This window comes from Furipterus horrens, unplaced genomic scaffold, assembly GCF_987537825.1.
Source record: "Furipterus horrens unplaced genomic scaffold, mFurHor1.1.pri manual_scaffold_2, whole genome shotgun sequence".
NCBI classification, from domain to species: domain Eukaryota; kingdom Metazoa; phylum Chordata; class Mammalia; order Chiroptera; family Furipteridae; genus Furipterus; species Furipterus horrens.
The window spans coordinates 42,648,111-42,719,667 of record NW_028327172.1 but is presented as its reverse complement, the minus strand read 5'-3'; the positions used below and the strand labels follow the sequence as shown (position 1 = coordinate 42,719,667).

The 71,557-nt window shown below is 39.6% G+C and overlaps 4 protein-coding genes, 1 non-coding gene and 2 pseudogenes across 6 annotated transcripts; 3 read left to right on the top strand and 4 right to left on the bottom strand.

The window, feature by feature from the left end:
- Window positions 1–4,507: 4,507 nt before the first annotated feature.
- OR52H1 (olfactory receptor family 52 subfamily H member 1) lies at window positions 4,508–5,455 on the bottom strand. Its single transcript, XM_090267704.1, has one exon. It carries the CDS (start codon window positions 5,453–5,455, stop codon window positions 4,508–4,510), a length of 948 nt encoding a protein of 315 aa, XP_090123830.1.
- An 8,726-nt stretch (window positions 5,456–14,181) lies between these two features.
- On the bottom strand, window positions 14,182–15,093 carry LOC150018308 (olfactory receptor 52H1-like; annotated as a pseudogene).
- A 1,760-nt stretch (window positions 15,094–16,853) lies between these two features.
- Window positions 16,854–18,100, bottom strand: LOC150018307 (tripartite motif-containing protein 5 pseudogene; annotated as a pseudogene).
- Window positions 18,101–22,429: 4,329 nt separating this feature from the next.
- Window positions 22,430–22,574, bottom strand: LOC150018306 (U4 spliceosomal RNA). The gene has a single exon (XR_016509456.1). It is a non-coding gene; the product is annotated as a U4 spliceosomal RNA (small nuclear RNA).
- Window positions 22,575–30,519: 7,945 nt separating this feature from the next.
- OR52B6 (olfactory receptor family 52 subfamily B member 6) lies at window positions 30,520–31,530 on the top strand. The gene has a single exon (XM_090267703.1). The coding sequence runs from the start codon at window positions 30,550–30,552 to the stop codon at window positions 31,528–31,530; it is 981 nt and encodes a 326-aa protein (XP_090123829.1). The 5' UTR covers window positions 30,520–30,549.
- An 11,451-nt stretch (window positions 31,531–42,981) lies between these two features.
- TRIM6 (tripartite motif containing 6) lies at window positions 42,982–50,261 on the top strand. 2 transcript variants are annotated; one of them, XM_090264567.1, is made up of 7 exons: window positions 42,982–43,443; window positions 43,940–44,035; window positions 44,991–45,221; window positions 47,708–47,730; window positions 49,098–49,198; window positions 49,481–49,507; window positions 49,699–50,261. In XM_090264567.1, the coding sequence occupies exons 1-7, from the start codon at window positions 43,012–43,014 to the stop codon at window positions 50,259–50,261; spliced, it is 1,473 nt and encodes a 490-aa protein (XP_090120693.1). In that variant the 5' UTR covers window positions 42,982–43,011. The 2 variants fall into 2 exon arrangements, with proteins under 2 accessions (XP_090120693.1, XP_090120688.1); XM_090264562.1 differs by having other exon boundaries at window positions 43,021–43,443; window positions 44,997–45,221.
- A 7,519-nt stretch (window positions 50,262–57,780) lies between these two features.
- TRIM34 (tripartite motif containing 34) lies at window positions 57,781–69,175 on the top strand. The gene is made up of 8 exons (XM_090264583.1): window positions 57,781–57,934; window positions 62,768–63,228; window positions 63,830–63,925; window positions 64,607–64,837; window positions 66,627–66,649; window positions 67,869–67,969; window positions 68,242–68,268; window positions 68,530–69,175. The coding sequence occupies exons 1-8, from the start codon at window positions 57,856–57,858 to the stop codon at window positions 69,093–69,095; spliced, it is 1,584 nt and encodes a 527-aa protein (XP_090120709.1). The 5' UTR covers window positions 57,781–57,855; the 3' UTR covers window positions 69,096–69,175.
- Window positions 69,176–71,557: the final 2,382 nt, after the last annotated feature.

Sequence of the window (71,557 nt, the reverse complement as noted above, 5' to 3'; positions counted from 1 at the left end):
TTGCTTCAAAAAGGAAATATATATACACTTATATATGAGGTTTCTACTATGCATTTATAACTTTTGTTTAATTATACTTGCAAAATGACAAAATGTCATGATGCAGTATAAGTTCTCTGCATTAATCACCTACATGCACACTTTCAATAAACATTATATACAATTTCTGTCTCTTAGTTTTTCTGTATTTATTCTGATTGTATTTATTGTAATATATTTTGTATCTTTTGAACATAATAATAGAAATAAGACTGGTATGTTTTACAGTTATTTTTAAATTTTATTTTTCTAGTTATTTATTTTATTGTATTTTATGAAAGTATTAATCTGTAGTTTTGGGAAATTAAAAAGAAATGATCCTCATTGATAGTTTGAGAAGAGCTTACCTAGAGGCCTTTCTCTAAATAGTTTCACATATATGTATATCCACATTTGTAATCCAACGGTTGCTTTCTGCAGACAAATAAGCCACTGTGATTGTTCTGTGAATCTGCACTCATTCTTCAGTACATCATCCAAAGTTTAGACTTGGAAATAAGATAATAGGAAGCCAACCTGAATATACAGTCACATCGCATTCTTGAATTAAACAGTACCAGAAACAAAGCTCATATTTTTATATCTGTCTGACTCTTATGCCTCCCTCACAATTAGTTTGCAAGAAGTAGAAAATGTGTGATTCTTAGCTTCCAAAGGCCAACAATAGCATCAAGCTATGAGATAGTTTATAAACCTCTTCTACTGATATTTCCTTATTCCACTGAATACTGGTTTATGAGTATCCACATTTCTCACTGTCTAATCCCTGCAACCTCCTGAGCAATGCCATCATCACTAGAGATGATTCCCCATCAACCTAGACTTGCAGATCTTTGAAACACATGGTTTCCTACCTAGTCTCAGGCAGTCCCTCTGGTGGCAGGTTCTGTTCCCCTTATTCTTGGGGCTCAGTGTTTTTGTGTGATTCTAGGCAATCACAGAAGTGAACTCTTCTAGGAAGGTTTCCTTGACTCCAAGAAATAGTTGAGCAGGATTCCATTGTACTTCCCTGATGCCCTACCCCAATCATTGCAATATGTAAAATAATCTGAATCAAGTATCTACACATGTAATTTCCTCCCTGGGCTAAGTTGTAAACCTCTTGATTATATGCATGTGCACTTGTTTCACATCTCTATTCCCAGTCTGTATGCATTTTCTTTCATATAACAGGTGTTTTGTGAATGTTACTGGACTAAAATTATGACATAAATAGGTTCACAAATAACAGGTACAAGGCATTAAAAACCTCCAACTGTCTCTTTTCTTCTAAGGCAGACATTGCAAATCTGTTTCACTACTCATTTTAAATAACCCCTACATTATTCTTCTGAACACAATAATGACAACTAATTGTCACTGGCATATGACATCAAGGTACAAGGTTCAAATATCTGGCCAAGATAGGGGCAAATGAGATGGCAGAGAGAGACTAAGGCTAAAATATAAGAGGCAGCATAAATCATATCACAAAGACCTAAAAAATAATTAGATGTAGGAAGTCTGGAAGAGAGAGTATGAGGGACATATTTGCTGAGCCCTACTTTTATAGACTAGAATTCTAATTTCTTAGGATGAGAAGATAAGTCAATTCCCTTATTGATAGGGTCTGAATATCTTATTTCTAATATAGGAGATGTGGAATTCACAAAAAGGAAAAAGTATAGGATGAGGCAATTTACGTGTGAGGAAATTACCGGCTGATTTTTGTATAATTATTTTGTTTTAATCCAAGCCAAAACATGTAATTTTATTCATGGTCTGACAACGGGACAGAATATTTCCAACCAGTCTCACCAGAAAGAGTCATTGGCAGCTGGGGTAGTAAATTTGAACTTGAGAGAAGAGCAAACTGGGCCTAACTTGTTTTCTCTTCCCATGAACTGTAAAAGAAAGGGAGTACTTTATTTTATTTTATTTTATTAGTTTTTTAGTTACATTTCACATAAAATATTATATTAATTTCAGGGGTACAACATAGTGATTAGATTTATATAACTTACAGTGATCATCTTGATAATTCTACTGGGTACCATACATAGTTACTACAATATTATTAACTATATTTCCTATGCTGTGGGTTGGGACAATTTTAAATAATAATAATGATCTCAGGTTTAAACATGGTGGGTCATAGATGAGAATGGCAGTGGTAATCAGTAAAAATACTAACATAACAGCTAACATCAGACTAGTAGTTTAAAATCTGCAAAGCATATTCATCTACAATTTTCTTTTAATCCTAGTTCCAATTCCCTGAGGTAGGAAAGCAGACACTGAAATTTATAAGGAAGTTCACATATAAAAATTGAGATCTAGAGTTACCAGCAAAGAATCCATAAAGCCATAGAAATAAATGAACTCTACTGGAATGGGTAGAAAAATAATAACAGATAACTGGGCCAAAGACAGAGGGTGGGAGGAGGAACTGGAGACAGCACAAGAGACAATCCCTTCTCCTTTGTTATTTTTCTAGGTCACTGAGCTTTCATGGGAGCCATTGGTGCATGTCGGTGAATAATCATCATGGGTTTGAGTTCCTACCAGGATAAAAGATGTATGTACTTTTAAACTATCTTGGCTCAGACTCTATTTATTTATTATTCCTTCAGTAAATGTTTTAAAATATCAGCTGTTGGCCAATTCACATTCTTAGCAAGATGGAAATAACCAGAGATAATCTCTTCTGATATTTGTAAGTAGTTTTAGGAACTTGGCACAGAAAGCAGAATCCTCAGACTAATGTGGCTTAATTTAAGACAACTAAAGTTTATAAAAACCATAAAAACAGGCTCTGATATTTTTCCCTCCCTGTGGAGTCTGTTTCACAAGAGTGAGTCTATGTTCAATGGGAAGGAATATCACTGAACTGGAGTGTCAGAAATCCTATTCTAACTCCACATTTATGATTCCTTACTGCGTGCCTTGGAATAATAATTTTTACTCTGTGGGCTTCAGTTTCCTCTTCCAGGAATGCTATTTGGATGATTCCAGTGCCACAGGGTCTAACCTTGCTCCGACTCATCCCTCACTTCGTACCCCCTTACTCTGCTCCAGACACACCAGCCTCTTTTCTGTCCTTAATTCATGTGTCATGCTGTTTCCAGCCCAAGGTCTTTGCATTCCCTTCCTCTCTGCCATTGTCCTCTCCATACAGTTTTAGTTCGTCACTTTACTCAGCTTTATTTTTTATTGGTTATATTACTATTTGAAAGCAATTCGTGTATTTGTTTTCTTCTTTTTTTTAATTTTATTTTTTGGTTTTTCAATTACAGTTGTCCCTGTATTTGTTTTCTTGCTTATTATTTGTTACGCTTCCTAGGCTATAAGTTCCACAGAAGCAGAGCAGATCCTCTTTCCTTGTTATTAACCTCCTATTCTAAATGCTTAGAATAATGTTTGGAATATAGTATCTACTCAAGAAATAATTTCCAAGTTAATAGATAATTTCTTTTTAAATTTATTGAAGAGGACTTTATATCTTTCTTTAATCACAACATAGAGTATTTGCTCAGTTTTAATGCTTATGACATTTGGATGCATCTTACCATGAATGTTCCTTTATTTTAGTCTTGCCTTCCTCATCCCCTTCTTCACTGTAGAAGTGTGTCTTCTAATTGACTATCTCTTGCAACCAAGGAAGTACATTCTATAGATAAGAATTCCACTAGTCCTCTGAACAATGGGGTGCATTTTTAACTTTAGTGTTCAAATGAACTACTTTGAGGTCTCATCTATGTATGATGATGAAGGAGGGATCAAATCTAGTCCTTTTCCCAGATCTCTAACTATTTTCAGAGGTCATGTCCTTCTGGAGAGCTCACTTGCTCAAGGTATTTAGAGTCTGGAAGCTACTCTTCTCTCCCAGCACCAGTGCCAACACACATCACACTGATAATTATACTACATTTCTCATTTCCATTACAGCACTGCTGATACAACTCATTACTTATAGAATACTTGTACTGAAACTGTTTTGTGTGCAGGGGGATGGGACACTTAAAGGGAATTACAGTGAATCACAACATGGACAATAATTAGAATAAAATATTATATGTTATAAGTGTCCTATATCCATTCACTAATGCCCTAAATAAGAAATTTCTAATTGATATTTTTACTTTAAGTCTCTCTTTTTTAGTGCCTTTGTCTTATTTAACACATTTTCCTTTCTCCATAACTGTAAATCTCAAATTCCAAATTTTTAGTGTCTTTTTCCATTTAGAGTAACTCAGCTCTCTGTTTTTATCTCTTTCTTCCTGGTCATAAACTGTAGACTAGCCACAAACAAACAAATCACCAAGAAACTTTTTATACATAGAACCATCTCTTTCAAAGAGATATTTTTCTGATACAGAAAAGTATTTGCTGTCAGTTCTTACTTTCAATATCATTTGCTTTCTTAAAGAAAAGTATTGCTACATTAATATACACTATAAACTTAGCTTTTCCATTGTGCAGTGGAACATCATTCTCTACTTTTGGTAGAAAGCAAAAGTATGACCTTATCTATGATCTGCTTGTTCTTCACTCCATAGACAATGGGGTTGAGTGCAGGTGGAATAACTATATAGAAGTTAGCAAACATTATGTGGAAAGTGAGGGAAACATTATGTCCAAAGCGATGGGCAAGAATGGAGAAAAAGGCAGGTGTATAAAACATGAGGATGACACAGACATGGGAACCACACATGCCAAGCGCTTTCTGACGGGCATCTCGGGAAGGGAGGCGAAAAACAGCACAGAGAATGAGGGTGTAAGAAACGGCAATGAGAATCACATCTGAGATGACTGTCATGATGGGAACACAAAAGCCATACCAAATGTTGATGGAAATATCAGCACAGGCAAGCCGGGCAACACCTATATGTTCACAGTATGTGTGGGGTATGATGTGTGTCCTACAGAAAGGCAGGCGCATGAGCAAGAACACATCTGGCAAGATGATGCAGAAGCTTCGAAAAGAGATGCCCACAACAATCTTGATGATGGTCCTGGGGGTCAAAATAGTGTTGTATCTCAAGGGAGAACAAATGGCCACATAGCGATCAAATGCCATGGCCATCATGATGGCTGAGTCCAGGACAAAGCTATAGTGGAGGAAGAACATTTGTATAAGGCACCCCGGGAATGTAATTTCTCGAGCCCCAAGCCAAAAGATACTGAGTGTTTTGGGAACAGCGGCTGTGGACAAGATGAGATCAGTCATGGCCAGCATGGAGAGAAAAAAGAACATGGACTCATGAAGGCTACGTTCCACCATGATGAGGTAGAGAAGGATGCAGTTTCCCACCACAGCCACAATATAGATGACACAGAAGGGAATCCCGATCCACACATGGGATTGCTCCAGGCCTGGAATCCCCACCAGGATAAAGGATCCTGGGTTGTAACTGCTCAGGTTGAAAATGACCATGACAAACCAAGATGGCCCAGGTCCTGAGGACAGAGGGTGTTAAAGAATAGTTAGAGTCACTTGAGTACTCTCAATTCCAACCACTCATCATTATTGATTCCAAAAGATAAGGTGATCATATAACTTACAATCCAAAATAGGAATTTTTGAAGTGAATAAAAGTTGGTATCATAACAATGGCAGGTAACATGTATAAACCAGGATTATCTTAGGTGTATTCAGAACATAAAGTCATTCTACATAAACAAAATACCTTTGTTCTGATTTAAACTTTTCCCAAGCAGCCTTCCAGAGTGGCTTGGCTGTAGTCACTCTTTTCATTATACAGTATACTCTTAATATAAGTTAACCAACTACAGAATATACTTTTCCATGGGTTGGTGGGTTATAGTTTACATAATGTTTTGGACATTTTTGATTAAGATCTGCTTGTTCTGTTGTTGTGGAATATTACTCTCTGCCTCAGGGCAATTACTCATACCTACCTGGTGACTGTGGTTCTCAGATTTGTGAAATCAACAACCCTTTATTGCCATTCGAAAACTTAAGTCAGCTTAACAAATGAGCTGAGTTTCTACACAATGGTGAATAACCTAATTTTAATGGGAAACTTTTCTTATAGCTGTGGTTCATGAACTCTGTTCCTGCAAAACAATTGTTTTCCAGAATCCTATAAACTATACAGCTGTATAATAACCTAATATTTTGGACAAAATGACACTATGAGTTAAGATTTCTGTCCAAATGAAAATTTGTTTCCTTGTCAACACATATTTTATTTGACAGACAATAGACAATCCCCCTGCAGTGCACATACTCTCTCAGATACTTACACACATTTAATACTTACAACCTCAAACATATTTTGTTCAATATCTACATTCTCTTACATTTTACATTCATATGTTTACCCTCCCATTGTCTTACACAAACATAAACTCCCCACCTGCCTCTCTCTCACATGCACATACCAGACACACAGATGCACTGTACACACACCAATGAAAATATAAACAAAATGTTCTATGATCTATGATTCAATTTTGGATTTTGGCACTGCTATTTGCTTTGTAACTTCCCAAAACCTTTACTCAGAGAATTTCTCTTTTAAAGTCTAGGTTATACAATACCTTCTTCCTTGTCCAGTAATGTGTTTACATGGAATGTTTTTTATAATCTACAGATAATCAATTTTACAGCAAGGCCAGGGACTCCCAAAATAACTACAAGGAAGCTTGTGACGGCCATACACCTCAGATTCCAAACCTGACAAGGACATAACTCACCTTCAACGTTATCTCTGATCCTACTTTTTGTCCTTTTCTTAGGCCCATCTGACCATTCCTGCCATCTCTCATGCCAATACTTTTCTTCATTCTTCTGCTTTTGCCAGATGAGAAACAGGATATTCTCTTCTTTTCTTTCTGACCTTCCCTTATCTATGACTAAAAACACTCTTCGTATATAGTGTTTCTATTTATAAAAACTACTGTGTCTTCATAATTCATATAGTCTAGGTTCTGGGAATACAGCTCAGAGTTCAGGCAATGGACCGGGTAGTCCAGCCCCCACCTGCTGAGTATCTGTGTTCTTCAATTTAGGCAGCTTCATCTTGACTCTCTTGCCCACTGGGGGCCAAGAGCTCATCTCTTGCCAACAACAGAGATCTGATTGAGTTGTTCAGCCATTGTGTTTAAACGTCTCTTCTGTGCTCCTCATGGACCCCAACAATACTTGATGTCATCACCTAAAACCATATATTTTGAATCACAGCTCTTCCAGCTTGTCTGAGGTCAGCCATCATGTATACACATGTGAGAAGAGGTCTTCTCTATCTTTTATATTTTCTTGCAATCAGACACAATAGATGCTTATACAGTCATTCACAAGTATTTACAAATATGCATGGGCACACATAAAGTAAGTTAACTCTGAGGCTTGTTGTTCTACAACAAATTTACAATGTGGGCAGTCTACAAGACAGTCTCTGGTCTCTTCAAAAATCAATGACATTAAAAAAAGAGAGGGGGCTTAAATGAGGAAAATGCCTTCATACATTAAAATAATTTTAAGAAAATTAATGACCAACTGCAATTCTTCAGTGGATTCTGATTAAACAAACCAAGTATAAAAGATAAATAATATATAATCGGAGAAATTTAAAATGAAGGATTGGATTATATAATTAGTATTATTGCTATTTTATGTGATTATGGTATTGTATTACATATACACACTCAAGTGTCCATAGTATATTAATAAAATATTGGCACAGAGTATGTGCTCTGGAGCAAGAAAAGTAGGCACTTTAATCCCAGTTTCATAACTTATTTGCTGTGTGAACTTCAGCAAGCTTACTTGAACTATATGGTCCTTGGGTTCTTCATTTTTGAAAAGAGCCTAATCTCTATAATTTTTGTAGTTATTGCTAAGATAAAATAAGGCACTCACCAAAAGACTCTTTAGAGTAGTACCTGGCTCATAATAAGCATGTAAAAATTTTTACTTCTTTTTATGAGGTTATATTTTATATCATCAGTATTATTACTAGTAGTCTTCCACAGAGTAAAGAAAATAACCAAAAAAGACAAATGCATACAAACTAATAAGAGCATCCCTGGGCACACACAAACTCGCACACTTAATTTCATGCTTTAGGTTAGAGCTATGGGTCTTTATCATGTCTAATACAAAAATTGCTTGAATACCACTTATAATGGTTGATTTTAACCCAATGGTATAATTGTCCATTTATTCTAATCATTTGAAGTCCATTTGATGGAGCATATATACAAGTACTTGACACCATGACCTTGGCTTATAGTCAGGAGTTGCTCAGGGAAAAATGTTATAGTGCTTAGTTCATGTCTCCTAGGAAATGCAGCCCAGAGCTCTTTATTCCTTCCCCCTTTTTCTCCAAATCTGAGTCCCAACCACATCCCTTCAAACAGCAAGGACTTACCTAATCTTGGGTTAGAGCCAAATAAAGAAAGATTGTGCTAACCAGCATACAGAAAATCTGCAAGAGGAGCAGACACACCAAACAAAGAAATAAGTGGAGGGAAGAGGAAGGGACTTACGGGCAAGTTGATTCCCTCCTCATTTATTCTTTTCCTGGTCATTGCTGAGTGTGGGTCAGAGGTAGACACTGAGGGCCTGAGGGACCCTGACACCCTCTCTTCTTATTCCCAAGGGAAGAGTGTAGAGAAACTTATATTAACCCTGCCCATGCCTGTGAGTTAACAGTGCCTCAGGGTGCATTTTTGGTTTTGCTTTTGCATATGAGCTCATATGCCTGTCGGTGTGTTGTCTTGTACGTGTGTGCTTATCACATCATCTACGTTTCCAGCTCGTGCGCTCACTTACCAGTTAAAAGACTTTGGATAAGTTTACTATAACCTCTCAAGGTTATATAAGGATTGACAAATTAAGTAAGATAGCACATGTAAAAATGATTAAGTCAGTGAGGGACTCGTAGTGCACCCACTAAAATTATTAAATGGCCCACTTGAAGACGTTCTAATACTGGTTTTCAGCATGGGGCCTCAGAATCTGCATTTATAAACTCTACAGTGGATTTTTTGTGAGGTATATGTGGATATGAGCGTAAGAACCAAAAGCAAGAAGGTGGGTTGGACCTGTGTCTAAGCAGGCAGGAGTAGAACAAATCCTGCACGCTAGTTCCTTTGAAAGTCTACATGAGAATGTTCTTGTTGGAGAGTGAAGGGATGCCCAAATATTCACTTCAGCTTCAAGAGTATGCTGTCACAAACTGCATTCACTACCCCCTCAAATAAGTTCTTCCAGTGCTCCTCCGCTCAGCAACTGTCACCTCACTACGCACTCGAACGTTTAGTTGTTGTTACCAAATTACACTGCTGCTCTCCCTTAAAGATCTAATGAATCTACTCTCCTCTCTGTCTTCATTGCCCAGCTACCATCATCTCTTACCTAAGTTACTCTAATTGCCTTAAAAGAATTATCTTATTTCCACATTTGCTTCCCTCGGTGCATTTTCCAAAGTGCAGACAGACCACTTTTTCTAAAGTAATCATACTTCTGATTACATTGTTTCTTTGCTGCAATCTCATTTTGTTCTCATTTCAGTCTTGGCACTTGCTCTGCCCCCTGCTTTTATTTATCTTCATCCAGGTCTGTGTGTGGTTGTCACATTTTTATTAATTGGGACTCAACACAAATTGAAACTTTATTATAATTTGTATTGGTTAAAAATATACATAAATTAACAAAATTTATTTCTGTGGGAAGGCTGCTAGATCTGCCTGAGGGTACCATCAGGAGTTCTGGAGACTGGACCTAAGAGGCTCTTTTACCACTATTCTAACAGCCAGATCAACTTCCTTTAGTTTGGCAAATCCAGTCTCTCTGTCTACATACCTGCAAAGATATTCAACAATAACCTTAAACAATGAACTCCAGAGTGGCTTATTTGTTTGCCTTTATCTCATCCATAGACATGTTTCCTTCTAGTTGGACCCAGAGTACAAATAATTATATTTTCAATGGCTATCATTTTACATATCACATTGTGAGACTATTGAAAATAATAGCCAAACGCACACCACTGTTTGTTTAATGTACTACAAGTCAAGTTTTTTTCTGACCAGTATTTTTAAAGAAAGAGTAGGTATGTTTAAGTCACAGAAATTTCCAAGTCTTACCTTTGGTATACTCGGTCCCCTCACAAAGACATCTGTCTTTCTCTGACAATTTATTGTGTGGGAAAGAACTCAGTATAAGTAACCTGCAAGAGTTTTGCATGAATACATGGTCCATACATAAAATTATAGAACTTAGAGTTTAATGTTGCCTTAACCTGGGCTAATAAAAATAGTTTTCTGGTGAATCAGTTAATGATTTTTGCTAGACTAAAATAGGAACATACTCTGGTGCCCCACTCTCCGTATTTATGAATCACATCCTAAAAATTTAAACTACACTCCTCACCCTGTACCCCCTCCCCCCACTTAAATAACAACAACAAACCAATTACTATTTTACACACAAATGTTATGTTTCCATTAGCATTATCTAGGAGTGGCACCTTAACAAGACAGCTGTCCCTGCTATCTAGTACTGTCATACAAGTCAACTATTTAAAAATGAAAATCTACAATTCAACTACTACCATGTATATAACAATTTGTTTAACTGAAAAGTGTGTAACCCTTTTTAAAATGATTAAGTGCAAATTACCTTATGCCTGTTTTAATATTTTATACATCTTAGTTTGGGCCACTATCAATTACATAAATTCCCATTTAACTATTAATATTTTGCACAGTGTGCAATCAGAGTTATTTCACAGGGACTTCTTTGGTTTGTTTCTTTTTTTTTTTTCTCAGAGAACCAAACTCAAAATCACTTAGTTCAGGGCAAGCACTTCAGACTCTTAAAAGGGGAAGATTAATTTTGTAACTGGGAAAGCTGATGGGAAAACTGAAGGTAGGCTGGGGCACTCCAAGAAGACTTCCTGGAGGAGGCAGGTTTTGCTTCAGGCTTTGAAGTGTAAACAATTTGAAGAGCTGAGAGGAAGGTAAGATGAGGGGAGGTTGAACAAAGGGTGCCAAAGCCCTGTCATGGAAGTGAGAAGGAAGGTAAGGTCTGAGACCCATGTGGAGACCTGGTCTTCACAAGTGGCCCCTTTCCTTCCCATGACTCAGCTCTGAAAAACTTGAGACACGACACAGAAGCCTCAGTATGTATCTGTGCGGCCCAGGCCCAGGACAACATCCTGGCCAGCTGCTGGCTGAACTCATCGCCACTGCCACATGGGGACTTGTGAGTGTGTGACTCAGCCACCATACACCGCGGGAGCCCTAGTGATGAGAACCTGCCCATTTCCCACCAGCGGCGCTCCTGGATCATGCAGGCACTGGGCTTCTGATCGATGTCCTTGGAGCAGTGTTTTGATAGGAAACATTATTTTTTTTATTTTTTATTATTTTTAAGTTTATTTTATCAATAAAATGGTTACAAGTTTATTTTATCAATTAAATGGTTACAATAGTTCCAACTTTTTCCCCTTTACTCCCCTCCGCCCAGCACCCCCCCCAGCAATACCCCCTCAAGTCCATTCCCAGGGCTCGTACATACAAGCTCTCCTGCTTCACCCTTTCATATATTCTTCTTCTTCTTCTTTTTTAAGTAAATAAGTGATCAATTAATAATTTTAACAATAAAAAATAACAATCCCTCCCTCTCAGATATTAAGACGCTTTGTAATCTTATAAAGGACAATGGATGAAGGTCTCGAGCTCCTCTAGCTGCTTCAAGCTGGACATGGTCGTCATCCCACCTACCCTTGGGTCCAGAAATCCCTAATAAGAGTGGGGGTGTGGAGGGGAGGGTGGCCTTCCCACATGGGGAAGGATTGTGCAGACTCCAGGTCAGTTGACTGTCTCTGGACAATGGTGTGCTTGGTTTAACAGGCTGGCATCCTTGTTGTATTTTGGGATCAACAGATTTGGCAAAAAGGGTTAAAAGACATCATTCAATCCATAACCACTACATGACAAAAGGCAGGGATTAATTTTTCAATGTCCCACATTAGAGGGAAAAAAAAAAAAAAGGCTTCTTTGGAGGAAGGTGTGCTAGGCACATCTCACCTGTCCAAAACCCTTTTTCCCATTATACTTAGTTTGGGCTGAGGGAAATAGTTTAGGTTTCCCCCCTCTCAGACCTCTGGGCCCTTTCAGTCCACGCCATTAGGATAGAAAAGAGAAACCAGTTTTAAAGTGAAGCCCATAGACCACCCCATTCTTCACCAACCCAACCACTTAGTTCAGCCAAACCATTGAGTCTCAGGAGGCAGCGCGGCAGACAGGATTAAGTGAGGCCTATACGTACAGACAGTCACTCGGGTAATGCAGTCATGGGCTTATGCCCTCTGGTTTGATTTGTTTCTAATTGGAGCTGACTTTGCCTTTTTTTCAAGCAGTTGATGGGATTGGATTTTCTTTGGTTAAGGAGGCTGCCCACCTACTGAGGGTTAATGTGTCCATAAGTCAATAATATAGAGTGGCTGCTGAATCCAGTGACACCTCCCCAACCACCACCACCCAAAACTATTGCAAACTCCTTAACAAAAATAATAAATTTATGAATATTGTTTCTAAATACAATTTAGACTTTGTTGCCACCTTGCTTAAAACTCCTATGGTTTCCCATTGTTCTTAGAATATTAAACTCCTTAAAATAATTTGGATTTTTTATCTTCTGCAATCTTACCTTTTGCCAAATCATTTATCTAAAACCCATTCTTCTGTCAGTTTCCAGTGAGTTTTTTCTCAGCTCCATTTATTTGCATATGTTAATTCCTCTGACTTTCTTTTTCTTGTCTTTCTTTTATTTATTTATTTTTGCAGGTTTATTGAGGCATAATTGAAAAAACTTAAATTCTATCTATTTCATATGTACAAATTGATGATCTGATAGAGATATACATATGACAATCAAGTTAATTACCACATCACATAGTTACTTTTTTGGTGGTGAGAGCCTTTAAGATTTATTCTCTTAGTCAACTTCAAGTATACAATAGAGTATTAACTATAGCCAACATGCTGTATATTAGATCTCCTGACATATTCAACAGAGAACTAAAAGTTAGTACTAGGGTCTCCTTACCGCTACCCCCAACCCAGCCCCTGCCAACAACCATTCTACTCTGTTTCTGTGTTATTCTTTTCCATTTTTTCAGATTCCACATATAAGTGATACCACACAGTATTTGTCTTTCTCTGTCTTATTTCACTTAGCCTGAAACCCTACATCTACATTACCACAAATGTAAGGATCTCATTTTTTCTCATGGATGAATAGTATTCCATTGTGTTTACATACCAAAATCTGATTGCCTCAAGTCCACTTATTACACTGATTACTCTAAAATATTGACTAAACTAGACTTAAAGAGATTAACATTATATTGACTCCACCAATGCTTCCAATCGGTCAAGTTTCAAACCTACATCTTGGTCAGTACATGCCTTTCCATCTTACTGGCCATAGGAATTTAACTTTCTCTATTTATTTCTTCTTAATGGACTCTACCCACCCACATCTCATTTGGCTTTCTCAAAGACTAATCGAAAAGCAAGTTTGGGGTTTCATCATTGTCTTCTTTCTTTGTCCAAAACAAACACTTGCACTCTTAATTTAATAATTTCTTGATTGTTTGTCAATTATTCACTTGGTAAGTATTGCTTATGCACTTAATACATGCCAGGACCTATACTTGATGCTGTCTAGAAATGGATTGGAGTAACCAAATTAAAATTCCAGAACCTCACAGAGTCATCACAGTAGAAATTACTTGCCCTGCTATCATATATAAACTACTATAGCATATAAATCTGAAAACAATAATTCTTATTCCTTAGGAACATGTTTATAATAAAAAATAGATACTGATCATTTTATTCATTTTAGTAATCATAAGAAATTGCAAAATTTTAGTTTCCAGAAATTTTTTAAAATAATTATTTCCTAAGCTCAGATTTTATTTATGTATTTATTTATATGCATCTGTAATGACTGAGTACCCTTCTACCTAAACTTTTAAAGAAAGCAAAACCATGATACTAATTAATAAGAAATTTTTTCATTTTTCTTTTCTCTGGTGACATTGGCTACCAGGTTAGTCTTTATCTGAATACATACTAGGAACTCGAGCCTGCCTCTCAGGTTTCAGGCATAGATCACTAAGACCTCTCAGGAAAAAGCAGAAAAAGGACTTTGTCCTGGATATGCTAGGTCTTTACTCCACAGACAATAGGATTGAATGCAGGTGGGATGATTACATAGAGGTTGGCAAACATAATGTGAAAGGCAAGAAAGACACTATGCCCAAAGCAATTTACAAGCATGAAGAAAAATGCTGGTATATATAGAGCATGCTGATGACACAGATTACAGAGCCCAGGGTCTTCTTTTTGGAGTTGAAAGACAGCACAGAGGATGAAGGTATGGGAGACAGCAATTATGATCACATGTAAAATTACTGTCATGATGGGAACACAAAACCCATACTATATACTGATGGAGATATCAGCACAGGCAAGCAAGGCAACACCTACATGCTCATAGTATGTATGAAGGATGATATGTTTCCTGCAGAAGGGTAGATTATCTACAAAGAAAACAGAGAACAACACAGTGACTTCTGAGGGAAATTCCCATAACAATTTTGACAATGGTCTTGAATGGTGTATCTCAAGGGTAAGTAGATGACCACACGTCAGTCAAATGACATGCCAGCCTAACAGCTGAGTCCAGGACGAAGCTGCAATGCAGAAAGAATAGTTGGGTGAGACATCCAGGAAAACTGATTTTCTGGGGACCAAGCCAGAAAATGGTAAGGGTTTTGGGGATACATGCTGTAGACAGTATGAAGTCAGTAATGGCTAGCATGGAAATAATAGAAAACACGCACCATGCATGAAGACCGAACTCCACAGCAATGAGGTAGAGAAGGATAGCATTGCCCACAATGGCCACAAGGTAGATGAAACAGAAGGGATGCTGCTTATCCAGACATGGTACTGCTCAAGTCCAGGGATTCCCAAAAGGGTGAAGGCATCTGTTTTGTGGATACTCAGGTTGTAAATGACCATTAAGTTCTGATGAATACCTTCTGTGTCCTAAAAATAAATTGTGTATAATGAACACAAGAGAATTTCATGGTAATTATTCCTCCACCCTCTCCTTAGGACCAGCTCTCCTCTTTCCTACCTGCCAAGAAAGAAACTCCCTTTGGTATTAAGAGCAATGCTTATCTTGCTCATCTCTTAGGAAAGATTCCCCCGACCTAATACTCCTGGTACTAATCATTCAGGCACTCTGGAATCTTCTTCAAATTATATAAAATGCTGTTCCCATTTTAATGACTGAGTAAAGTTTAAGTTGTTGCTACATAGATCTAAGTATAGAGAAAAACAATCTAATCACATATAGAGATAGAAACTCAGAAAAAGGGGACACAATTGGGAAAATATGGAGACAATTAATAATTACAGACTTCTATGTGCCAGACTCTTATAAAGTACAATTTATTTAGAACAATCTTCTAAGATATGTATTTTTATCTCTCTCTCTCTCTCTCTCTCTCTCTCTCTCTCTCTCTCTCTCTCTCTCTCTCTCTCTTTTTTTACAAAAACTGAAACTCTGAAAGATGACATTACCTAGGAGCTCATATTTAATAACTGGCAGAGCCAAAATCATTAAATCCCACAGCCAATACTCTTTAGTGCTGCTGTCCCGCACCTGTGATTGTCTCAGCACACTGTGAGAGGCAGGAAATGTAGAGAAGGATGTGGGGGTAACATAACACTGGAACTGTAATTTGTCCAGCACACCAGCCCTACCCTAGTTGCAATTACTTTCTTGGTATCTCTGACACTATAGGGCCTTGGGGTTTGCAGAACAGAATGTTCTCTGAGACTGTGGTGTGTGATCCTTCACCATGGAAAGTGATTGAGAAAAAATGTACAGCTCAGTCTTCAGCACACACTGAGAATTTAACGAGGAAATTGTTTCAAATGTGTTTTTGACTAATACAGATGTGACCCCTAGTGGAAGAAATATAAAATTTATATATTCTAAATTCCAAGTCAAGATAAAAGCAAACACATTGTTGTCTGTGTCCATGAGCTATGCATGTATGTCTTTTGGTTAATTTCTTCGAGTCCCCCCCCTCCACCTCCCCTCTGAGATCTGTCAATCTGTTGCATGTACCTATGCCTCTGGTTTTATTTTGTTCATCAGTTTATTTTATTCATTAGATTCCACATATGATTGAGATCATGTGGTATTTTTCTTTCTCTGACTGGCTTATTTTGCCATATTTGATTCTTTAGGAATGAGAAAGAGAGAGAGGGTTTCAAGATATCAGGCAAAGACTGAGAACTAGAGAAAGAAGTACTTGATTTGGAAGTTCTCACAGGGAAGGAAGATAGAAGCATGGGAGCAATTTGGGGGGAGGTTGATTTTCTCTTCAACACATTCCAAAATAATGGCCTCAATTATGCATTATTCAGGCCAAACCTGTACCAAAATAGGACACCCGGTTGTGGCTCAGCTTTCACACAGCGGCCCAGGACTCTTATGCCCCCCCCATTACTCCTGACCCCGAACCCCACCCTCGCCCTAATATTGAACACTGGGGAACAGAGCCATTAACCACTGGAAATTGTCTTGCCTTGGTAGAGTTTAAGCCTCAAAATGATGCCAGAAATGAACACAGAATTCACTAGCCATCCTCACCAAAGAGTCTCTCTGAGAATCACTAACCTACAAATATCTGTTAATTTGTGACAGGTTCTGTTTCAGCCCTACTCCTACCAGGAAAAAGATAAAGAACGCTTCATCAATGACTCTAGACAAATCCACTGTCAGGGAACTGGAGGAAGGGAGCTCCTTCTGACTGACACCCATGGTCCTGCCAAGATCCTTGTCTGACTCCCTCAAGATGAGTCTCCTCCGACCTCCCAGGAATTTGCTCTTTCCTGATGTCAGCCTCCAACTTCTCAAGTTTCTGCTGCTCTGCCCTCATCTTGTACAGAACTGCCTGGAGCTCCTTCTTCAAGAGATGAATCACAGCAAAGTCAAGCTATGGGCTTTCTCAGCCTCAGAATAGAAGACAAATAGAAAAATCAGGCTGACCTCCGAAGAGACTAGAGTTTATAGGAACTGTGAAACAGCAATTAGAATCTGTGACTTGAAGGAAACGTGATGTGGTAAATGTTTTCTTCAAGACTCAGGTGATAGAAGTCACCATTCCTTTGTCAGAAGACAGAGTTTCTTTGCCCTAGAGGAAGAAGCCTGATCCTGTAGTAAGGAAAGAACTTAGGTCTGGATCCACCCAGCTGCCCACTTACCTGTCCTTTTCAAAGGGGCAATGACAAATTTGTTTGGGCACCAAACTTCTACACATTAACACAAGTTATAAATATATCTTTTTGTTTTGAATCTGCTCATCATTTTGTAATTGTGTGGAATGCACAGAAATGTCCTTCAGGCCTTGGAAGGTGACCATAGGGAGAAACCTGATCACAGGCCTCAGGGCTATGGTGGCAAGGTAATTAGAGTCAATGCAAAGTAGAGATTTCCCATCAAGCACTATTTTCTGCCTTGCTTTTCCCCCATCCTGGTCTGTTACTTAGTACTCCTGGGCTACCTCCTCCATGAGCAATGTGCGGTGATTAGGTGCTCTTGAGATCTCTAGCAAAACCAGCAAACGAACTTCCCCTCTTCCTTACAGAACAGCAGGAGTTTTTCTCCGTGGAGCACACAGAGATCTCTGTTGCTCTGTTGCTCTGTTGCTCTTCCTCTGGGCTCAAGTTGACCTTTTAAAGCATCTCCACTATGTTGGCCACATGCCAATTAGGCCACAGGCTTGAAGACTGGTAACTGCACACAGAGCAGCTGCTGTCTCCTTCTTAGCTGACCACGGACTCCTTGTTGTTTGCAGTGATGCAGGCTTGGCAGAAGCTCTGCCCACAGTCCAGGCTCAGGGGTTCTGTCTAGGCAGATGGGGTAGGTCACCTCCTCCTTGATGTTCACCAGGATTCCTGAAGCCATTGCAGCTGCCCCTCTGCTCCTACTGGTCCTGGGTCTGAGATTCCTCTTGCTAACAGATCCTGGACTGACGGAAAAGGTTAAAAGGGGGCAGAGTAAGAAAGGTAAGAATAAATGATGCTAATTGTAGAAATCAAAGTGGGCAGAGACCAAAATTGAAGGAACAAAATAATAGAAACAAGGAAAAATGTTTGGAAACCTGGTAAAAAGGATTTGTACAATAATTTCAAACACTTTACTTCTGGTTCATCTCAAATGATAAATTCAAACCTTATATATGAATTGTTGTTATTTTTAATTACTTTTACTTAAAAAATAATGACCTGAGGCCTTTTCTATCAAGATCCTTGTGTGACCCACCATCTCTCTTACTTCTTCTTTCTTAAGCCAAACACACCCTTTATGACAAAAGCACCAAACCACTTCTATGTCTGGGCTTTTATACCTGCTCTTCTCTCAACATGCAATGCTGCCCCTGGTGTCAGTAGGACTTAATCTCATCCTTCAATTAACTCTTTCCTTGCATGTTTGTTTATCAGAAAGACGTGCTCTGATTTGCATATTTACAGTGTAACCAATTGCCTCATTTGCTGTATATTTGAAATAATTTCTCTTATTATGAAATAATATGTGACAATGTGTTTGTGTATGTGGTAAAAGCCAACCCTTTATCAGATGTGTACGTAGAGATAGTGAGTGACTTATAAAGATCACTTAAGCCCTGGTTGGTGTGGCTCAGTGGAACCCTGCGAAACAAAAGGTCACTGATTTGATTCCCAGTCAGGGCACATGCCTAGGTTGTTGGCGAGGTCAGAAGTTGGGGGCACACCAGAGGCAAGCACACACTGATATTTCTCTCCTACTCTTTCTCTCTCCCTTCCGCTCTCTCTAAGAATAAATAAATAAAATCTTTTTAAAAAGCCCTGGCTGCTGCAGCTCAGTGGATTGAGTGTCAGCTGTGAGCTAAGTGTCGCTGGTTCGATTCCCAGTCAGGGCACATGACTAGGTTGCACGTCAGGTCCCCAGTTGGTGAGAGGCAACCCCACAGTGATGTTTCTCTCCCTCTCTTTCTCCTTTCCCCTTCTCTCTAAAAATAAAATAGGTAAATAAACAAACAAACAAATAAATAAATAAAATTTTTTAAAAGTCTTTAAAAAAAGAAAAGATCATTTATCTTCAATACAGAGTTGGGATGACCCTAACATATTCTAGGTCCCTCTTCAGGGCTCTGTTTCTACCCCACTGAGTTAATCATTGACAAACAGAGATAACGTCATGGACTCAAAAACACCTAGAGCAAGGGGAACTGTGGAACTGAGGAGGTTTAGACCAGCTAGGAGTTTCTGGAGAGTCTTGCGTCTGTAAACAGTAAGATTTCATCTTGGTCTGGAAATAGGCCAAGGACATTGATAAGAGTCTAAAACTGTGCATGTTTGTGGATGGTGGAGAGGGAGATGGTATAAACAGACTCACAGGACTGCAAAAATCACATATCTGAAAAAATAAAAATGAAATGAAATTAATGTCAGTGTTGAGAAGGAAGGCTCAAAATATTAGGCAAGTTCACTCAACTAATTATCATACTAATGACTGGACTAACATCCATAAACACAAATATGAGTCTAAATAGAGGGTTTCAACTACTATGACCTTGATATTCACCTGGAAAGTAATATTAAATTAAACAATTAGCCATACATATGCAAATGAACTCATATGAAAAACACTACTAGAGAGGTATGCATGTTGTTGGGAAATCAGATGATGGGGGCAGATAAAGGGTTGTCCAGAAATTCCATCTTAAAAACATAAGAGTTAACCTGAAAGCTGAAGAAGATGAAAAAAATGGGACAGAGAAGAAAAATGTTTGACATTAAAAAAATGCACCACCTTGTCTGAGTTTAAAAATGCCAGTGTGTCTGATGTGGAAAAAACAGCTATGCCTTTCATATCACATCAGCATGCAGTGACCATGATACATGGCAGTTCCCCAGTTATGTAACATTTGGGGCCCCCTTTTCAAGAGCAAAAGAAATGATCAAGTGTTCGGTTATGGAATATTAGATGAATTCAGTCTAATTGGAAGATGAGTAGGATGCACACATGGTAGCCCAGCAAAGAGATGATGAAAGCTTTCAAGACAAGGAGATGAAGGAAGTGGAGAGCAGGTGATGAGAGTCAGACATACCATGAGGTAAAAGGAAAAGATTGGCATTTAGATTAGTTATCTGAGAACAAATTGTTAACATCAGGCCTTGGCTTCTTCTTCCTGTAAATGTAATGTTGGCTTACTTTTGTCTTAGTACACTTTTTTAAAAATTTAATTTATTTTTTTTAGAAACCTATAATAGTAAACATGGCCTGAAATATAAAGTTTATTTGGACCAGGAGAACTTTTTTTTAAGTATATTTTATTGATTATGTTACAGTAGTCCTAATTTTTTTTTCCCTTTGCTCCCCTCCACCGAGTAGACCCCCTTCCTTCCAGCAATCCCACCCCCCTTAGTTCATGTCCATAGGTCGTGCATATAAGTTCTTTGGCTTCAGCCTTTCCTATTTTGTTCTTAACTCCCCTCTGTCTATTTTGTTCCAGCCAATTATGCTTCTTAATCTTCGTACCATTTCCCCATTTCACCCCCTTCTCCCTCCCAGCTGATAACCCTCCAAATGATCCCCATACTGATGATTCTGTTACTATTCTGGTTTTCTTAGTTGGATTTTGTTTTTATTTTTTAGATTCGGTTGTTGATAGTTGTGAGTTTGTTGTCATTTTATTGTTCATAGTTTTGATCTTCTTTTTCTTAAGTAAGTCCCTTTGACATTTCATATAATAATGGTTTGGTGATGATGAACTCCTTTAGCTTTACCTTGTCTGGGAAGAACTTCATCTACCCTTCCATTCGAAATGATAGCTTTGCTGGATAGAGTAATCCTGGTTGTAAGTCCTTGCTCTTCATCACATTGAATACTTCTCACCAGTACCTTCTCACCTGAAAAGTTTCTTTTGAGACATCGGCTGATAGTCTTATAGGCACCCTTATGTAGATAACTCTCTGCTTTTCTCTTGCTGTTCTTAAGATTCTCTCTTTATCTTCAACATTTGGCATTTTAATTATGATGTGTCTTAGTGTGGTCCTCCTTGGGTCTAGCTTTTTTGGGACTCTCTGTGCTTCCTGGACTTATATGTCTTTTTCTTTTGCCAAATTTGGGAAGTTTTCCTTCATTATTTTTCACATAAGCTTTCAATTTCTTGCTCTTTCTCTTCTCCTTTTGGTACCTCTGTGATTCGGTTGTTGGCATGTTTAAAGTTGTCCCAGAGGTTCCTATGCCTCTCCTCATTTTTTTCAATTCTTGTTTCCTCATTCTGTACTGGTTGACTTTTTTTCTTCCTTGTTCCAAATCATTGATTTGAACCCCAGTGTCCTTCCCTTCACCATTGGTTTTGTGTGAGTTTTCCTTCGTTTCATTTAGTATAACCTTGACTTCTTCCCTTATGCATTTGCCATACTTAAGCATATTTGTCAAGCCTGTGAGCATCTTTATCACCAGTTTTTTTAACTCTATGTCTGTTAGGTTAGCTGTCTCCTCATCTGTTAGGTTGGCTATCTCCTCGTCGCTTAGTTCTCCCACTAGAACCTTGATCCGTTCCCTCTTTTGGGTCATACTTCTCTGTCCCCTCATCTTGACAGGCTCCTGTGTTTGCTTGCCTCTGTGTCTTAGGTAGAGCTGTTGCATCTATTACATTGTAAAGGGCGGAGCCTTGAGGTATTCATCAGTACAGGGCGACCGGTTTCACCAAGTTGTGGTGCTGTATGCGGGGGAGGAGTCTGAGAGGGAACAATGCCATTTGCTCGGCACTCACTCCTTTTCCAGGCACTTCTACCACTTCTGTATGGGACTGGTGCCTCTCTAGCTGTTGCCCTTGCCATTTTTCCCAGAGTGGGTGGGTCTGCAGATGTTTTAGTATAATGGGGCCCTTTAAACAAGCAGACTTTACTGAGAGACCGGCAGTTTCTTTCTCCTCCCCAACCCCCACTGGTTTGCTCAGTCAGAAGCAATAAGGCTTTATTTTCCCTGGTGCTGGGATCATGAGCTGTGCAGCCTGGTCTGGTGCTAGGAGCGCTCCCCAGGTGTTACTCCCTAGTTTTTAAAGCAGGTGACCAGGCTTTCAACTGGCCTGCTGCTGCAGCCACCACACCGCTTCCTCTCTGCCCCTGCTCCGCCCCTCCTACCTGTCTAGATGAGTATTTCTTTTTTATTTCTTTGTTTGTTGGACTTCCATGCAGCTCAATTTTCTGGAACTTCTGGTTGTCTCTAGTTCTGAAATAGTTGTATTCCTTCTTAGTTGTGGAGGGAGATGCAGTGTGTCTGTCTAGGCTTTCATCTTGGCCAGAAGTCCTAGAAGGACTTTATGGAGACCTCAAATGCTAGTTAATAAACTTAGATACCATTTTTCAATTAGCAATAATCGCGCCTCGGATAAACCTCATTGGCTACGATACTGCCACTGCGCAAAGCTACTTAGATACCATTTTTACAAGGGGACGGGAACTTTCGTAACCAAGTGTGTCACTTTTAGTCAACAAACTTAGAAAATAAAATTTCAATACAGAATCAGAGTCAGAGGAAATCCAAAGATGTTGGTTCACAACCTCAGGAGTTCACGGGGTGAAATTCAAGGAGAGCACAAAGAGGTGGACCACTCTAGATCGGTAGGAGATAGGTTTAACAAGCAAGGGAAATGACATACAACACTCGAGAAACTAGTTGGCTTTTGTATCATTTAGTAAGATAGAGAACTCAAGAGAATGTGTTTGATCATGAAGTAAGGGGAGAAAAAGATGGTAAGTTTTTGGTTTCTTGTTGATTTTGAAGTTTCAGTGGGCTAGTCAAGAGAAGTTATCAAATAGAAAGTTAACTATGTAGGACCAAAAAAAATTGTGATACATTGCAATTTTGTTGTGCTAACTATCCTTTCCATTTTATTGAATCAGATATAAATATCAAGTCCGGAATACCTCAAAGGGAAATAGACAAGATTTTTTCTAAAAACTCTTTTTTAAGATTTTTTTTTAATTCCACTGACTTCTTTTTATTTATTGTTTTTCTATTACAGTTGTCCCACCTTTTCCCCCATTGCTCCCCCTAAGATCTTATTTATTTATTTATTTATTTATTTATTTATTTATTTATTTATTTTTAGAGAGAGGGGAAAGGAAGGAGAAGAGAAGGGCAAATGTCAGTCAGTTGCCTCTTGTACAACCCCAACCAGGGACCTGGCCCACAACCCAGGCATGTGCCCTGACCAGGAATTGAACCAGTTGACCTTTTAGTTTGCAGGATGATGCTCAACCCACTGAATCACACCAGTCAGGGCAATAGACAAGTTTTAAAAGTGGTTGTATGCTGACTAACTTAGTATATCAATTGTAGCAGATAAAAATGAGTACAATAAACTTCTGTTTCCCTAAAATTTTCTTTATTCATTGACTCTGGCTGTGTGAGTGGGTTCTTGCAGATTTCTGAGATCCTTACAAGAAACAGACTTTCTCTCATTTCAACAAGTCAGAGTTGGAATTTCAAGGCAAAAAAAAATCAGATTGAACACACACTGACACCAACCCCATCCATTTTGATGATATAACAGAAAACATTTAACATTTTAAAATAAAAACACATGGCACACAAAAAGCCATTTTTAAAAAATAAAATAAAATAACAATACATTTAAAACAATTAAAAACTAAACTATCATAAGCAAGAGAAACTACATAGACAGTAGGACTAAATATAATAAGATTTCCTGGAACAAGGAAGGGACATTAAGTAGTGACAACTTAGTGAATATACTAAAAGCCACTGAATTGTATACTTCAAAAAACAACTTCTGTCTCAATTAATAAACAAACAAACCAACAAAATTAAGTAAGGTCTGGCCCAGAAAGGGGAGACTGATACTATTTCCTATCTTCTGAATATGTCCTAGTCTTTAGTTTGTGCTCTGCTTTTAGTAGTCTTGTTTCCATCTTATCCTTCAACCCAAATTCTCCAAATCATCATCATTATTATCTATTTTATTGTTTTTCAAGTCCTTTCACATTCATTGTCTTAGCTGGCCTTCACACTAACTTCATACACACACACATATACACACAATCTTTTTAGTCCCTACTACAGTGTGACTCTCTTTGGAGCCTACCCTAACAATACCAGGCAGAATTATTCCTCTGGCCCCTGGACCCCAGAGCACTCTGTACCCCCTGCTGTATTGTAATTACTGGTAGGTGGCTGCTTGTGGTAAGGGAAGATGGTTCTCTTATCCATTGACTTGAAATGCTGACCCAAACAACAGATAAATCAAAGCTTGTCAAATTTTTTGAATGAGTACATCTTTCTTTTAGGAAGACATAAAAATATAATAGATTTTAGGAGCAGTGAAAGGGTGAAGAGAAAGCACTGAGGTAAAAAAGAAATACGGGGTTGAAAACAGACATTAGATAGATAATGAATGAAAGAAACTTGAAAGGAAAATGCCGTAGGAAGGAAAATAAGAAGAAAGAAGAAAGAGCAAGATTGTGTGGAGGAAAGCTAGTATTGGAATAGAAAATGCAAAAGCTAGTTCCATGAAAACTTGCCTCTGAGTTGGTGCTGACCCCCCACTCTCTCTTAAATGCTCAGTGTCAAACAACAGATCTCTTTTGTCTGGCTCTATGCCAAAAAATACCTTTATGTGCCTTAGATTCTTAGGTTGAACAGAGGCATGTTGGCCCAAGTGGTGGCAGAGGAATTTTCAGCTGAGGAAGGTAAACACACACACACACACACACACACACACACACAGAAAGATAGAGAGGCAGGGGACTCTGCTCCCAAAGGAGAGAGGGAATAAACACCAAATAAAGCAAGACCTGAGATTCAATTTTATAAGTGAAGGAAGTTCAGCTGTGTATGAAATATTGAAATGAGAAACTGTGAGTCTGAGGAGGTGACATCGAGGAGGTAGGTCTGGGTCAGATATTTTCAGGATGGAAAGGTGGTTATAAATGTGGAGGAATAGATGGGAAAGGAGTACCAGATAAGTAGACAGTTCTATATCAATCTTCAGAGAGGGTTCATCATCGTCATCGTCATCGGCAGCCGTCCGTCTCGAGAGACGATGGTGTACCTTCTTAAGAGTCTATCTGCACTGCCAAGAATGGTTGTGCAGTCCGACTCGGGAGTGACACGGTATCTGTCTCCTCCCGTGTTGAATCGACATCTTGCGATGACGCTGGAGTGTCCTCTCCAGTGAAGCTGAAGCTACAGAGCCTGGGCAGGGGATATGGAGGGTCTGCTGTTGCCCATGCAGAGAGGGTTAGAATGCTGGAAAAAAAAATTTTCTAGGGTGGCTGGCGTGACCTGTTTTCCTGGAGAGTAAGCTAGGAGAAGGGCAGTTTGGAGGGTCACTTCCCAGGTGAGGACAGAGAGATTGATGAGTAGGGATCCTTGGCTCCTAAGGAAGATGCAAGAATTATAAATGATACGGAGGTTCTATCCTCATACAATGAGTAACAATGGAAAAGAAGTTATTCTACTGCATTTGAGAAATAAGTTATGAAGGACAAAGTTTCTGGATGGTGCCATCAGATGAAGAAATCAAAAACAGATGGGAAAATTAATTCACTGGACTAGAAGGAATAGTTTTTCTAGTAATTTTTCCAAAGATGACAAAAGCATGAACTGGTGGACAAGGAAAATGGGCATTTTAAGGAGAAGAAGGTCTGAAAAACAGGGGTGCTAGAGAGACAAAAAGCTCTTGGGGCTGCTCACTAGTTTGGAGGTATAGCAACATTAGTGGGTGCCTGATTGGAGTAAAAACAGAAGTCACATGGGTAAATGATAGGGAGATACTGGAAACAAAGACTGCCTTGGAGGGCGATTATTTTGGAGAACTGAAATTGGAGAAGAAAAATGTATGCAGGTACTGATGGCACTGACAAAGGTGGAATGTGTAGTGGAGGGTGAGCATGACAAGCAATGCTGTGGGAAGAGTGAGCACAGCCAATGGCACAGGCTACAGATGAGAAAAGAATGTGAGGACAGGTGATCTATGATTATAAACCTGTGATTTTTACCATATGAATGTGAGTCCTTGATAGTGTGCACTTAAATGGCTCCATGGATAGGAACTTAACTATCCTATCATTTTTGAAAACATTCACTGCATGTCAACTCTATCCCAGACACCAGTGAATAAGACACAGTGCTCACCCTTAGGCAGTTCATAATATGTTGACGCTGAAAATAGTTCAGCGTCACAAATTCTAGAGAGAAAAATAGATAACTGATGGGGAACGGAGGTATAACCCAGCTTTGGAAACTGAAGAAAGTCTTTCTGAGTGACAAATATAAACTGGCTAGATTAAAGGGAAGAATGGAGATAAAGGAAGTAGATTGTATAAAAGACCACAAAGAAAGAAGAGCAAATTTGGAGACACACATTTTGTCCAGTATTGGTAGAGAAAGCAGAGAACATGTGTATGTGAATCTATTAGGCAATGGGAAATTATTCTCTATTGTCAAGTAAGTAGCATGCTCAAAATTAGCTTTTGAAAATACAATTTATACAGGGTGAGGCAAAAGTAGGTATACAATTGTGAATATGTGAAACATAGTTTATTTTTATGTTATTATTTATTAATTATTATATTATTTTCCATGCAAACAGATGTAAGCCTACTTTTTACCCATACCATATATGGAGACTGGTTTAGGGACTAGAAGGACTGGTCGGCAGCCGTCCGTCTCGAGAGACGATGGTGTAGCTTCTTAAGAGTCTATCTGCACCGCCGAGAATGGTTGTACAGTCCGACTCGGGAGTGACACGGTATCTGTCTCCTCCCGTGTTGAATCGACATCTTGCGATGACGCTGAAGCTACAGAGCCTGGGCAGGGTAATATGGAGGGTCTGCTGTTGCCCATGCAGCAGACCCCCCCTCTCTTCGCAGCTGAAGGGTCCAAGGGAAAGACGGAGTCAATACAGCTTGGCTTCAGGTGCGCCGCAGGAGTTGCCGGTGTTGACTACAACGTCAAACCGCCTTAGGGACTCCGGCTCCGGATTTTCTGTCGGGGTTTACTCCCTTAGCCTTTCCCCTGAAGAAGTATGCCGCAAGGCAGCGGAGGTTTTTTGGAGTCAGAGTTTTCCTTCTCTGATGTACCCTGACTGGAAGATCGAACCAGCGACACTTAGCTCGCAGGCCGACGCTCAATCCACTGAGCTAAACCAACCAGGGCTAGAATCATAGTACGTGCAAGATATTAGGAGATCCAATATGGGCCAGGCGCAGTCCTTGTTTCAAGAAGCTCAAAAACTTGTTTTAGGCAGTATATGTGACCTGTAGAAGGACTACAGGTCAGAAAATCAGTTGGGGGGGGTCTTTTAATAAAAGCAATATATTGTAGATGACAAATACAGATTTGGGAGGTATTAGTACATGCGGGCCAAATGAAGCCAAGGCAGATTACAGGACTGACCAGGGAGATTGAAGAGGATGTAGAGCCTAGAAACACACCAATAGGAAGCACAACAGTAAGCCATTCAGCAGGGACAGAGCAGCCTGTCATGAGGACTAGGAAGGAAGGTAAGAGACAAGGGAAGATCTAGAGTGAAGTAGAAAAATCAATGCCAAAACACGTGTTTCATGAAAGGTGTGGTTCTGAAGGAAAGAAGAGAGACAGGAAATAGTAAGACAGGCTAGCAAAATAAGATATTTTTATTATAGCTGTTAATTTTGGATGTTCATAAATAATAAAGATAAGAATCTAGGAAATTAGGAAAAACTGAAGATAAACAAGAGGGGGGATAATTGATGGAACAAAGCCCCTGAAGAGGTAGAAAAGAAAAAGAACTCAGAGAATAGGTGGGGAAATTATTCTTGAAGATATAGATACATATAAACTTATACACATATACATGTGTGCATATGTTTGTGTTTATATGTACATTGTGTTTGCATGTGTGAGTGTGTGTGTGTACCCAGCTTGTTTTAAAAATAAAGAAGGAAATCTTATCTTTTGCAACAGCATGGATAGACCTGAAGAGCATTATGCTAAGTAAAATAAACCAGTCAGAGAAAGACAGGTATCATATAATTTCACTCATATGTAGAATCTAATGAAAAAAAAAGAACTAACAGGCAAAATAGAGACAGATTAATAGATAGAGAGCACGCTGACAGCTGGGGAGAGAGTGTGAGCTGGGTGGTTGGAGAAACTGAACAAAAAAAGAAGAAAAACAAACAAACTCATGAACATGGACAACAGTGCAGTGATTACCAGGGGCGAGTGGGTGGCAGGAGGTGAAGGAGGGTGTAAGAGTGATGGAAGAAGACTTGTCTTGAGGTGGTGAACTCACAATACAGTGTACAGATGATTTATTATAGAATTGTGCACCTGAAACCTGTCTAGTTTTGTTAACCATTTCATCCCAATAAATTCAATAAAAAGGAAAATAAATAAATAAATAAAAATTAAGCTAAGGCCACAAAAAATGGTAACTATGTGAAGTGATTGATATGCTGACTTGATTATGGTAATCATTTCACAGTGTATTCATATATTAAATTATCATGTTGTACATTTTGTATAGATACAATTTTTATTTATCAATTATGCCTCAGTAGAGCTAAATTTTTTTAATTAAATTAAAAAACTAACTACAAATTTATTTTGAGAAAATTGATGACTTAACAATCAATTGGGTCTTCCAATTTGTGTACATGGTATATATCTACATTTATTATATTTTTAAAAATCTCTTCTTACAATATTTTGTAATTCTCAGTGTAGAGGCTTTGCAAATTTGAGTTAAATTTATTTTTAAGCATGTTATGTTTTTAACATACATTTTCTGTGCTTGCACATTTGTATTGCAATCAGAACTTTTAAACTGTGATTGTGTTGCTGTTTACTGCTAGTAAAGAAAAATACAATTGATTTATATTGCTTTGTACTCTATAAATAAACAAATAAATAACTTTAGGGAGCTTTCTTATTTCTAGCTAAAGTAAAATAAAACTATAAAAAGGAGATATTGAAAGGCAGAAGGGGCATTAACACTACTTTCTCTGAGAGTGGAGGAAATGAGAGAAGGGTGGATTCAGAGATAAGATAAATTTACAAGAGTGGAATAATAATACGAACAGTTGTCTCCTGATAGTCTGAAAGTCTCGGTTATGTAGGAGAGAAATTCTGTTGAAAGGGAACAGGAATTTGGGCAGTGGTGAAATTGTATATTCATTGTGAGAATAATTTAATAGGACTGAGGAAGAGTCAACTGGCCTAAAGTGCTATCAAGACTGTAGGGCTGTGTCATTTCCTTCACATCTTAAGTGAGCTGAGGAAAACACTGGTTGGATTTAGTTGAAGCCTGAACGTTTTCAGTGAGAATGATGCAGAAACCAATTGGGGTTGAGACGTTATTGGTCCTGACTGAAGAGATGGACAAGTAGATTAGATTGAGAAGAAAGTAAAAAACTTCTTACATCAGTAGCTCACAGACTTTAGCAAGAATCAGAACCACCTTGTGGTCTTGCTAAAACTTAGATTGCTGCCTCCCACCCCATAGCTCCTGATTCATTAAGAGATTGGAAGAGTCCAAGAATTGGTAAGTTCCTCAATGATGCTGGTCTCGGCTCCACACCTTCCTTCTGTTCTGGGTGATAGCCCCATACTTCAGGGTCACCAAGGTGAGTTAGCAAGCACCACACAATTTAGTAAGGTTTCCACAGACAAAATTTAATTTAACACACCAAGACCACCGTTATGTTCATTTCAAAGATCAAAAATTGTTACTCAGGAGGTAGTGACTTGTCCAAAATCACACCGTCTGACAGAGCAGGTCTCTGACCCGGATTTTTTCACACCTCATGCAATGTTATTTCTAAACGATGTAGCTGCTTTCACTGCCTCCGTACTTGTCAGAGCACCTGTGACTGGGGGGAAATGAGGTGCAGGGTCTGCATTGCCCACTGGCCCCAGTCCTTCTCTTCCACAATCTGCTAAGCAGAAGAGATTGTTTGATGTGGGACTGCAGCCTCTCTGTGCATAGCGTGGGGCTTTTGCAGTATATTACAGTTTGCATACTTATAGAGATTATACAGATTGTTTTTTTATTTTCTAGCTATCCCTGCTCTTTTCAGAACCTGTGGCACTGCACTGGGCCTGGCAATGTTTTCAAGTCTCATGTTGCCAGGAAGTCTCCCAGCTGTATGGAGATTCCAGATAGGACACAGAGCCTGTATGTGGGCAAGGCCTGTAACTGTGTACTTTGTGCAGAGCTTGTGTGTGATTATCCTTACAGACTATGCCTGTGTGCAGAGTCCATAATGGTTGGAGGACCTGTGAGTGTGCAGGCCTTGTGGTTGTTTGCAAGCTTTTATGTTCACTCTGCTAATGTTTACAAAGTCTGAAGCTATTTCTCCCCTATGGCACAGGTGACAGTTCTGTAGAAAATCATGGCTCTCTTATCTGCTAGCAGCACAACTGCTATGAACAGCTCTGACACTCGCATGGCAGGCTGCCTCCTCATTGGCATCCCTGGGCTGGAGCATCTACACATCTGGCTCTCCATCCCCTTCTGTACCATGTACATAGCTGCCCTGGCAGGCAACGGCATTTTATTTTGTGTCCTTCTCTCCCAGCCAAGCCTGCATGAGCCCATGTACATATTTCTGTCCATGTTGGCCAGTGCTGATGTTTTGCTCTCCACTGCCACAATGCCCAAAACACTGGCCAATTTCTGGCTAGGTTCTAGCCACATTTCCTTTGATGGCTGCCTCACCCAGATGTTCTTCATCCACTTCCTCTTTGTGGCTGACTCTGCAGTCCTGCTGGCCATGGCCTTCGACCGCTATGTGGCCATCTGCTATCCTCTGCAATATGCCACCATCCTCACAAGCACAGTCATTGGGAAGATCGCCGCTGCCACCCTGACCCGAAGCTTCATCATCATGTTTCCATCCATCTTTCTCCTCAAGCGCCTGCACTACTGCCGGATCAACATCATTGCACACACATTTTGTGAGCACATGGGCATCGCTCGTCTGTCCTGCTCTGATATCTCCATCAACGTCTGGTATGGGCTGGCAGCTGCTCTACTCTCCACTGGCCTGGACATCATCCTTATCTCTGTTTCCTACATTCACATACTCCGAACTGTCTTCCACCTCTCTTCTCGAGATGCCCGGTCCAAGGCCCTGAGCACTTGCGGCTCCCATGTCTGTGTCATCCTACTATTCTACATCCCTGCTCTTTTTTCTGTCTTTGCCTATAGGTTTGGTGGCAGACGCATCCCACGCTATGTCCACATCATTCTGGCTAATCTCTATGTGGTCATCCCACCAATGCTCAATCCCATTATTTATGGAGTGAGGACGAAGCCAATTTTGGAAGGGGCTAAACAGATGTTTTCAAATCTTGTCAAGGAATCTAAATAATGGCTTTCACCTTGAGCTCAACTTAATCCCTTTTTATACCTATTAATTGTTCTATATTCTACCAATTCTCATCTCTACATCTTCCGGTTATCTTGTGTGATTTTCACCCATGTCCTAATTTATTTAAATAAATGTTATACTCAAATTGGTGGTTACCAGGTTGGAGAGGGGTCGGAAGAGGATGGGTAAAAAGGGGGAAAGAGGTTAGGAAGTACAAATTGCCAGTTATTAAAATCATCTGAAGAATGTAAGTATAGCATAAGGAACAGTTGATAACATAATAATTATGTGTGGTGTCAGATGGGCTCTAGATTTATCAGGGGATCACTTTATAAGGTATATAAATGTCTAATCACTATGTTGTACACCTGATACTGATACAATATTGTATGTCAACTCTAACTGAAAAATAAATTATAACTAACTAAATAAATAAATCATGGAAACGATTCAGCTCAGGCAATGGGACTCAGCTTCCATTGGACAGCTCCTTATGACTACACTTGAGGAAGATATTTCAAATCTCCTAGTGTTGATTGTAACTGGCTATTTTCATTTTCATCATCATTTACTGATATAAAGTAATGTCCATTTTCACATCACTCTTACCAACTCACAATGTAGATTAGCTGACTTTTTTGATACTCTTTATTCACTAGCAGTAATGTAATAATAGTCTAGAAAATCTACAATCAACCAAGATTACGAGCTTTGTAATCTTTCTCTCAAGGTGGTCTCTCATATATGTTACATACTTGCAATAAATGCATGTCTGTAAAATTATTTGGCATTTAACAATATGAATCGAATGCCTTAAAAATGTTCATTCTCTTACCTACCAATTTCTCTTCTGGGATGTATGTAACTCAAGAAAATAGTCAGAAATGAGCACAAAAATTTATGCAAAAAGTCATTAACACCAGAATTATTTACAATAACAAAAAAAACAAAAAGCGAAACAGGTTTAATATCTTGCATGGATAATAATAATTAAATAAATAGTGCTATATAATATATACTTACTATCAAATGTTAGTCATTAAAAATAATGTTTACAAAGAGTTTTCATTGGTTTACAGAAAAGTCTGGCAGAATATAGAATACAAAGGAGTGAATACAAAATAAAATAAAATAAATGTTATAAAATCCACCTTTGAGTTATTTTTTTTGTTTATTTTTATTTATTTTTTTAAATGTTTTTTATTGATTATATTGTTACAACAGTTCCAATTTTCTCCCCCTTGCTCCCCTCCACCCAGCACCCCCCTCCCCCAGCAATCCCCCCCAAGTCCATACCCCTGGTTCGTAAAAATTAACTATCCCCCCCCTCTCAAATATTAGGACCCTTTGTAATCTTGTAAAGGACAATGGGCGAAGGTCTCAAGCTCCTCTAGCTGCTTCAAGCTGGACATGGTCGTCGTCCTACCTACCCTTGGGTCCAGAAAACCCTAATAAGAGTGGGGGTGTGGAGGGGAGGGTGGCCTTCCCACATGGGGAAGGATCGTGCAGATTCCAGGTCAGTTGGCTGTCTCCGGTCAACAGCGTGCTTGGTTTAACAGGCTGGTGTCCTTGTTGTGTTCTGGGGGTAACAGATTTGGCGAAAAGGGTTAAAAGACATCATTCAATCCATAACTACTAGATGACAAAAGGCAGGGATTAATTTTTCAATGTTCCATATTAGGGAAAAAAAAAAAAAAAGGCTTCTTTGTTTTAAACCTATAATATGACCCACCTCACTTTTTTTCACCTGTTATTTAAATACCTCCTGATCTTCCACCATCTCAAGAAAAACTAACTTGGAAAATGTGATAACTTACCTGGCCTCTATCATCCAAATAGGACTTTTCACTTGCATTTTCTTCTTAATGAATTACCTAATTCCTTGTATATAATTTTGATATTTAAATTTGCCAGTTCAACAACTTTCTCACCACGTGAACCCCTGAGAACTGATATATCTAAAAATTCATCATCACATGGAATGATAATTATTTTTATTACTAGCTACATGTGTCCATAATCACACATGTGTATACACCCAAGTTCAAAGATGCTAACACACAGCAACATATGTGGGTGGACACACCCATTTATCAAAACGTAAATAATTATATAGGGGTAGAGTACTTTTTTCCATCCAAATATGCTTTGTATTTAAAAATTATATTTATCATTAAAATGAGAAGTGAAAATACCTACTTATACTTGACAGATGTTGATTTATGTATTCTTTAATGAATTTTAAACTTCTCTATGTAATTTAGTAGTTTGCTCACTAATCATTGGTTATTCACACCAGAGATTAGATTAGCCTAATATTCTCTGTGATTGAGAAAAGCAATTCAGTCTGAATTTTAGTCCAAAATAACCCATCATTGAAAACCTAGTTCACATCTCAACTCTGTCCACTCCCATACTCTGCTCACAATGAAAGATCCATTCCGTTGAGTACTGAGAATATTTGTTCTTGTTTTATCAGAGATATTTTATGTTTGTTTCTTTAATCCTTGTATAGACTGAATTCCTTAAAGAAACAGATAATTTTTAAACGCTTTTTATCTATTGTCCCAAAGGATAAAAACCTGCTCATAGCAGATATGCATATCCGATACTTTCAAATTATATTATAGGAGGCTAATTTTTCCCACTATATAAAGGGTCTTAAAATGTAGGAAATAAATAATCACAAGTTTGATGGAAAAGAGGACAAAGACATAATTAGAATATGCTTAATTATTAACAAAAGAAATACAATTAAAACTACACCAAAATACTATTTCTCACCTAACTGGCAAAAATTTAAAAGAATTAACATAGTGTTGGCAACATTGTGAGAAAATAGGCTCTCTCATACATTGCTTATGAATATATGGTATAATTTTGTGAGATTTTTCATTTAATCTAGAAATCACACTTCTAGGACATTCGTCGTCGTCGTCGTCGTCAGCAGCCATCCGTCTCGAGAGACGATGGTGTAGCTTCTTAAGAGTCTATCTGCACTGCCAAGAATGGCTGTGCAGTCCGACTCGGGAGTGACACGGTATCTGTCTCCTCCCGTGTTGAATCGACATCTTGCGATGACGCTGGAGTGTCCTCTCCAGTGAAGCTGAAGCTACAGAGCCTGGGCAGGGTGATATGGAGGGTCTGCTGTTGCCCATGCAGCAGACCCCCCCTCTCTTCGCAGCTGAAGGGTCCAAGGGAAAGACGGAGTCAATACAGCTTGGCTTCAGGTGCACCGCAGGAGTTACCGGTGTTGACTACAACGTCAAACCGCCTTAGGGACTCCGGCTCCGGATTTTCTGTCGGGGTTTACTCCCTTAGCCTTTCCCCTGAAGAGGTATGCCGCAAGGCAGCGGAGGTTTTTTGGAGTCAGAGTTTTCCTTCTCTGATGTGCCCTGACTGGAAGATCGAACCAGCGACACTTAGCTCGCAGGCTGACGCTCAATCCACTGAGCCAAACCAGCTATATTCAGTACATACTAGTTATTTGTCAGGGAAAGATACTTAACCGCCTTAAGGCTTAATTTCTTTCTCTGTAAAACAAAAGGCAATAACACCCACTTTAGAGTTGTTTTAGTTATTAAGATTAGCTAAATATAAAAAATAATAAGTGGCATGTTAATGAACATTTTCTTGCTTTTTTTTTTTTACTATTACAAAATAGTTGAAATGTACTTCTTTTGGGGTATATTTGTGTACCTCTAGGAGAACTACTGTATTTCTATAGGTTAAATGCCTATAAGTGAAACATTTAGATAACAGATCGTGCATATTAACTTTTGATAATTTATTAAATGTTTCTTTTTATTTTAAGATGAAAACTTTCCTCTATATCTTCTCATTTTATTATATTTTTAATTATAAAATTAACACATCCTATTAGTAAAGAATTACATTTAAGAAAATGGACAGCAAAGTTTCTCTGATGTTATTTCCACAGAAGTTAACATATTCTTGTCCAGAATCAAAGGGAGAATTTGCCCCATTTATGTGTAAAAAAAAAAACCACGTTCATTAAGAAACAGTGCGAGGAGGCCTTGCCTTGCAGATTGAGAACTGAGAATGGGAGAGGGAGATTGAATAAGGAAGGTGTGATCCAGAGGCATAACACAGTTTATCTAGGGGCTTGAGTTGTTTCTTCTCCTCAAGTCACTTCCACTCTTCCAAGTCTCTATCTCAGCCCACCCCTAACTATCTATACAGTAGCCCCTCTCTATATCGCAGTTCACTTATTGCAGCCTCACTGTATCGCTGGATTTTAAAAAATATTATATTTAATTATTTATCGCGGATTTTTCGCTATATTGCGGGATTTTGTGGTACTGTATACATATGTTGTTAAAGTTATGTAGGTTTAAGAGTAAAGAATGCATTTAAGAACATAAGTAGTGTTTATAAAAGTGTGGAAAAGGTTAATAAGGGAGTTGGAAAGGTTAATAAGGCACCGGGAACAGTTTATAAGTGTGCGGGGAGGGTTTATAAAGTCTTAAAATATATATAAATACTAAAATAAATGTAAGGTTCCTACTTCACGGATTTTCACCTATCGTGGGGGCGGGGGTGGGTCTAGGACATAATACCCGAGATAAGGGAGGGAATACTGTATTATCTTTATCTACCTATTCTCAATTACCCTTACACTGCCCAAATGAATCATGGCTTTACCATTTCAATTTGACAGATTTTAAAAGAATTAAAATTGAAAAAACACTGAGAAAAAAAGCTGAAACAGTCTCTTCCCTAACCCACTTGTGTTTTTCCAAGTCTCACAGACCTCAGTTTCCTTATTATTTTAAACTTTAGCCCCAGAACAAACATCAAAAGACTTCAGATGAAAAAATTTTCAGGGCTTCCCTGTGTCACAGCCTACTGATGATCTTTCTTTCTTTCTGCTAGTTTTACTAATGAGAAGATTTTTTAAAAAATCTTATTTGCCTATGTCCATACCAATTATTATATGGTATGTATGTACATACAGGGATTCCATAAAAATATGGGGATCCAGAACAGATTGGGCACTTAAATCTTCAGGCAAGAAGAGGTAGGGGGGGCGGTTGTGGTTTGGGACTTGAAAGGAGAGGAAAGCGAATATGTAAATATTTTCTTCCATCATGGAAGTTATCTTTTCATTTTCTTGATTGCATCCTTTGAAGAATAAGTTTTTAATTTTGATGAAATCCAATTGTTTTGGTTAGTTATACTTTTGATGTTATATTTATTAATGTTTTTTGCCTAGTCCAAGGTCATGAAGATGTGCTCCTACATTTTTTCCCAGAAGTTTTATAATTCAGCTCTTATACTTAGGTCTATAGTCTATTTTGTGTTTATTTTTATTGCACGAGATAGAGGTTTGGCCTACCTTTCTGTTCAGAGTTGCTCTGCCATTGAAACCCTATAGTCACAGTCCCTAGTCTTTTTAAGTTTTGCATGTATTCATAAGGATCTAAGATTGAATGAAGATGGAGCAGCAAATGTTTAGTAAATAGATGTATCTGGGCCATCTTTAACAATGAGAGAACTTTGATCCAAGGGGCCTTGCTAGGTTCCTCTCTGTCTATCATACCTAATTCACACTGAACTATAGTTATCTATGATATTGGCTTCCTTCCTGGAGCAGGTCCTCTATCACTCTTTTAGGCAGTTAGGGAAAAGGTCAAAGATTTTTCCTGAGTCTTTTGTGTCTTAAAAATAACCAGTTTAAAATAACCAATATCCCAAAGAGGCATATTTTGGTATAGCAAACTCTGCTCTCCCCTACTCCCTTAAAAATCACACACATTTCTCTTCCTTCTTTCTTTTTCTTGTTTTTCTATTACGGTTGTCCCGTTTTTTCCCCATTGCTCCCCCCTCACCCAGCCCATTTCTGCTTACTTTCATTCTTCATCTCTAACTCACATATCTATTCTTCTTAATGTCCTTCATGAAGATGTGAGAGTAACAAAATCTGGATGTAAATGTAGACTTACTTATTCCTAATTCCCACGTATGCACTCTTCCCAAATGGCATGGAGAGGAAAACCTTTTTTTGTTTCTAAACAGTTTCATGCTATTCTATCTATACTCGATGTCATCTAGTTAAGCACTTTTTCCTCCATACTAACGCAATAGCTAAACATTTACTGTCCCCGGATTTAGGCATTTTTGTTACCTCCAGGCTTCCTGAACCTCCTCACTGCTGCTGGTGATCTTTTCTTACATAACATTCAGAACATGTAATTCCCCACCTGCCTCTACCATCACACACACACACAATTAAAACTCTTTAGTGGCTTGGCACCAATGTCAAGATGATTAAGTGGAAAAAGAATATGGTCCTGAGACAAGATATCTACATGCAAAAAAAAGAATAAAATTGGACCTTCATCTCACATAATAAAAATTAACACAAAATAGATCATAGACCTAAGTATAAGAGCTAAATTATAAAACTTTTAGAAAAAAATACAGGAACACATCTTCATGTCCTTGGATTAGGCAAAGAACATTCATAAATATAACACCAAAAGTACAAATAACCAAAACAATTGGATCTCATCAAAATTAAAAACTTGTTCTTCAAAGGATGCAATCAGTAAAATGAAAAGATAACTCTTATGATGGAAGAAAATATTTACAAACCATAGAATTTATAAAGGACTTGTATCTAGAATATATAAAGAACTGTCAATAATAAAAACATAAATAATCTAATTAAAATGGACAATGGATCTGAATAGACATTTCTCCTAAGATGATATGCAAATATTAATAAAACTTATAAAAAGTGCTTCACATCTTTAGTTCTTAGGGAAATGTTAATTAAGATGCCAATGAGATACCACTTCACATCTATTAAAATGACTATAATAGAAAAGAAATACATTAACAAGTATTAGCGTGGTTGTGGAGAAAATTAGAACCCCCTAATTTTGCTGGTGAAAATGTAAAAATGATGCAGTCACTTTGGGAAATGGGTAAATACAGCAATTTTATTCTTAGGTATATACCCAAGAGAAATAAGAAGCCTATGTTTAAAACAAAATTGTACAGGAAAATTCATAGCCACATTATTTATAATAACCCCAAAAGTAGGAAAAAAAAATGAAAGCCTAAAAACTGATTAATAATAGATGTGCAAACATGGAAAATACATACATTGTAATATTATTCAGCCATTAAAAGAATAAAGTACTCATACGTGATACAAAATGAATGAACCTTGAAAATATCATGCTAAGTGAAAGAAGTCAAATTGCCCAATCTTCTGGTCTGACTTATCTAGACACCGTCCTCCCTGTAAGTCCCCCTCCTCCAACGCACTTTTCCAGACCATGTCAGGGTCCTGTCTCAATGGCCTTGGGGCAGGAAGTTTGGCCTACCCTTCGTTTCAGAGTTGCTGTGCCATTGAAACCCAACAGTCACAGTCCCTAGGCTTTATAAGCTTCGCGTGTACTCATAAGGATCTAAAAATAAACGTTTACTGTCTCCCAGTTATATAGGTTAAATTAAATATTGAAATATAACATTAAATATTATCTGTAATTTCAAATTGATAAATTTTAACGCGTCTTGCAAAACCTGCCATTATGATGCCAAGTGGTTGGTTACCCCGATTCACTCCTGTAACTTTAGATATTTTCATTCACTTGGATATTTTAATTAATATGGAGTACAGGTGTATTATCGGTGTTATTGAACACGTCAGAAAGCCAAAGTAAAGCGAAGAGACTTGAGAAGCGTCTTCTCTTGCCTTCAGGTGTTCTCCAAGGCCTCAGAATTTGCAGTTCAGTAGGCGATCACCTCAGGGCCTGCTGGGACAGTGGTGACCACACCCCTGAGCGCAGGACCTAGGGCTATGCTGGGCAACTCGGGCCTATCAGCAGCATCTCCTCCTCCCTTCGCCCCGCCTCTTTCCGCCTCAGTCTTTCTGCTTTGGTGAAGGTGGTAACAGCAGCAAATCTTCGCCCTTGATCCAAGCTACGGAATCCAGGTCAGTAATCGAACCCATTTTCTGGCCAACCACTGCTATCCCCACTAGTTCTGAGAGCTTGCTTGACCTGCCTTCCAGGTTGGGCTGAGGGGGTCGTGAGTGGAGGAAGAGTGAGGGACACCTCTGCAGGTTTGAGTTGGCTCTAGTTTGGGAAGGGAGCCCAGAAGAGGTACCTTTGGAGCTAGCAGTAGACGGTAGAGAGCACTGTCAGTTAAACCCTGATTCGGGGAGCTGAAGAGTGTGGGGAGGCAGCCCTGAAGGTCTGGCGGGGAATGACAGCAAACTAGGCCTACCGTGGACTCAGAGGCCCCCAGCCCCTCCCCCACCCGCCTTTCTGCTCCAGGAAGTGCGCACAGTTTATCCTCCACCTAGGAGGCCGGGACTTCCCTCCGGGAGAGTTGGAAGCCCAGCCTTCAGCTCTCGCCGGACTTGCCCGCTGGCGGTGGTGGAGACGTGCCTGTCTGCGGAAGGAGCGGGGTCACGCGCTGGGTGTGTTCGAGAAAATTCCGCAAGAGTGAGCGCCCTCTGTTCCTCAGAATCTATTTAAAACTCCTTGGTTTGCTCTTAAGAGCCTGATCTGGTGCAGCTCACATCTGGGGCGCCCTGGCTTCTCATTCCTTCCCTCCGTGCGCCCATCACGGGGAGCTGTCTACCGGCCGCTCTGTGATTGGGCTGCTTAATGTCACTTGTGGCACAGGCGACAGCAGTGAAAGAAATGAGGTGACTTTTCTTAGGAAGCTCACGATAGGGATAATGTTATCTTTTTTATCCTCACTACAAATGAGCTTAGGGACAATATTTAACCGATCATTAAATCAAGACCAAAATGTGTGGTTTAGGCCGTGGGAGGAGATTAGGCGAGGCAGAGACTACCTGTCTAATACATACATATACTATTACTGTTACTCAAATTATTAAGTTGTTATGGACAAACTCAATGCCTACCTTTTAAAAATGCACAAGTTTTGAAATAGTGTAGAGAATAAAATAAGGTAAAATGTACTAGGATAAAGGAAAATATGACTACTGACATCTAAAGTTAAGATACAACAGTTACAAGTGGAATTTCACAGGTGCAGGAAAAAAGACAAATTTTATAATTTAGCCTACAAATCTCAGTTAATGGATTACATAATAGGGAAAAGAAAACCTGTGTTGTAAGAATTTGCAAAGTTAATAAAAAGTTTTTTAAATGAATGGGGTATTGATTCTTTTGAAGTTTAAAATATTTGAAGCTGATTATGTGCCAATTCAAATACAGTACTTGTTAGATAATCAATTTCAGATAACAGGTTAAAGGGACTATAATTCTACATGAAGATAAAAATATTGTTATTCTCTAAGCACAAGAAGCCCAACTTACTTTATAAACGCAGTTGCCACCTGTTTAGGTGTTTACTTTCACGAGACCTCTGAGCTGGGGGACAGCCTTGTCCATCTAATTTCCAATTTTCATTCTGAGCCCCAGCCCCCTCTCCTTTGCATCCTGGTCCAACCTTTAATAGCTACTGCCCAGTCACTGATTTTTTTATGAAAGCCATTTTGATATTGAATTTTAACCTATTGGTTCAGATCTCATTATCAGTCCATTCTCTGCCCTGCCCCATCCCCACCCTCACCTCCACCCTTTTCTAGCAGTGCCTCAGGTAAGGCATCCTCCTTCCCAAGTAGGTGTAATTTAAGGTGAAGCTGTGAATGACATAACTCTGAACCAGAAGACACAAGCTAGCCTACCCCTCGTTTTGTCTTCCCTCATTTTTTTTTAATTGAAAATACCATAGAATGCACCCTTAATAGGTGTGCGATTTAATTTATTTATTTATTTTTTTTGGTATAATCACAAAGCTGTTCAACCAACACCACTATCTAATTCCAGAATATTTCATCATCCTCAGAAGAAACCCCATACCCGTTAACAGTCACTTCCCATTTAATATAAATGAAACTATATAATATGTAGGCTTTTGTGTCTGACTTCATTCACTTAACATAATGTTATCAAGGTTCATTGATACTGTGGCATGGATCAGTACTTTATTCCTCCCTTCCCCCCATTTTTACACTTTCCTCCTATTAATGATTCCAAAATGCTTTTCTAAAATGCTATAAGACCACTTTGTCCCAGCCATTCCACCTGTATACCACTTCCTCAGGTCTTTTTTCTGTAGACTATTCTATCACTAGAATGTATGTGGCCTCCACCTCCCCACCTGTCCCCTCTTTCCCCCCACACAGGCCCTCAAAGGCTCCTATCAAAGTTTATGTCAGGCCCTGGTGAAATTTCCTTCTCAAATTGGAACTTTCCATTTTCACACTCCTAAAACACCAGATCAATGCCCAACTTATACCACCTTTACTGTCTAGTTAAAATTAGGAGGTTGAGGACAGAGCTTTGAACTAGGACTATGGACATGTTAAGTTATGCCAACTCTGCAACTTACAAGATGTGTGATTTTTATGCAGTCATTTAATTTCTCTATTTCTTGATCAAAGGACCAAACATACTCTTATTTATTTCGAGTTTTCCTATGAGGGATAAAGAAAACAGGGGCATGTGATTTCTAAATCATAACTGGTTACAAAAGTGCTAGTTGTAAAAATATTACCTCACATTATTGTGGTCATTGTTGTTCCTTTGGGGTTTGGGGGGAAGGATGAGAGGGTCCTGCATGGAACAGAGCTGTTAGATAGTAGAAGTGTCCTCACAATAAATGATACCTTTGATCTTGGAGGTTAGATCCTGGAGAGCCACACCCAAGTGATGGCAACGAAAAGTGTAAAGGCTTATGAGAAAGGCATAATCTATGGAAGGATGAGGAAGTTGTAGGTTTTTATTATTAAAAGTTGAAGACCTGGAGGGCAGACAGTGTGCTAGGTGGGAAGATATAGTAACAAACAAGGTCTCGAATCCCATGGAGCCTATATTCTGGTGAGGGTTCACACTGTTAAAGGTATATATTAAGTGGTAGTAAGAAGAAAATTCTAGCAGGTACGTGTATTGAGAGTGTATGAGTGGCTGAGCCTTAGCTAGGCTCAACAGAACAGACCCCACTGATAGGGAGAGTTGAATGAAGTCAGAGTCTTGCAGATATCAGGGTGAAGCAGTAACAGCAAATGCAAAAATCCCCAGACAGCAGTGTGTTTTGGTGCTATTAACATTGAAGGGGCGTTTTGGTGGACTGAGAAGAGGTCAAACAGACGGTGTCTCACACAAGCCCTCGCCTCACCAGGGCCTCAGTTTGTCCCTCCATCCAGCAGGAGTAAGAAAATTATAATCTTTGCTCTAGTGAGGTTGCACATTCATGTCTAATATGAGCTGGGGTAAAGAATGTGTTTGCAGTTAGAATGAGAAGCCCTTGTTACCCCAGGTGTCTGATCTCTTATTCCAGGATAGTCAGCATCCTTTTTTTTTCTCCCTCATTTTCTTACTCTGATCATTTCTTGTTTGCCTGTCTACCCAGGATTCTGTAAGTACCTTAGAAGCCAGACCTGGGAAGTCAGGAACCAGGAGAATGGCTACAATGACTTCAACAGTACTTGTGGACATACAAGATGAGGTGACCTGCCCCATCTGCCTGGAGCTCCTGACGGAACCCCTGAGCATAGACTGTGGCCACAGCTTCTGCCAAGTCTGCATCACAGAGAATAGCAAGGCATCGCCAATCGGCCAAGAAGGGGAAAGCTACTGTCCTGTGTGCCAGGCCAGCTACCAGCTCAGGAACCTGCGTCCTAATCGGCACCTGGCCAGCATAGCAGGGAGGCTCAGAGAGGTGGTGTTGGGTTCAGGGAGGCAGCTGAAGGTGATTGTTTGTGCGCACCATGGAGAGAAACTCCAGCTCTTCTGTAAGGAGGATGGAAAGCTGATCTGCTGGCTTTGCGAGCGGTCTCAGGAGCACCGTGGTCACCACACGTTCCTCATGGAGGAGGTTGCCCAGTATTACCAGGTGGGAGCTCACATGGAGGAAAGGTCAGGAGGAACAGTTCTTGGCAGGAAACTTTAATTTCATGCTCTAATTTAATTTCTTTGTAGTCCTCCCATTTAGCTAGAGGAGCGAACTTGTGAAACAACCCCTGGCCAAGAGAAGAGACTTTACCTCTTTCTTGCTGTGCAGGATCAGCTCTGCGTGGCCTTCTGAGTAAAAGATGCTGCTGGGGGAAAATAGGTGGCTTGAGGGATTGAGTAAGGGGAATATATTGGCAATGAAGATAAAAAACTTAAGTATCTGGTGGTCAGGTTCTTGTCCTTGGAAAGAAAGAGAACCATCCTGTTCCCCCTGGTTTCTATCCCCTGTGTATAAAAGATACTTTGGCTTCCTCCATCTTTTTATTCCAGGGCAGGATAAGCTGTTTCTGAGGTCAGTGTACTCTATCCCATTCATTCCGTCTAGTCACTGAGACATTGGTTGATGGACCCTGCTTGACTTGATGTGTTTCTTGCAGGAGAAGTTCCAGGAGTCTCTGGAGAGGCTGAGGCAAGAACAGCAGGAAGCTGAGAAGCTGAAGTCTGTTATCATAGAAAGGAGGGCATCCTGGAAGGTAAGAGGGACTTCCTGAAGATATGCTGGGAACCAGGGCAGGGCATGGGAGCCGAGGCCAAAGAAACCTGGTGATGTCTGTTCCCAGCTTGGCTAGAAGAGCTTCCCTTTGCTTAGTCCTTCACTGCAAACCATCCAAACAAGGCTATTGTTCTTGGTGCAGGGCAGGGGAGAGAAAAGGGGGAGTTATAAAAAGAACTCAAAAAGGAATCCGGGGTTTTTGTTTTTATTTTTTTAACAGATTGATGCCACGTTTTTTTGTTGTTGTTTTTTTTTAATTTATTTGTTTATTTATTTTATTTTTAGGGAGAGGGGAAAGGAGAAAGAGAGGGAGAGAAACATCACTGTGCGGTTGCCTCTCAGTCGTGCCCCCAACTGGGGACCTGACGTGCAACCTAGTCATGTGCCCTGACTGGGAATCGAACCAGCAACACTTGGCTTGCAGGCCGACGCTCAATCCACTGAGCCACAGTAGCCAGGGCTTTGTTTTTATATTTATTTTTTTAATTTTTTTATGACAATCACATAAAAAAGGAACCATGATCATTAGCAGGTTCTAATTCTTGATTTTGGACTTTGTTCTACAGTTTCAAGCTCTGAAACTTGGAAAGACAGCTTAGGCACAGGCCAGTCATTACTTACCTTCTCACTCAGAATTGGACGGGGAGGCTGATTCAAAGTCATGAGAGGCCTGGGGGATAATTGAAATCTAAACCTCACCCAGGAATCACAGTCTATATCTAGGAAGCCTTGATAAGACCACCCAAGGCTAAGGTTCTGGTAAGAGTAGAGGGGAGAATTGAAGAACCAGGTGCTGCAGGACTCTTCCCCTTCATGCCTCCTCCACCTGTGAGACCTGGCCAGGAAAGCAGTGCTGAGCCTGACTCCCCACCCGCTAGAGCGGAGAACCTTCAGCTCCACAGACTAGCAGCCTTTTTTCTCTTCCATGACTGAAGAGTCAGATGGCACCTGAAAGACACAGGATCAGGAAAGAGTTTAATCACTTGAGAAGCATCCTGGACAAAGAGGAGCAGCGGCAACTGAGAAAGCTGGAGGAGGAACAGAGGATGGGGCTGCGTATGATAGACGAGGCTGAGGATGAGCTGGTCCACCAGAGCCAGTCACTGAAGTACCTCATCTCAGATCTAGAGCGTCGCTGTCAGGGGTCCACAATGGAGCTGCTGCAGGTAAGACTCACAAAGGAGCCCCCGACCCGAGAGTCAGGACAAAGAGAGACTCATTTTCCTACCCTCCTGACATGGGAGGATGAACAAAATTCCCTTGGGAGCATGAACAAAATTCTTTTGACCCTGGAGTGCCTCTTCCCTATTCAGTTGTGCAGAGGTCATGAATAAAGGATAGGTAATTAAAAGTACAACTGCTAAGGGGATGTCTCACTTTTATTTATTATGTATAAAAGGTGGTCCAAAAGTTCATTTAATACTGCGGAGTAAATCTACTGTGTCCATTGATAGTCTATGGCAACATTAATTAGTTGTGGCATTATTGATATTTTGGGTTAGAAAAGTTGCTGTGAGAAGGTGCGCTGTATGTTGTAGGATGTAGCATCATCCCTGGCTTCAATTCACTAGATACCAGTAGCACCCACCCACACCTGTGACAACCAAAAAAAAAAAATCCCTCCAGACATTGCCAAATGTCCCTGGGGGCAACATCCCCCACCTCTCCCCTGTTGAGAATCACTGACCATTGGGCACCTCTTGGCTCTGATACCTGATACTCTGGTGGAATTTGTCATGGACTTTCTCTCAGCTTAGTCACAGGTAAACTCAGATTTACTCAGAGATGCTTATGTAATCATCAGCCCTTATTTGCTTTCACTCTTCTCTAGGGCAGAATCATTTAACATGTCATAATCGGAGTTTGAGCTGGTCTTTTTAAAATACAAGCTGTGCACGTGTGTGTGTGTGTGTGTGTGCGCGCGTGTGTAGATTGAGACAGTGCCATGTGTCAAATCTAGAGATTTGATGGTGGAGCTTAAACTGAGGTTAAAATCTGAAGAGCTGGTTTTTACATAGAGTGAATAGTATGACTATGAAGTTGAGGTAGGAAACACCTTGTGACATTCTGGAACCTTCAGGCCCTTCCTTATTTTCTGTTTATCTTTTGCTTCTCCCTTGCTCTTCTTTTGTTGATATAATAAGCATTTCTTTACTTACTCTTGAGCCCTAGGATTGGGGTCAGTGGGTAGTTACTTTCTACCTGTTAGAGCTTTTCTTCATTAATTGCTTATGTTTTCACATCTTCATTTTATTCTTTTTGCCCTTTTATTTTCATCTGTGATGTTGGGTTACTCTCAAGTTTTCTCTCCTCCCCACCCAGTTCGAGCCCCTCCACAGACTCCTCAAACTGTAAACATTGCTCTATAAGTGCAAAGGGATCATCAATTTATGTTGCTAGTTCAAGTATCTGTCTAGACTCTCACACCCATTAGTATGACTACCCAATGGACATTTTAATTCGAGTGTTATCTCACCATCAGTTTTTCTAGAATTTGTCCATCATAGACACATTCTTCCTTCTCTTTTCCATGTCTATGTGATATTATTGCCCATTAAGATTTGAGAGCCACATATAAGCCTACAGCTTTCAAGTTTCAAAATATAAACCATAGGAGAAATAGCCATAAAGTGGCACCTGACTGGATCATTTGAGTTCCTTAGTACAATCATGGCTGGAAAGCCTAGATATTTTGTATGAATTGACATACCTACCACCTCCACTACTTTCTATATTTGAGCCAATTTGAGTTGTGTTTCTGTTAAATGCAATCAAAAATAGTTTCCATAGTTATCTCCATGTTACACAGATCAAACCATCAACCTTTTTTCTTTAATCACTGAAGTGTATAAAGCAGAAGTTAGGGAGACCAAATAGGCCATGATGTAATTCTATTCAAATGAGGCAGACGGTGGCAGTGATGATCTTGAAAAGCGGGTGGCTAAAACAAGTTAAGGATGTGAAATGCCCTGGCCTGGTCTAAGATGGGACATCAGGATGAATGTAAGGTGGTATTTAGGACAATACCTAAATTTGGTGACTGTGTGGATGCTGGTATTTTTGAGGAAGGTAGAAGGTAATAAAGGAGACCTCATGGTTGCAGAAAAAGTAAGTTTTCTTTTAAAAATCTTGAGTTAGTTGAGACTTTGGATATGAAAAATACGGAGTTTGGACTCAACAATTGTGTGTGTTGAAATCAAGAAAAATAGATGAAGTCAGCAAAGAAAACATTGAGGATTAGAGGAGGTGAGGTTTAAGAAATAACCACATTTAAGGCCCCTGTATCCTTAGCAACCAGAGTGAAGCATTTGAGGACAGAAATTATGACTTAATCATGGGAGATTCTGTAGGGCCAGGCACAGTGTCTGGCAAATGTAGGTGTTATACATCTATAACATTACTAACAAACACACTGAGAGAGTTGTAAAAATAAAGGTACTAATGAATGGATCATATTATTTCCTGATATCCCTACATAGTCTCAGGGAAAGTGTGCTCTTGAGTTCTTATCTACCTTTTGGCCTCCATATTGAGGCCACCAGTATTCCCATTATACCACAGGGTGGTAGAGAAAGATAAGGAACCTGGATTAGGCTGTACTGGGGGACAGGGCATATGACTCATTGACTTACTCTGTCTCTTTTCTCCCTAGGATGTGAATGATGTCACAGAAAGGTATGTACAGGAGAACATGAGGTGGTTCCTTTGGAGTGACAAAAGATTCCTGTACCCACCCATAGAGTTACTGTGTGGTCAGTGGGTAAGGGAAAAAAATCATGAGGCAAAGAAGATTTAGGACTGTGGTGTCTTAAATTACTCATCATGAGAATTTTTGTGTCCTCCAAAATAAAGGTAATGGCCTGGTTTCTATGGCAGCAGAATTTGGGTAATGGGAGGTCACAAACTGGGGACAGTAGTACCCTAAAGAATAACAGATTGCAATATCATTGATTCTCCTAGTGCCCTGTGATGGAACTCCCTTTTCCACAAACCTCTGTATCTGCTTCCAGCCCTGACTCCAGTAGTTTGTGGCTACCTCAAAATACATAGGGCTTTTCATTGCCCATGTATTTTATCAGAGGGATGTTTCCTATCTACTTTGTTTCCCATGGTCTATAATTCAGCTCTGGGGACATCAGCCTTGAATTTCTCTTTCTCCCTTGGCTTTGGAACAGTCCGTGTTTTGTTACCTAGTTCTTCTCACACTTCCATTTCCCTCAATTCCAATGAAAACATAGGCCTGGGGCCTTTGAGAAGAGTGGTTGTGGCGTGAGATCAAAACATATTCTCCTCTCGATCCCATACTCCAGAATCTCATCATTGAGGGTGACATCGATAGTTGACCACACACCAGACAACTTAGAGCTCTTCACAGACACATGAAATATGGAATTTTGTTCCTTCTGAAGTCCACATTCTCAGTCTAGAGATGAGGACGTCTCCTTTCTACAACTGGCATAATTTTAAATTTAAGTGAATCCTAAGAGACAGTGAATTCTTAAGATGCTGTTCTGAAGGCTTTTCATTTTAGCCTCTGGGAGCCTCTAAGACTTAGAGCCAAAAAATCTTCAGAAAGCAGCCCTTCATTTAATGTTCTCAAAGCCCCTGTAACAGGTTTCCTGGTGTTCTGCCTGTCAATGCACATTTCTAACCCCTCATGGTAGACCTTCTAAGTTGGCACTGACATTTTAAATAGTTTGGTATTTTTTTGAAGTAGTAAAGGATTTTGCCACCATTATTTAATTTTATACAACCCCTAAGATATAAAGAGAGAAGGGAAAATTATTATGTCTTTCAAAAACAACAACAGAATAAAAAGGAGGCTTTGAGGGGTTAAATCTTATCAAAGTTTACACAGATAGTGAGAAGCTAGTTTCTTGTTCAGGTCTTCTGCCTTCAGTGTCATGGCTCTTGTAAAATGATGCTAATTTCCTTCAGGAAAGCATGTTGAAGTTCACCAGTGAGCCTGGGAAATAAAGGGCAGCAGTGCTGCAGGAACCCACTGTCAGCAGAGTAGGGGATTCATAGTGTCTGTTCCCTAGGAGTGAGTACTGGACTCTGAAGAAGCCAAAAGATCTCCCCACCAAGCTGAAGAGTATGTTTCGAGCCCCAGATCTGAAAAAGATGCTACGAGTGTACAGAGGTGAGGAGACTGACAAGACAGAATTTGGGTGTGGGATTATTGTAGTAGTAAGAAACAAACAGAACAGAGTATAGTTGGTATTTGCGAATAGCGGTGAAGACAGGGTCAGAGAGGGTGGGACATAATGTGCAAAGAAGATGCAGTTCATGTTTAAGGGGGAATAAAATGGCTAGCTCACATCCTCACAGAATTCCCTGCCACACCCCTCAGTCAGGTAAAGGGAGAGAGACATCAGACCTGAGGCTGTTGGTTCTATGCATGATTGGCTTTTTGTCATTACAGAGCTGACAGATGTCCAAAGCTACTGGGGTAAGTGGAACCATGTCCTGATCCTCCCCAGACATACCCCACACACTGTCAGGTATAATCTGATGATACTTCTGCCCATCCCCCTCCACATAGTGCCAGTTCCTCCCACCCACTTCCTATGTTTCCTCTTCTCAGTATGATAAGACCCATTCACCCATCCTCATCTGTTGATGTTGTACCTTTTCCCACAGTGGACGTGACTCTGAATCCACAAACAGCTAATTTAAATCTTGTCCTGTCTAAAAACCGGAGACAAGTGAGATTTGTGGGCTCCAAGCTGTCTGGGTCTCACCTGGAAGAGTACTATGACTGTGGCGTCCTGGGCTCTCAGCTCCTCTCCTCAGGAAAACAATACTGGGAGGTAGATGTGTCCAGGAAGACTGACTGGATCGTGGGGGTGTGCAGCCATGCAGTGGGACCTTCATTCTCTTTCAGCCCATTTGTGAACAGTCGGAATGTTTACTCCAGATACCAACCTCAAACTGGCTACTGGGTGATTGGGTTACACCATAAACATGAATATAGAGCCTATGAGGACTCTTCCAGTTCCCTGCTCCTCTCCATGACGGTGCCCCCTCGCCGGATTGGGATTTTCGTAGATTATGAGGCTGGCACTGTCTCCTTTTTTAATGTCACAAACCACGGCTTTCCCATCTATACCTTTAGTAAATATTACTTTCCTACCACTCTTTGTCCATATTTTAATCCTTGCAACTGTTCAATCCCAATGACCTTGCGTCGCCCAAACTCCTGAACATTTTCCTGCCCCACCCACATCTAAGCAGTGCCCTTTAAGGCTCATCCATGCCTCAGTCACCTTTCCGACCTTCTGTTCTCTGCATTCTTTCTCCTTTTTATTTGAACATTAATTAGTGCTAGAATGTGCCTGCTGGTGACAATGAACATCCTTTATTAAGTAATTACAGATCTTGAGATTGGTGGGGGTAACTTTCAACCTTTTACTATTAATCATAGCATTGGTATTTGATAGAGAATCTTTTTTTGGGGGGGTGTTAATGCATGGGATCAAGTTTAGGAAGTTCTCTTAATTTGCTGTAAGGTTTTGTACTGAATGGAAAATTGATTTTCAACAGATATTGTCACTAACTAATGAGATCATTGTGTGTCATTTTTATTCTGCTATTGGAGTATATTGGTTTGTTTTGATTTTTAAATATAATATAAATTTTTAAAATAAGCCGCTATGATTTCTTATGTGCAGTACTGGATTTGTTTTTACTAATACATGATTTAGGTTTTGTTTTTATCTCTGTTTATGAAAGAAATTGACCTGTAATGTTACATCCTTTAACTTAACAGGTTTTATAAAATACAATAAATGAGATAGTAAATTGTTGTATTTTTGTGTGAGTATATATAAGATTAAGTGCTAAAACCTGTTATGATATTAATTTTGGTGGCTATAAATTAAAAATAGATTCTAACTTCATTTTTCACTACAACCTTCATGGATCTTTAAAAATTAAGTGTAGTAATTGAAAATTTAAAACAAAATAAAATTTTCCGAATGCATTGAAGAGCAGTATGCGGAGAAGAGGAAAATGATCCATCTGATACAAATTATTTTAGGAAGAGAATGATTTCTTTCAGCTTCTCCACATCCCCTTTCCTTCATGCACAACATGAACAGCTAGTTAGTGAGCAACTATGACTTCGGTAGAAAGGTGCTATGTGTTCTTGGAGCCCCTTGTAAGAGAAATTATGAGATAGATGGAAGGGTGGAAACAAATATCAAGGAGTTGACTAGAGCTGGTGTTCAATATGGTAGCCAAAAAAATAATGTAAGAGATTTGATTATTTTTATATTGTAGAGTACAATCATAATATTTTGGGTATATTGGATTGACTCGAGTATACATTAACTTCACCTCTTTCACTTTACCTGTTTGATGTAGATACTAGAAAATTTTAAGTTACATTTGTGGCTAACCTTACATTTCTATTTAACAGCTTATCCTGTAATGTAGTTTCTCCTCCTAAGGGGGCTCTAGTATAAGACAGATATGTTTATCTACATGGACTCTCTATCTCCCTGAGGCATTTTGTAGAAGAAGGTAATGGCAGAGAAAAGAGGATGTGATCATATCTAGAAATTGACAATTTGGAAGATCATATGAAGGGATCACAGCCAGAGAATAGTCTCTGCATGGTCTGGTCCCTGTCTTTAGCCCTCAGTTTGTTGGACATTTGAGGCTTCATTATGATTTGAGGAAATACTCGTTCATCCTCAGGGCTCAGCTCTAGTGCCTGTGGTGGGAGGAAGTGCAGGTCACAGTGAAAACCCAGTACTGGTTTGCTCAAGGATAGGGTTTCATTTGAGAGATCAAATTTGTGGGAGTCCCAAAGGCCAAATGCACACTCCTCATTCTGATTTGGACTTCAGTTGGAAGAAATATGAAAGGAGACAAAGCAGGCAAACCAGTACCCATAAAGCTGGTGGGCGTTGGGGGATAAGAGATGATGGGAAAAGAATCTGTGTGAGTAATTGGGTCCTTCCCACTTACTTTGCCATGTAGTAAGTTCCAGGCTAAAGGAGTTAGCCCAGCTATCCTCTTCCTATGGAGGTATCTAGGAAATGACCTTAGGTAATAGGGAAATCTAAGTGCCTGCTGGGATGCTGTAAGTGAGTTGTGGGGAGTTATTAGGATGTGTGGGATGTTTACAGCCCTGGCTTTCTTCTGGGGGCATCTGGGCAGAGACCTACTGGTCTTGACATTTTTGTTGTGATGCAGTAGGCTAAACTGCTGTGAAAAATAAACCCAAAATATATTGGATCAAATACTAAAGGAATTTATTTCTTGTCCATGTAAAAATCTAACATAAGTGTAACTAGTGGGTAGTAGCACTATTCCACATGGGATTCATAAGCCAAGTTTTCTTCCATCTGTGGCTCTGCTATCCTCTATGACAGTATCGCATCAACATCAAGACAGCAGAAGGGTAAACAACACTGGGGAGACAATTTGCTTCCTAAATCCTTAGTTCATATATGGAATTCATAATTTCTGCTCACTTTCTGTTGCAGAGAATAGCCATGTGGCCCCACTTAACTATAAGAAAGACTGTAAATGTGTCTAGCCCCATGCAATCATGTATAGTCAAATTTCAAGTGAAAGAAAATGCAGATTTTGGTGGCCTACTGGCCTTAAGCAACTCCTCTTCCTCATTACAGAAGACCCAGGATCTTGGATTTTTTCTGTGCTGTTCATTCCATCCTGTAGCCTAAAGTTCATAAGGAAAAGACTGGGAGGGTAATGCTATTGCCAGAGTCTTAGGCAAGTGGTATAGTTATCCTAACATTTCTCAACAAGTCTGTTCTTTCTAGTGCTGGCATTTCCATTTGATTCTAATTTGAAGGGAAATTTTTGGAGTGAGGAGCTTTTTAAAACATCTTTATTGTGATATCATTGGCACATGTAAATTGCATGTGTTTATAAAATTTAATAAATTTTGACTTGAGAAACGTCATCACCATCAAGACAATCAAGATACCTACCCTCTTCAAAATGTTTCCTCCTGTCCCTTTGTAATCTCCCTGTCCCTGCCGACCTCACCCCCACCCCTAGCAACCACCGTTCTGCTGTTTTTCATTATAGTTTGCCTTTTCTAGAATTTTATATAAATATAGTCATACAGTATTATTGTCTGATTTCTTTCTTTCTCCAGATTATTGCTTATATCTGTTTTTATTGCCAAGTAGTATTTCATTGTATCAGTACGATTACACTGTATGTAATAATTTACCCATTTACCTGTTGATGAAAATTTGAGTGGTTTCCAGCTTTTGGCTACTACAAATATAACTGTTATGAACATTTCTTGTAAAAGTCTTCTAGCAAACATATGCTTTCATTTCTTGGCTAATTATCTAGCAGTAAAATAGCTGGGCTACATGGTAGAAACATGGGTAAGGTTTTTGAAGTTGCACAACTATTTTCGAAAGTGCTAGTACCATTTTACATCTGAGTTCAGTTGCTCTACATCCTTGCCATGACTTGGCTCAGTTTGTCTTTAATTTTAAACATTCAAATAGATGTGCAGTGAGTTCACTCATTGTGGCTTTAATCTGCATTTCTTTAATGTCTTGGGAGAGTGAGCATCTTTTCAAGCATGCGTTTGAGACATCTACATATCTTTGGTGAATGAATGGTCTTTTCAAATTGTTTACTCATTTTTTTTTATTGGGCTTCTTATTTTCTTGTTATTGAGTTTTGAAAGTTGTTTATGCATCCTTTTTAAAAAATATGTTTATTGATTTCAGAGAGAGAGAGAAATACTGCTCTGAAAGAGAAACATAGATTGGTTGCTTCCCATCCCTCATTATAAAACTGATGTGCAACTATCTCCTCCCAGGATATGGCTTGCATTTTCATTCTCTTAACAGTCTTTGAAAAAGCAGTTCTTAATTTTGGTGATGTCGAACTTAGCAAGTTTTTCCCTTATGCATTGTGATTTTGATGTTTTTTCTAAGAACTCTTTCCTAACCTAAGGTCACAAGGAATTATTTCCTAGTTTTCTTCTGGAAGTTTTATAATATTAGGCTTTACATTAATAATGTAAAGATATATATAATAAGTCCCCAAATATTAGAAAACAAACCACAGTGTTAAATAACTTAATGGTTAAAAAGAAATCAAAAGGGGAAATAGAAAGTATCTGGAAATGAAAACAAAAACATATGAAAATTGTGAGATAAAGTTAAAGCAATAGAAAGACATAAGTAGCTCTAGTACTATCTTAGGAAAGACTTCAAATCAATAACCTCATTGTCCATAAAAACAGAATAGGAGATGAGCAAGTGAAATACAAAGTAAGCAGAGAAAGAAAATAATAAAGAGCAGATAGCAAAATAGGAAACAAAAATATTTGAGGAAATCAAACCAAAAGCAGATTCTTTAAGAGGATCAATTAATTTAATAAAACTCTAGCCAGATGAATGAAATAGCAAACCCAAACGAAAATATTGCATACTTAAAAGTCATCATTTCTTTAACAGAGCCTCCTGGTCTCAGAAAGGGTGTCCTGTGCTGACAAGACTATGAAACCTGTCAGTTGAATTCAATTTTTAAAGACCAGAGAAGGTATCTGAACTTAAACTAAGAAATCCAGAGAGTACCAAGTGTGGATTCTCACCACCCAGGCATCAGTTCTAAGGCTTTCCCTTCCCATGATCTCCAAAGGTGTATGTGGCAATCATGCCATCTCGTATTTCTGGGGTGTTAGGACTTGTAGAGTTATATTTAGGAATGTGATGTCCACAGTAGAATGTTGGAGGGGCTCACAAGAATCTTAGCAAAGGAGGCTTCAGTGTGCAGGCTTTTTATGGACAATGAGCAGGCAACAGTATCTAGAGTCATCACGTGATGATGAGCAGAAGTTTCTCAGCCCTGGGAACCTGAGCTCCTCATGAAGATAAATGTAGAATCTGCACTACTTTGTATGAGATTCTAGTGATCTTCCATTTGCTTGAGGATGATCAATTCTGGGCAATCTCTTGACGCTGCCTTCAACTTCACAGTCTGTTTTTCCTTTTCTTTTTTTAAATCTCAGCACCCTCAACTCTTTCCCCCTCCACAGTGCCTTTCCCAAGCTATGCACCTTCCCAATGCAGATGACTCATCTAATCTCCCTAGGGTGGGAAGATGGGAGTTGTTTTTCTCCTCAGACTTGCTTTGCCACTGAGACCTGAGGAAGACTGAAACTTTGAAATGAACACAGTGAAGGGGGTAGGGGGGTGGAGGAGAGTCTATGGAGAAGTTAGGGCTTATGGGAGAAGCTCTTGCACTCTGTAATCAAGAGAACCCTATAAGAACTCTTTATAATAAAGTTCTATGGTTCCAACTTTCCCTTCTGTTCGTTTCCCTTCTGTAAATACCCCTCCATCTTGGCACACAAGCCAGGTGAGCACAATGGGCTGCAATCCTTTTTTTCTGAATAAATCCTTTTTTGATGATGAAACACATAGTCAATATTATTTTTTCAGTCAACAGACCCTGCAGGTACAGTCTTATATCCTAAATGTTTTACATTTTCTTGAGAATATTGGAGACTTAATAACAAAGCTCATATTATCTTCAACTCATGGGAAGGATGAGAGACACTTCATAGTTGATAAGTGAATGTTAATTATCTTCATGCCAAACATGCTATTATGCCAAGTGGTCATCTTTAACAAACTCATACAATTTTAGAATATATTTAATGTGGGATATAAGTGCATTTTTGTTGTTGAATGTGTTCTGGGAAAGCTAAAGTAAATGGCTGATGCTTTACTGGTGGCATTTGTGACCATTACATCTTCTCACAGGACAGGCCTCAGACTTTCCTCCTCATTCAGTAAATGCACCACTTGGCACCACTGTGTACAAAACACGCAAAAGGTCTCCTCCATCTACTAACAGCAGGACATGAGTTCTGAAAGCACACTGCACTGTGCTAGCCACCCTATCAGCAGCCCCTTTCCTTCTGAGTCATTCACCCTCAAACTACCACTGGCTGGTGTCACAGGTGCAGTCCACTGAAGCAATGTGTGGTCTTTTGTAAACCTGGGCCAAGGATTCAGTTTTGAGAGAGTATCCCAGCTCCTTTCTGTCTCCAGACTGCTATTTTACCTCATACAGGGAGACTTGGTTTTTGAAAGAATATAATAGTGTATAAAATATACTTAAGTAAATTTCAGTGGAAGAAGTGTGATCATTTTACACAAATAAGCCGAAAGGAAGGACCAACTAACAAAACTGAATGGAAAGTAGTTTATTACAAATAATTAAAATATTTTAAAATATTGCACAATTCTATGCTCATGAGCTTTAGAATGCCTGTAAAGTAGTTCTGTAAAATTTTTTAAAGCTAATATTTAAAAACCAACCAGAAATAAAATAAAAATTAAAAGATGTACAAAAGTACTGATGATACTGGTGGAGACCCAGGCTTCTGAAACATTTCTGCGAGGACAGGTGCAGAGAAGAGAGCCCTGCTGAGCCCAGCTCTGGAACAGTGTGGGGCTAAAGGGATGAATGGGGAGTGAAACCAGAGGTATCTGGGTAAGTGACTGTGCAGAAACTTCATTTCTTTAATATGAACTTTTCTCCTTTCTTTCCTTTTGATTCAAACAGGCATCGTCCTGCACCGTGACCCACCCACTGTACTCTCCCTTACATAGCTATTCCCTGAATCATTAAGCCTCAGGACAATGAGGTTCTTATCAGCATTAAATAATCTTAGCAACAAAGCTTCAGGTCTATTGACCACAGAGACTGTCAGTCAGACCAGACCTCGGTTGTTTTTCAGCTCCAGATCCAGAGAAGCAGAAGCACACCTCCAACCACACCCTTGTGAAACCAGACAGAATTACTCCATGGCTGATAACGAGACCTGATAGATAGATGATCAACTACTCCCAACCTTGGCCCTGACCAATGAGTAGAGCCCAGAACCCCAACTCCCTTAGTTGCCATGGTCAGTGATTTTCTCCTATATAACCCACCCCCTAGCGCCATCAGTGAGCCAGCTCTCAGAGCAATAGCTCACTTGTGACTCTGGGTTTGGTGTCATTTCCTTAAAAATAAACCTTTATTTTCTTTGCTGCAAACTCCTGTTTCCAATTGATTGATTAATTGGGCTTTGGTCCCTGCAGGAGGACAAACCCCTTTACTTGGTATCTATGTAGCGCTTGTCAGCAACCTCCAGATAATTTCAGTTCTCCCTCTGCCTGCATAAACGAGACTCCTTGATGTGACCCTTGCGCACCTCTAGTGGTACTTTTCTGATTACCTGGTGCTCCAAGTACAATTCCATGGAGCCACGTGCAGATTGCTGAACACTCCAAACTTGCTTATCCTTCCATCCAGACCATTTCTGCCTCCCAGATGTATAGCTCAGCTGCCAGAGGAACTCTTGATACCCTAAGATAAATTTCCAAAAGTGATTATTTTTCCTGCTTTGAACATACTATGTGTTGGTCGATGGTTGGACTGGGTAATTCTTTGTTGTGGAAGTGAGCGGTCCTGTGCTTGTAGAATGGTAAGCCATTTTCCTGGCCTCTACCCACTAGATGGCAGCAGCCTTCCCCATAGTTAACCAAAACTTTAGGACTTTACCAAGTGTCCGCTGGAGCAAATCTTTCCTCCCCACCCCCGCTTATCTAGAGCCCCTGGGTTAAAACGTTACTCTCTGCAGTGGCCCTAAAAGACTTAATGTCCGTTTGGCCCAGAGGCTCCTTCCCCCCTTTTTTTTTTTTCACTGCCAGCTGGGGTAGTTTCACTTTCACTCCTCAGCGGGCTCCTCAGGAGGAACTACTTCCCGCTGACTGAGCCCCTGTTTGGAAAATGAATCCTAACCAGGACTGCCCTGTCTTTTCCTCATCACTTAAATCAGGAGTCAAGACATCTCCACTGGGACCTGAAGGTGTGTGGGGAGATTCATGGAGGGCAGAGGGTGGGGAACTCCCCGAGAAAAGTACTAACTAGGTGAAGTTTGGTGAGCTTAGTTTGCAGCCCTGATGTGCTCTGAAGGGAAGAAAAGCAGGCTTGGAGGCTTCCTGCTGAGTGCAGACAGATGGCAGCACTGGAGAGGGTCAGCCTTGAAAGAAAGGAATGTTCAAGAGGCAGAAGGCGTTGTTTGTTTCCTGCAGGGACCCTTATTTTTCCAGGCTGAGTTCATCCCCATCCTCTTTCTGTTCTCTAGTTTTGATTGTCTATCTTGCTGAAGGGAACTAGAATCTCTCTCTGTGTCTCTGTTTCTGTCTCAACCTCTCTCTGTTAAAAAGGTAAATAGAAAGTCTGTTCTGCCCAACTTCACTCCCTGTGTGAAATCCCAGGCTCAGATAGAATGGAGACTTGAGGGCATGGCCAGGGATGATAATGAACCCGATTCTTTAACTCCCCTCCTGGCAGCCACTGAGGGGCTGTCTGTGGCTTTCCTGACATATCCTCAGCTGCTGGCAGTCCTAAAGATAGCAGGTTGAATAATTGTCTGCTGCCTGCCTGTCTCTGAGGCTGCCTTTGTCCTGTGTCCTGAGCTTCAGTCCCAGGAATCTGCTTGTACTTCCCTGAATAGACAGACCTGCTTGCTTTTACTTCAGTAGCCAGTTGACACGGGTGTCCTCACCTGCTCCAGAGCTGTTAGACACCCTTTGCATTGATTGCTACTTCTACTGCTTAGCGTTTTTCTTTGTTCAGAGCTAATTAATAAGAGTTGATTATTACTCAGAAGGAGCCCAAAGATTCAACGATCTTGCTAAGAAGTTTGCTCTGACACTAATTGTGTCCATTACTGAGCTCGTTTTTGAGCAATTTGCACACCATTAATATGTCACATACTTTCTTACACACGTCCATTGTGTCTTACAATCCCACTTTTCAGAAATCACTGTTACTGCCTTCCTGGGAGTATATGCCTACAATGGAGAGGGTCCATTTCTGCCCAGATATTGATTGTCTCCCCAGGGTCAAGAACAAGGCCCAACACACAGCATAAAATAGATTTATTTCTTTACCTGCAAAAAAAAAAAAAAAAAAAACAGTGTAATATCCATTCCACATACAAGACATGCCAAAGACATAAAAGAGCTTACATTCTAGTTGGGGAGAGATCATAACAAAAAAATAATTGATATAATATACAAGAAGGTGACTATGATTATGGGGTAATGTTTTTAAAATGTTGAATTAGTGTAAGGGATCTGTAGTGATCTACTAAAACCCTTACTAGAGCTGTTGTGCAGAGGCTCATTAATGTGAAGCAATTTAGCCTTGGACTCTGAGCAGGGACACTGAGCCTGGAAGAATGGACAGGGAGAGTGGCAGTGTTTGTGAGTTCCCCAGGTCTCTGGATGCCAAAAACAGGTCCGACTTTCCCCCTTGGCAGCTTCTGACCCAAGAAACCAAGGAAAGTATCTAGGATGTTGTCTGAAAACTTCAAAGGACATCCTTCCTGTACTTTACTTCCAGGAGACACTTTCATTTTATTATCTTACCTGCAGAGAGGCATAGATTTTGCATTATCATGAGTACATACGTTAGAAGACACAATGTGGGAAACAGTTATCTGACAGTTATGGAAGCCAGCTGACCTGAAGTTCTATCAGACAGATGCTATTTGTGTTCCTTTCTCTATCTCCCTACTTCTGCTCAGCTCTTGGGTCACTCTTGGACATTGGTGGAGTCACTGCCCATGTGTGGGGCTCTGCCTCCTTTGTACCTTTCCCCTTCTGTGGTCATTATGGCCACAACCCCATGGGAGAAAGCATGTTCCATTCCTTTCTCCTCTGTAGGTTCTTGATGTTACTCAGCATTGGTTCGATACTAAATAGAATGAAAGATAACATAGAACTTCATGCCCATGGTTGGCTTAGTGCTTTAGTTGTAAGTAGGGGTAGAAATTGTTATTTTGTGTAGACTGCTAGTTTTGCTAATCATTAGGGCCTGATATAATCAATTTGTCAGTGCAGCCAGGGGCTTTAGACAATTTTTAGTATCTGTGCTATTGTATTGCCTACTAACCCGCATTCATGGAACTCTTATTCCTCATCGGGTTTACTTCATGGATCATCAGAGAACTGGGTAGATTTCTAGGCCCAAATGTATCTCTGCACAGCATTCATTATGCTCTCATCCTTTCTTTTCTTTCTTTTTTTTTTGAAAGGAAAAGGTCTTGATTTTCAAAAAACCATCCTTTCTTTTTAGAGCAAGGGGAAGATTTATAGTTTGTTACATACCTCAGATCTTTTACTATCAAATCTTTTCAACTATATTAATAACCTAAGGCTGCTGTAACAAATTACCACAGATTAGATGGCTAAGATAGCAGGAATTTATTCTTTCACAGTTCAGGAGACCAGAAGTCCAAAGTCAAAGTAGTGGTAGAGCTGGTTTCTGCAGGAGGCTCTAAGGGAGAATCTGTACCATGTCTCCTAGTTTCTGGTGGTTTCCAGCCATCTCAGGCATTCCTTGCCTTGTTGCTGTATTACTCCGATTTCTGCCACCATTGCCACATGGCCTTCTTCCCTAAGTGCCTGTGTACCCTTTCCTCTTCTTATAATGACTCTGGTCTTTGGATTTGAAGCCTACCCTCTTCCAGTATTCCATCTTAACTTGATTACATCTGCAAAGACTATATTCACACAGGTGAACATAGTTGTGTGAGGGATACAACTTTGATCCCTTGGAAGAAGTATCAAGATATTCATAGCCACTGAGATCTTCTCCCCCTCCCCCACAGTTCCTTGTCTATATTTAATCCAGGTTCTGAGAGTCAGCATCACCACGCTACTACTCCGTGGTATGTCTTCTGTCTGACCACCAGCAATAGTTTCAGCTTTGGTTTGCCATTCTCATTCATGTGACAATAGGACATAAACCAGCCAGGTTTACTTAGTTTAGCAAAGGCATATATGATAGGAAATACAGCATGTTGTCATGACTGGCTCAGGTGAGTTCTAGTAAGGGTCCATGCAGAGATACAGGAATCACAATACTTTATTCCCCTCCTGACAGTCTTTTGTAAACAAGCGATTGCCACTTTTATATCATTTAAGAAGTGTCACAATTCAAGCCCCTTTCAGCTCCTGTAATGCCAAAGATCTAGCTGCTCTCTGCACCCCAGCTATCCTGGCATTCTAAAATTTGTAGAAGATGCTGTGTCCTCCATCAAAAGTGCATTCTTACATGTGATTCCTTCTCCCTAAAATATTTTTCCTCTTTCTCATTCCACATTCCCTCCTCATCTTTCAGCTTCCAGTTCAATCTTACTTATCCTTGATGTTCTCCTATTTGATTTCCCAAAATTGTGTACTTCTGTGTGATAGTGAAGAGGAAAGCCAGATGGCATCTGCCGGGGGGCTTGCATACGAGCCCTACCATCCAGGTGGCCTGTGACTCAGCCTGCAAGAACTTGCAAACGAGTCTTACTGATGCCAGCAGCTGCATACGGCTCCTGCTGGCCAGGTCACAGGCTCCTGAGAACAAAGGCGTCCTAAGGGACAGTGTCTCCTTTCCCATAGTGATTACATCTGAGGTGGAATGGACCCTTGTCACTTATTACCTTGCTTTGTAGTTTTTAGATAAAATGTAGTTTAGTATTGTAGGCATAATAGTTTAAAGTTTAATCTATCCGCAGAAGCTATGTTGCTCCATAATCACGTAAGGAATGTATTCTATACACATACATTCTATTGATTCTATTTTTAGTAACTTTTGTAAGCCGATAAAAGGAATGGTTGGACTGCTAGTCTTCGCTGATAGCCTGAGTGAGCTACAGCCCTCCGTTCATTGTTGATCACTCATTCTGCCTGCTGGTATTGCCTCAGCGTCCCTGTTCCACAACTTCACACAACAGGTAGCGTTTATCACACCTACCAGACCTCTGAAAGAGGACCCTGAGAACATTATATTCACCCCAGTTCAACTTACTGAGTTGAATAATCTTTGTAAGTCACTTGATTCTATTTACACATATGATTAAAGGGAGTGCTTTTATTTTTCAAGGATTTTTACATGAAGAATTAATAGGTCAAACTGATATATAATTGTAACTGGTTAACAATTGTTAGTGATAAGATTACTTCCCTATAGTGGTCCTTGATGTTTCTGTGGGTGTCTCTGGGGAGTACATATGACAGGGCTCTATGTGGGACAATTATATTGGGAGGTAAGTGCTTCTTTAGTGGAAATCATTTCTGTGATCACAAAGCTCACCTATTGGTGAACAGCTAATTAATGGAAAAAAAAAGTCTTATCACCTATGAAGAAATGAGGAAGTTCTGTACATATTTGTCAAGCGTTGTATTCCTATGTTTTCTCTGCTTATCAATGAATTTAAAAAAGTGCCTGATTTACGTGTGAATTACACTTTAGGAGTAGGACATTTAAAGAAGGATATTATGTATTATATAGTGGTAATAAGAAAAAGATGGCAAATAACACACCGACTGATGTTTTAGTGATTGTGCTGTAGAAAAGTTAGTCATATGAGGCCCGTCTGCTGAGGAGACATGTAAAAAGAGAGTTCAGTGAAGTGTAACAGGAAGTCATGCAAATAAGAAGGATCATTCCAGAGCAAAAGCTCTGAAGCATTAGTGGCTGACCCAAGTCACTGAATTCAGTTTCTGCTTTTCTCCCCCTCTTCTTTTTTGTCCATCCATATTTCCATCTTGGCCAATCCTTAATGTCTGCCTGGTTAGCATTCTTTATATTTGTGCCATTCTCACACCGTCTCCTTTCAACCTGCCCGCCCATCTAGGAATCTTTAAGCAAGAAGAGCCTCAGGAAGAAACCAGTGGAGCAGCTTTAAAATTCCTGGTGAACATAAAGGAGAAAGTGACTTGTCCCATTTGCCTTGAGATTTTAACAGAACCCATGAGTCTCAACTGTGGCCACAGCTTCTGCCAAATCTGCATCACTGACAAAAAGGAGTCAGAGACTGGCCCAGGAGGGGAAAGCAGCTGTCCTGTGTGTGGTATCAGATATTCACTTGGAGACCTATGGCTTAATCAGCATCTGGCCAACATAGTAGAGAGGCTCAGAGAGGTCAAGTTAAACCCTGAGGAGGGGCAGAAGACAGATCTCTGTGTGCGCCATGGAGAGAAACTCCAATTCTTTTGTAAGGACGATAGGAAGGTTATTTGTTCGCTTTGTGAAAGGTCTCGGGAGCACTGTGGTCATCAGATTTTCCCCCTGGAGGAGGTCATCAAGGAACGTCAGGTAAGGCCCAGGATGGAAGGGAGTTGGGGGGAAGATAGTACCTGGCGGGAAAACCTTTCCATCCTACTTTACTCACCACAGCATTATATATAATACTAAGTTCTGAAATCTCCTTCCACGTATGTCTCTTACCCTACGCTCAGCTTCCCATTCCTGAGGGACCTTTCTGTGTATTCCTTCTATTTACATAAAGGATGAGACTAGAGCCCAGACTCTGGCCCAGAGTGAAAGGTTGTCGTGTGGATGGAGAATTTCTTTCACACGTTGAGCTTTCATTGCTCCTCTCAGCAGAATGGTTGCTGTTGAACATTGTGGATTGGACATGGAAAGAGTTTCAGTAAGAGAATAGGATATTCCTTGGCTATAGCAGAATCAATACTTACTTTAAGAAGAAAGAAAATACCCTTGGTGAGGAGATGGTGAATTTCATTACCTGGGCATAACGAAAACATTCTCAGATTTTCTTCTGTGTCATGGATTCTAATCACAGTTTCCGTAAAACAGTCTCTTCTGCGAACAGCCTTACTTATTCCTCATTTATTCTCTATTCAGGTGCTGAGAAAGCCCAAGCCTTGACTGTGGTGTGATTCCTCTCTCACAGGAGAAGCTCCAGAAAGCTCTGGACAGGCTGAGGAAAGAGCAGCAGGAATCTGAGAAGCTGGGTGCTGACATCAGAGAAGAGAGAACTTCCTGGAAGGTAGAAGGACTGTTCCTAAGGAATTTCTAGACAGGAATCTTGGCAGGGCCTTCCACGCCAACCACAAGGAAGCCCCTTCCTCTTTGTTCCCTGATACTAAATGAGTCCAGAAACTATTTGATCAGTTCTCTTCTGTGTCCTGTCTCTGTTGGGGCAGGGGCAGGAGAGGAGATGTTACAAGTAAGCATACTGCAAGTACCAATGTTATAAGCACACACAGATATTTGGAATTGGGAGCAAAGACAGACTTTCTAGTGCGAAAGGGTGAAGAATTCTGTCCTCCAGTCCTCTTTTCCAGTGAGGCTCTGACACCTTCAGTAATGGAAGGAAGACACTGGGCAAAGGACCAAGATTCCCCTCAAGGTTCAAATGTGAGAGTGTGGTAATGAAGGAAGGCATCAACGTCCAGGACAGCTGTCTACAACCTAAACCTTACTCAAGTTTTACATCTGTTCCACAGTTGACCTAGATAATACAGTCTGAGAACTTTTTGGTTTGTATGGAAGGGAAAATACCACGAAATAAAAACCAATTTTCGTCAGAATTGCTCCCCTGTCTCTACTCCTCTCCTGGTTAGAACCCCCAAAAACAAAGAATTTATTTTCCTAGCTCCTAATCCCTTGCACAGTAGGCTCTCTGGCTGACAGACTCATTACTTCTCTTTCTTGTTCAACTTTGCAGAATCAGATACAGACTGAGAGACAAAGGATACAAACAGAATTTAGTCAGCTCAGAAGCATCCTGGACAACGAGGAGCAAAAAGAACTGCAGAAACTGGAGGAAGAAGAGACGAAGTCCCTGGATGACTTGGCTGAGGCTGAGAATGAACTGGTTCAGCAGACCCAGTTGCTGAAAGAGCTCATCTCAGACCTGGAGCATCACAGTGAATTGTCAGCAATGGAACTGCTGCAGGTAAAAAGGGTGACCCAATCTGAGATTCTCAAAACAGTCTCAGTTGCCTTCTCTTCTCTGTCTTCGGGCTCTAATCTTGATGTTGACACTAACAGGTTCCTTTGGCCTTGTAGAAAGTCTAAGAATAAAGTCAACAGATAGTGAAGAAAAAAAAAATCATGAAACTCAAAAAGGCCAGGATTTGAGCTTCCAGATCCATCTGTGACTAAAGTAATATCTCTCTGGCCATAATCCTTTTTGTTGTTGTTAAGGAGATTGTAGTTGATTTCTTTGTCATGTGCAACCAAAAACCTGGCTGGTAGCATTTAAGAGTAAGCCCAAATATATTGATATATATTGTTCAAAACAAATCAATCTATATGGTGATCATGCGGAAATATAGAACACCAAAAATAGTTAAGGCTATGGAGAAGACTGGATTGGTAAGATGTTTTAACGTTTGAAACAGGAACTAAATATATATCATTATCATTTTTGACAAGTGGGCATAAGAAAGAAAACAATATGATTTGGTGAGTGCAGGTTATATTTTAGTTATTCTGGGTTCCTGCTATGTTTCTTCTTCATTGTGGAATGTATTATCCTGGATACATAACTAGACATAATAAACAATGACTAGATATATAAAAGTTTGGAATCAATAGCACCTACTGTGAGCTAAAATTTGAAAACTGGAAGAAGTTTTCTGTACATAACATTATGTATTCTGCAAATATAGTTTTTACTTCTTTTCCAATATAGGTGCTTGTTTAAAAAAAAAAATTATTTTTTCTTGCCTAATTGCCTTCATTGGAAGCTCTAGTACCATGTTAGTGTAAGTAGTGACAGCAGACAGCCTTATCTTGTATTCAGTTTTTCACCATTCCTTATGAGGTGCGCTGTGGGTTTTTCTTTCATGATTTTATCAGGCTAAGGAAGCCTTCTTCTAGTCTTAGTTTGTTGTTATTATTACTGTTTCGTTTGCATCATGAAAGGAGTTGGATTTTGTTTTGTTTTTTTTTCTGTCTTTTAAGTCATCATGTGGTTTTTATCTTTAATTCTATTATTATGACATTTTATATTGATTGCTTTTCATATGTTAAAACCATCTTGCATTTCTGGGATAAAACAAATTTGACCATGCATATAATCTTTTATATTTTGTGTATTCAATCTTGTACTATTTTGTTGAAAAAGTTTGTGTCTATATTTATAAAGGTTATTGGTCTATAGGTGACTTTTATTTTGTGATACCTTTGTCTGGTTTTAGCATCAGAATAGTCCTGGCTTATAGAGTGAATTGGGAAGTGTTCCCACCATTTCTATTTTTATAGAACAACTTGTGAATTACTTGTATTATTCCTTCTTTAAACTTTTAGTAGAATTCCTCAGTAAAGCCTTCTAAGGCTGGACTTTTCTTTGTAGAAAGATTTTTATTTCCAATCCAATTTCTACATATTTTAGGTCTATTCAGATTTTCTATTTCTTTTTGAATCAGTATTGGGAGTCTCTGTTTCTAGGAACTTGTCCATTTAATCTAGGTTATCTAATTTATTACCATACGATAATCCCTAGCTTTTATAATCTTTAATATCTATAAAGGCAATAGTAATGTCTCTTTCACTTCTTTTCTTAGTAATTTACTTCCTCTTTTTTTCTTGGACTGTCTAGATAAAGCTTTGTCAATTTTGTTGATATTTTCAAATAACTTGGTTTCTCTGATATTCTTTATTGTTTTTCTATCTTTTCTTTCATTAATCCTGCTTTAATATTTACACTCCTTGATTCATGTTTTCTTTCTTTTTCCTAGGACATGAGTGGAATCATGAAATGGTGCGTATGGGTGACAGGGAGTGGTGCATTTGTCTTATGAAGAAAAGTTTGTAGTCATAAGAGTTATTTAGTCACCAGCCAGATGAAAAAATCTCCCAAAGCAAGAAAAATTAGATGTAGTATTATTTTAAATTGCTGATCAGACATGAGGATTTAAGAGTCCCATATCTATTGAGACAGAACCAGATTCTATGCTAGTGAATTCAACGGTTGAAATTCACAGTCAGAGCCAGTAAGGATAATAGGAATAAGGGACTTCACGATCAGACTCTTAAGACTTCACTCATTTAATTCGCTCTCTGTCCTTGCTCTGGTTCCTGTATTTCGTAGATGCTCCTCTTTATCACATGCAGGGCCTCATTGAGCTCTAAAATAATTTATGGGACAGTACCTTTATACTTACTTTGCTTAAGCAGGAATAGAGGAGATCATGCCACTCTACAAGGTTCTCTTTAGATTTCCAAAATCAGACCTGAGCTTTGTGGTTTGTGGCTTTGACCCCTGTGCCAATAATTACTCTCTCCTGTTCACACACTTTAGAAGCTTATATAGGAAAGTGTAGCCTTTTTGTCTAAAGTTGCCAATATACCTGGCATCTTCAAAGTCTTTACAAACACATGAACGATGTTCAATAAACAACTTCTCTTTTGCCAAGTGTTTTTAACTCTTTTCAGAACACCTGAAATCTCAAATGTTATTTGTGAGCCACACCACTGGAGTTCAGGCTTTGGACTAAGGCACAGACTCAAAGGCTCCCCCAAAAGAGACCCACATCACAGGCAAGATCTGCAGTCTCACCACTGATCTGCCTGGGAGCCCAATCTGTGACCCCTTTTTGGGAGACTCATAGTGATGTGGAAAAATCCGCATATTATGATACATAGCATTTTTAGAGATAGCAAAGGCTTTTCTTATACATTATTCCAGCTAATTCATATTATTTCTACAAGGTATCACAGGAAGGGATAATTATTCTATTTTTAAAAGAAGAAACTTTCTTTGAGGTGAAGACCTTTCCAAGGTCACACAGAGGGTAACTGGAAAGGTAGATGTGAGCATATTTTTTTGGCTCCAGTAGCAGGGCCCTCCCTTCTCCCCTGCTCAGGCTTCCCAGGGAAGAAGGGTCAAGTGTATTAATGGCATGGAACAAGAAGAAGAAAATGGTATTAGGAGGACACAGGGTAAGAGATGTAGGGTCAACATTTTTTGTCATCCCTAGGAGTGAGGTGTGGACATTGAAGAAACCAAAAACTATTTCCAAAAAACTGCAGTGTGGATTCCGTGCCCCAGACCTGAGTAGAATGCTGCAAGTGTTTAAAGGTGAGGAGAGCTAGGGCAGGAGTGTGGGTGTAGGACTAAGCTTCAGATGTATAAGTTCAATGTGAGAATAGAAAGGAGAGTGTTTAGAGAAGAAGGGATATTGTGAACAAAGATGTGGTTAAGGGAGAATGGCTAGGTTCTGATTCATCCTCTCATGCACCAGTTCATAGCCTCATGGTAGTCTTCTCCCCACCCCTACTCAAGAGAAGAAATAGCTATCAGTGTTTAATCTTTGCTTCTAATCAACATTATTAAACCTTTTATCATTTCAGAGCTAACACATGTCCAGTGCTACTGGGGTAAGACGTTATTTTGTCTTCAAATCACTTTGTTCTGATCCCCTTTCAGAAGTAAGATTTGGTGATCTCAGCCCCAGGCATTTCTCTCTCACCTCCTGATACTTACGTATATACCTTTCTCCAGTGTTGTACCTCCCTTCCCCAATCCATTAATACAAGTTCTTCCTGGTCACTTCCTAAGTTCCCTCTTCATGTCCCCAGATAAACCATCCCTGTATCTGTCACCTACTCATATCTTTTTTCTTTTTTCTTTTTTTGCAGTGGACATCACATTGAATCCATTCAACCTCAATCTGAATCTTGTCCTTTCAGAGGATCAGAGACAGTTGTCATCTGTGCCAATTTGGCCTATAATGTATTGTAATTATGGTGTCTTGGGCTCCCAATATTTCTCATCAGGGAAACACTACTGGGAAATAGATGTGTCCAAGAAGACTGCCTGGGTCCTGGGGGTGTACTGTAGAATACGTTCCAGTAGTGTCAAGTTTGGTTTTAGACAAAGCAGGAAGTATCAAAATGTTTACTCCAGGTTCAGACCTGAAAATGGCTACTGGGTTGTAGGGTTACAGAATGAATCTGAGTATAATGCCTTTGAGGACTCTTCCACCTCCGATCCCAAGGTCTTGATTCTTTCCGTGGTTGTTCCTCCTCATCGAGTTGGGGTTTTCCTAGACTATGAAGCAGGTACTGTCTCATTTTTTAATGTCATAAACCATGGGTCACTCATCTACAAGTTCTCTAAGTGTCACTTTTCTCAGGCTGCTTATCCGTATTTTAATCCTTGGAACTGTCCAGCTCCCATGACTCTGTGCCCGCCTGGCTCCTGAGCTTCTCCTCCCCTCACCCCCTGTTGGGTAGTTCCCCTTGTCCTGGGGCTCACCTCCTGCCCCTGAGCTCACTGCTCCATGCAAACTCTTCCTTGCTGTCTCTATTCTTTAGAATGCTTATTTATTCTTGAGTTAGAAGAGAAGTTTATTTAGTTATTTACCTTTTTTGTATTCTCAGTGAAAGACATCTAATCTCTCCTAAAGACAGAGCAGTATTGGTACAACATCTCTGTCCTCCCATTTCTCCATATTTTCCATTATCACTGATTGAAGAGGCATGGGAGCAGTTCTGCCATGAGCTATGATCTCAGGACATTCCATAATCACCACCACCCACTAAGGAGTCTGAGTGTAGGTCTGTCTGTTGCCCAGAATATAGCAGCAGGTTATTCAGAGAGTTTAGAAAAAATAAAAACAAAAATAATGTATGTACCTAGAGTGAAAATTTTATGTTCAGAGTGTTTGAGTTCAAATTCTGTCTCTTCTTTTACAAGGTGTATAACAAAGAATACACTTTCATTTCTTCTCATAAAATACAAATTCCAATTTTAAATTAAGATCATTGTGTAAAACTGCCACTCAATGTAAAACACCTATTTACGTGTCCTGCACAATATCGTAAATATTCACTCTTGTGATCACTGAAAAGTACAAGCTGTGTTACATAAGGAGCCTGGAGCACCATGGGAAAATCTTAGGTGCCAGGAGGTGTTGATTGATGTGCTTCATCCACATAGCCATTAATGACACAGGAGCTGCTCACAGTAATGGTTAAAACCAAGTAGAATACAATGACCAGTGTGCTCTTGTAGGTGGCATATTGTACAGAGTGAACACTGAACAGTTAATAGCCTTGACTTTGAAATTAGATAGAATTTCATAATCATACTGATGTTGCTACTTACTGGTCCATATTGATTAAGTTAAATTGGATTCAGTTTCTCATCAGAAACAAGAATACTAAGAATAACATGCTAAGAATAATATGGGAATTGACAATAGAATGTTTGCACTAACTTTCTCATTTCCTAGCACATAAGCAGTGGTCTACACTGGTGTTAACTTTCCCTGTGATTTCAAATAGTGAATGTTAGGAATAAATATTAATATACTTAAAATATTTATACCTTTGTTATGCTTTGAAAAAAGTAATTTGATTAAGGAACCACATCATTTTTAATCTCATGTTTTGTTTCTGTTTTTTAAATTTTCAAATATATGTTATCTCTAGATAGTTTTCTCGTATACAATGCTAGGTTAAAATTTATTTTCTTAAATGTTCTCTTTGCCCTTGGCTGATGTGGCTCAGTAGATGGAGCACCAGCCTGCAAACCGAGAGGTCGCTGGTTTAATTCCCAGTCAGGGCACATATCTGAGTTGTGGGCCAGGTCCCCAGTTGGGGGTGAGCAAGAAGCAACTGATTCATGTATCTCTTGCACTTTGTTATTTCTCTCCCTCTCTTTCTCCTTCCCTTATCCTCTCTCTAAAAGTAAATAAATAAATAAATAAGATCTTTATAGAAATAAACATTCTCTTTCAATTTGCAATTTAACAGTCTGCTATCAATCTCTTTGTCTCTTTTTGTGTGTGTGGTAAGAACACTTAATATGGGATCTATCCACTTACATTTTTAAGACACGCATTTCAACAGGTTTAAACTTTCAGTTATGCAAGATGAATAAGTTCTACAAATCTACTGTATAACATTCTGCCTATAAATAGTTAACTATACTGTATTGTGCATTTAGTAATTAATTTCATTATAAAAGAAAGTTTTATCTTTTTGTATTGTAACTACCTACTCTTTTATTTGAAGTACCGGAATAGTTTTTTTTTAATCTAAGTGAATATATTAAATATAAGTTGATCTGACATTCTTTTCTATTTCCATAGTAATTCTCTTTCTAATGAAAGCCTCTTCTCTATTTATCCAGACATGTCTCCCATGCTTCAATTACAGGTTCACATTATGACTTACAGTGATAGAGGCAGCATCAGTAGCTCTGTATGGCCTCCCTCAGCAATGGCGTATGTAGGTCAATGTCTCCCTTTCCTGGTCAGTCTCACACTTTCCAGGGAGCCGAAAGGCTGCAGTTGTCCTCAGGAGTGAGTAAATGAGTGCTCCTGCCACATGTGGTGTTGTCACCCTATCTTTAGCATTTCATTTCTCACTACTCCCAACCTACTTATTAGCCAAGAGAAATAGCTATAATGGGCTACTTGGCCAGTCAGTGTCTTCTGCTCTGGTCCCTGTATCACAAGAAATTTTCTAGTTCTCCATTTCTGGAAGACCTGTCATGGGATTCCAAGATAGATAATAGATACATCCAATCTGTCTCTCTGTCTCTCTCTTTCTCAGCACACACACTCCTCTCTCATAGACACTAGGGGAAACTGATCTTATTTATAGCTCCTTTGACCTCTGCTTTCCTATCACCCTATTGCTACAATGACTAAAGACA

Bases quoted from the DNA above. Each gene is read 5' to 3' on its own strand.
- OR52H1 (XM_090267704.1), bottom strand. From the start codon at position 5,455: ATGGTCATTTTCAACCTGAGCAGTTACAACCCAGGATCCTTTATCCTG.
- OR52B6 (XM_090267703.1), top strand. From the start codon at position 30,550: ATGGCTCTCTTATCTGCTAGCAGCACAACTGCTATGAACAGCTCTGAC.
- TRIM6 (XM_090264567.1), top strand. From the start codon at position 43,012: ATGGCTACAATGACTTCAACAGTACTTGTGGACATACAAGATGAGGTG. The intron at 44,036-44,990 runs GTAAGAGGGACT...CCATGACTGAAG, and splicing joins AAAGGAGGGCATCCTGGAAG to AGTCAGATGGCACCTGAAAG. The intron at 45,222-47,707 runs GTAAGACTCACA...TTTTCTCCCTAG, and splicing joins CCACAATGGAGCTGCTGCAG to GATGTGAATGATGTCACAGA.
- TRIM34 (XM_090264583.1), top strand. From the start codon at position 57,856: ATGAATCCTAACCAGGACTGCCCTGTCTTTTCCTCATCACTTAAATCA. The intron at 64,838-66,626 runs GTAAAAAGGGTG...TCTTTTTCCTAG, and splicing joins CAGCAATGGAACTGCTGCAG to GACATGAGTGGAATCATGAA. The intron at 68,269-68,529 runs GTAAGACGTTAT...CTTTTTTTGCAG, and splicing joins ACATGTCCAGTGCTACTGGG to TGGACATCACATTGAATCCA.